General features: G+C 36.5%; 1 protein-coding gene across 3 annotated transcripts; it reads right to left on the bottom strand.

Annotated features, from left to right (window-relative positions):
- Nucleotides 1-18,883: 18,883 nt before the first annotated feature.
- CRISPLD1 (cysteine rich secretory protein LCCL domain containing 1) lies at nt 18,884-56,923 on the bottom strand. Of its 3 annotated transcripts, XM_053944098.1 has the most exons (15): nt 56,836-56,923; nt 55,587-55,909; nt 37,257-37,375; nt 36,990-37,122; nt 35,440-35,555; nt 34,442-34,542; nt 33,182-33,361; nt 33,029-33,089; nt 32,837-32,903; nt 32,092-32,222; nt 29,232-29,275; nt 29,073-29,145; nt 26,893-26,968; nt 22,415-22,545; nt 18,884-20,463 (listed from the first exon to the last, which is right to left on the bottom strand). In XM_053944098.1, the coding sequence occupies exons 2-15, from the start codon at nt 55,842-55,844 to the stop codon at nt 20,412-20,414; spliced, it is 1,542 nt and encodes a 513-aa protein (XP_053800073.1). In that variant the 5' UTR covers nt 55,845-55,909; nt 56,836-56,923; the 3' UTR covers nt 18,884-20,411. The 3 variants fall into 3 exon arrangements, with proteins under 3 accessions (XP_053800073.1, XP_053800082.1, XP_053800066.1); XM_053944107.1 differs by lacking the exon at nt 56,836-56,923 and having other exon boundaries at nt 55,715-55,793; XM_053944091.1 differs by lacking the exon at nt 18,884-20,463 and having other exon boundaries at nt 22,291-22,545.
- Nucleotides 56,924-72,089: the final 15,166 nt, after the last annotated feature.

Genomic DNA, 72,089 nt, shown 5'->3' with positions numbered 1-72,089 from the left:
GGAAATAATACTGAAAATTACTAAAACTAAAGTTTAGTAAGTCTTGAAACTGACACCTCTGTTAGTATGAGAACAAATGCACAAAGCTAAGGTTTCTATCTTAACATGCTTGAGTAATTTCAGGTGTCATCACATCCACAGACTTTGACAGAGGTATGCCAGCTTTGGGAAGCTTTTGTCCCTGGCCTGTTTGCCTCTCAAATGTGTTTGATTCCAGTTCCTTCCACCACAATTAAATACAACTCACTTTTATGCCAGAAAAGCTTTTCTGTAGGTCTGGAGCATTAATAGAATATTTTTAATGAGACACATTTCAAAAAAATGATGTTCTGGGGTAAGGGAGCTGGAAAAAATCTAATCAGTCTCACTCTAGGTAGAGTGTAGAGCACTGTCTTATGGGATATGTCAAACACCTCTTGATGAACAAAGGGAAATCTTTCCAGTGAAACAAGCAGGAACATATTAGTATAGAGTAAGCCAAGATTTGCCAGGATATTCTTCTTGAGAGGGGAAACATTTGGCAGATCACCCATGTGGAAAAATTTCTGCCTAAACTACTCTGCTGCTGAATCAAGAAAGGAAGTGGGAGGAATCTGTGTCTCTCCCAATCACGTACCTTTGCCACAATTGCCATGGAATATTAAATAAGTGAATCCTTTGAAAATAATCAGCTTCATTGCTTTAACTGTATAGCAAAAAATGCCATCTAAGGTATTAAAAAAGTGAAAGAAGGTACTTTATGCTTGAAAACATAATTTCTAAAATAATTAATTGGAAAAATAAATCAAAACTTTTAACAAAACTCTCAAACAATATTAGCTATATAGAAAAAAATAGAAATAATTTAATATATTTGCAGATAGATTAAATATAGGAAAAGGATGGATTGAAATGAAACCCTTTCAATTTCAACCCTTTCAAAACCCTTTCAAAAGTGTTTACAGTTCAATACCATAACACTTTTTTGGTCCTTGAAACTGCTGGATGGGCAATATGAACCTCAATCAAATGTGACTGGCAATTCACATTTGTCACATTACATGCTCATACTAGCATGTAAAACTGGCCAAGATTTGGAGAATAGCATAATAGACTGGGAGTCAGGAAATGTGGTTCTAGTCCTAACTGCTCTGTTTTCCACCTGTGTCACACTGTAATATGAACAATTTTCTAATCTAATTTACCTTTTGATTTCTCTTAATCTTTAAGTTGTCCTCCCTGCCCTCAAAAAAAAACCCAAAAAAACCCAAAAAACAAACAAACAACAACAACAACAACAACAACAACAACAAAAACCAAAACAAAAAAAAAAAGAAAAAAACCCAAAAAAAACCCCAACCAACCTAGGTAGCATTACTGATACTTTCTGGTATGATTATTAAAATACTTTAATGAAGTATACTTGCTAGATATTTTTAATATATGAAAGTAATATGTGGGAAATCTTGAGGAAATTAAGATTTAGGAACACCAAGCAATTTTTCACATAGTCACTGATTCTTCTTTTTTTCCTCCTTCTTTCATTTCTTTATTTTTCCTTCTTTTTCATTCTTTTTCCCCTTCTTTTTGCTTCCTATTGTGTCTTTCCATCCAATACACAAACATAAAACTGAATCAAATCTTAAAAAAAAACCAAATTGCAAATTATTTGGGTTTTTAAATTTTTGAAATTCTTGATTCTGTGTGGAATATCTCCTATAGATGATGAGCAGTACATAGATATTGTCTTCTGTTAGCTGAAATAAAGAAAGAATAAGAGGAAAAATACCCAAAAAGATCTTCTAAAGGAAGCTGTTTAAGGTATGGGCTAAGGGTAACAGAAAGTATAGAAAAATACAATGATAGAATGGTTTGGATTGGGAAGGGCCTAAAAGATCCAGTTCCAGCCCTCATTGCTATGGGCAAGGACACCAGGTTGTTCAAACCCCATCCAGCCTGGCCTTGAACACTTCCAGCAATGGGGATATCCAAGTGACTGATGCTGATGACTGATTGAAAACACCTGTTTTACGGCAGAGCTAATTGACAATTGGAAAGGAGACTTCAAGGATTATATAAACCTCATAAGCCCTTTTTGCTTTGCAGATCTTTTGCAATTCAAATGTGGTTCAACATCTTGCCTATGTGTATCTGGTCCTGCAAAGTTTCATATTTATTCGAACGTCAGTAAAGATGTTCTAAGAATGCACATTTGCAGTTGTTCAGGTACTTTTTCAGTTGGTTACATGCATGTACATCATTCCTCAATTCATCTAGATTTTGTCAGGGTAAATTTGGGTTTTTTTTCCCCACATACTTGTTCTGAGTGTCTAAAGAAATAATATTATACAGCCCAATACATCATTTTGGACAACAGAAATTCTATACCTTGTGTGAGGCTAAATCAAATGAATACCAATCTCAAGCCATGTAAAGATGAATAGGTTGCCGTATAGGTAACTGCAAGAGTTTAAACAGACACAGTAATTATTTCTCTTACTGGGGATACTGAGCATGTTTACAAACATGGTATGAGAAGTACAGCTTGCTAGAAATGTTAGTTTTGGGCTTTTCTTAATTATTTTATGCCCATATTAAAAAAAAAACAAAACTCTTTTAAGGCAATTAAAAGATAAAGCAGAACTTCTTTAAAAAGTTCATAATTAACTAAAACACTCTGCACTTTATATCCATTATGTCGAGACAGTTCTAATATGAAAAGAACAATATCTGTGTCATACACCAGATCCTTAAACATTTCTTTTTTTAATTGCAGTATTTTTTTATTACGTGGTTGAAACTGGTGAGCAGTTTGCTGTGTAAATACTCCTATATAAATACTCCTCACAGAAAGCCATTGAAGAATGAAATTTCTGGTAATATCCTTATCCCTCTGTATAGAGAATATGTATGAGGGTGTAGATACACAAAAGGAATTGATTATTTAGAGTTATGTCAACATTTATCACTCTACCAAATTAGTCTAAGACCAATGAAATACTAAAGCCCAGCCTAAGAACAGATAATACAAGGTAAGTGGCTTTGGACACTCATACCTTTGTAGATAAAGGTGAATTTCATGCACAAATCTAAATATACATTGATTTTGCCACACAATCATTTAAAATGTATCATCTTTAGAGAATACAGAAAAGAAAACAACTGCTGCGCTTATCAGTCTTTATGTAACAGCAATACAAAATAAGAGGCAGAGACACTCCCCAAGGGACTAGATAGTATAAAAATTCCAGAAATAGGCAAATAAAATGACATAAACTAAACGATTCTTTCTTGTCTCCCATAAAAAAACAATAAAAAATATTTTGAAATAAAAACCTGCTTTAGCTTAGTTGTTTTGTTCATATAAAGGCTTACAAACAGGCATGCAAGCAATCACTAGGTAAGGATTTATACTCAGAGGTATGAAAAGTAATAAATGTAAATCTTACAGAGGGCACTTAAGTTTTAAAAATATATTTCTTATAACTTTTCTTTCCTACCCTAGTATCTGTTTAGTTACAGTCAAAGAAACACATAAAACAGTGTGAAAGACTGCTTTTGTAAAATTGTCTAGTGTTGGGTATTGAATAATAATTTTTGTTATGTCTTTTAACCTTAGCCACAGCACATGAAGAGGCAAAGTAGATTCATGGAGGGAGATTTTTATAACAGTCCTTTCATTCCTCTTATGGAATGAATAAGATTTCAATGATGTTTTAGTCTATATTTCATTAATATAAAAAGGGCAAGAGGCAAAGTCAAAGTTTCATGGTTTGATTGTCCTCTCCAATCAAAATGTTCAATAACTGCAATGAAGTGAATTCTGCTAACACTGCTCACCTTTGTTCATGGGACAATAAAAGGACCACAGATGATTGTATTGCTTATTAAGACCAGTATTGCAAGCAATGCAGTCTTTACGCTTGGTGTCTAAACAGGGGTGAATTCCACCTGCAGGCAACCTTGGCCTTTTGTACCGGCAATTATATTATTATAAAATATGAGCTTTATAGATGAACTAAAACCCATCTAGAATCTTCACCCAGAAAAGATGGGTTGGATTGGGAAGGGCCTAAAAGATCAAGGCACTACTGTGCCTTGTTCAGAATTTTTCTATTCCAGAGATGGCATCCAGGTGTGTACTTGAAAAATATCTTTGATTTTACATCTACAATAAGCATAACACAATTTAAAAGCATAGATGCCACAGAGCTTAATTTAGAAACTGCTGCTTTTATTAAATTTAGCTACTTTTCCCCTGCAGCTATACATCAATATTGACTTCAAAGTGATAGTCGCTTTCATTAAATTGAATTACTTTCTCCTGTAATTTGAAAAATAATGAGGCAGTTACTAAATGAAATTGTTGACAAGAACAGAGGCTATTAAAAATTACATGGCAAAGTGTTAGTCATAAACAATAATGGTTAGTGTTCAAGGGTGGTTTCTGGATAAAATCGCACAAAATTCACAAAATAAGCAATTTTTCTGAGCCATCTCCTTTGTGCACCTAAGAAATGTGAATTCTACCTGATTAATTATATTTCTGTTATGTTTCAAACAGGTTCTATAATGATGCCCTGCTCATTGTATCTGAGTATCTTCCAGTTGAGCATTAACTGATACAATTAGTATCTGCTATCAGTAACTTCTGGTTTGTGTCACTTGTCTTTTTATTAAGGGTTGGACTTGATGGTCTTGGATGTCTTTTCCAACTTTAATGATTCTACAGTTCTGTGATTCTCCCTAGAGAGAGAAGTAGAGTTTGCTAGAGAAGCATTTTGTATTTTGGTGTGCTTTGTAAGTGCCTTTCACCTTCCAAGGGAAAGTTTCTCAGTTTACAGACAAACATGTAAATATGGTGTTCTATAAAACTGATTAAAAGCACAGCAGACAGTATAGGAAAAGGATGGATAAAGAATAAATCTATTGTGGTCAAGAACTACTGTCTCCTGCACAGGAATTCTGGGGTTTTTTTTGTGAAGTTCTAGTGCTTTCTATTTTGGTGGACAGAACACAGTGGGCACCAATGGAGAATGTGCCTCATGTGAAGCAGTGCAAGAGCAGTAGCCTGACCAGAACTGGTTATGTTGCCCAATAACTTTAGGGCAAAACATCACCTCTCCTGTCCCAAGCGATCAACATAACTGATGAAGATCAAAGTGGTGAATTAATTCTTTGTTTTGGTTTGCTTGTTTGTGTGGCTTTTGCTGTCCTTACTAAAATATCTTTATCTCAACCCTCAAGTTGTCTCACTTTTGCTTTTCGGTTTCCTTAATTCCAGGGAGGGGAATTACTCACTCCAGGGGAATGAGTAAGTGGCTGTGTGGTGCTATAGCTGCCTACTGGAGTTAAACACAACATAGACAAAACAAATGTAAATTACAAAAATCAAAGAGAAAAGAAATGTTTACTTAGATTTGATTACTTGTATTTGTGTTTGCATAAAAATTTAAATTCACAAAGAACCCCCAGTGCTCAACAGCAGTGAATGTCAAGTAAATCACTCAATTGCCCACGAATGGATTCAAATAGGTCATTTTCAATATTTCTTTTAGAAAATGTAAGATTCTGTATCTTGTGTTAAGAGCTTAAAGTGAGGTCAATGTCTTCCTCAAAAGCAAAGATCAGCTACTGCTTTTCCATTAACTAATGCTAACTAAAATCTCTAAGAGAAGCAACTGCCCACAACTGACCCCACCCCAAGTATTCACATTACTGTTTAAAAGCCCAATTTAGTAATGTGACTGCCACCTCAGACCACCCAAAAATATTTGAACTACAGGCAGAAAATGTTGCACTGTTAACTAACTCTGAACACCTTATCTGTTAAGGTGTTAACACCTGTTCATGACTTCTAAATAAGCTTATATCACAAACTGGTCTTACTATAAGGTATTGCATGCTTGGCATTTGTCTCTAAAAGATCTCTGAAACAGGCACTGAGCACAGTAGTCAGTAAGTATCCTTATTTGCTGGGCTGCAAGAAGACTTACTTATGAAAAATGGTTCTTAATTACATGTTTCATAGGTGATAACCAACTCTACTATACTACAACTAAATGAATGTATATGGCAATATTATTGACTCTTATTTCCCAAAGACCATGTTAAATGCTTAGTGTACAGTCCTGTATCTGTAAAGGGTTATGGATCTGACAGGAATTTCAATGATTTTTCAGTAGCTGGTTTATTCAGAAGTGCAAAGCAATAGAGCTGAACACAACTGAATACCTGCTCAATGCACACTCTCCAACCTTATGGGTTAAAGCACCAAAGAAGTGAAAAGAAAAACTAGTAGTACTGTCTAATCTGTCTCCCAGTTACTTCACCACTTACTTCAGTGTAATTTATTTACTTCAGTGTTTTATTTATTTACTGAAGTTTCATTAGTATTAGAGGGGTTTTAAGAACCAGAACACAAAATTTTTTGAGAAACTTTACAATCAGTGAGAACTCAACAAGCATTTAAAAAACTCCACCTCTTCTGCTAGCTGAACATGACATTAAAAGTAACTGGCTCTCTTGAAGAAGGGCCTGGTTGAATACCTGACATTTTTACATTCCAATATGTAAGTGCATCTCTCATAGCATAATGCATTCTGCAAAACCTGACTCTATGTCATATATATCCTCCCTTTTTTCTAACATTATAAGTCACAGGAGGCTAGAGTGTAGATAGAACGAAGAAGAGAGAAAGGAAGGAAGTATAGATTTATATATGGAAAAAGTTTCCTAGTCTTGCATGAAGTACAAGAAGATAGTAGAAGGTAAACATTAATAACATACTTGGTTCAGTTTCAGAACAAAAGCACTTTTCAAGGGATTCTGTTGGAAAATGGTATCCTGCAGAAGTTGTAGCAGATAGAATGGGAAAAGTCGATCTCCAAAAGAAAAGCACTTATTTTTACTGAGTAATCTTTACTAAGAAATTCCTTATGACAGGAAAAAAAGATATTTCAGTTTTAGAACAGATGCATTTTGAAACTGCTGCAGCTACCCATGAGCTTGTTGCCTTTTTGTGGTCCTCCATCTTAGCACAGTCTCTAGGGAACAGCTGAGATCCTTTCAAAGACAGCTTCAAGATCATTACAGCTGTGGTCTGGCATAGTGCAAGAAACTTTGCAGCCCCACTGTCACCATGCCCAGCCTGAAAATGCCCTGCTCCTGGATGGGTTTCCAGGCCTTGCCCTGCCCCCTCAAGGGGCCCCCGCTGCCCTCAGCCCCCTGGATCAAGGAATCTTCTGGCTCACAGGTGGCCAACAGTCTGAAAGTTCAGAAGTGAATGATTTCCAGGTAGTTGGATAAAAGGGAGTGGTGAACACCAGTGGCAGTCATTTGACCCACCACCAGTGTGTGATACCTTTTCTAACTGGAGGGAGTTAAGCTCATGTAAGGGAAGGCGTGTCTTCAAATGACACATGTGATGGACATATTATCCCTGGACTAGCTTCTTTAAAGGTATTGGTTTTGAATTTATTGAAGGTAATTTTAATTATGCCAAATTCTGGAATCTCATTCTCAGATAAGGAATGGGAGAAATACATTAAGTAATTCAAATATATCAAGATAAGTGTTTTGTTGTAGCCCATAAAATTTTGCCCAGCCAAGTTCCAGTCATATATCAATTTTCATTTCAATAACTTTTCTTCTTCAATAGTAAGTAATAGTTTATGCAGGAACTGTAGATTTTTCTTCTGCATAAAATTTAAGCGGTTTAAAAAGATTATTATAAAGGCCAGCATACTTTTCCCCCCTCAAACATTGTTAGAGGTTCATCTTACCCCATTGACAAATGATTTTGCCTTCATTCAAATTTGCCTATTCACTTTTACCTCTCATATTAATACATCTGGTTTTGCTGTGCATACAAACTTTGTAGCTCTGATTTTATTTTTACTAAGTCTGGCAACAACAAAATCAAAATTATATTGGATTGCTTATACATTCAAATAGAAAGGAAACACTGCCTGTAAGGATAGAAATAATCATCTGCAATTTAGACTACCCCTTCAGGACCCTCCAAATATAGAGGACGTTAAACCTCTATGTAGATAAAAGACTGTGTGAGTGATGACATTTGAGAAAAAGCAAATGTTGGCATGGTGGTATAGTCAGTAATGGAAAAGGAAATAAGAAAATTTTATTTCAAAACTGATCATGAGCTCCTACTTATTTCTCAAACAGGACAATTTTTAGTTTTGCCCCTTGAAAGCGGTGGTATGCAGCGTACATTGTTTTCCATCATATGTCTGCGTTAAATGATGGAGCAGTGGCACAGTTTGCCCTCAGAGATTGTGGAGCCTCCATCCTTGGAAATATTCAAAAGCTGTCATGGTCCTGAGCCACAGGTTCTAGATGGCCCTGCTTGAGCAGGGGACCAGAACACCTGCAGAGATTCCTTCTCAGCTCAGCCTTCTGTGATTCTGTGAAATGTGACATTAATTGTGCTTATACAAATTATAGTATTCCATGTATTCCATGTAAAAAGTTATTACTGAAATTTGACAACCATCTTGGTAGTATAATATTTTTCCAGTGTTCAAATTGTTTGATTTCAAACAAGTAAATGCCAGGCCAGTTATTAGCACATTTTACTTACTATCTGGTTAGAAAATGGCTTTGCTTATCCATTCCAACAGAATGTAAAAATTGTCACACCTATTTTAATAAAGAAATAAATCTCACAATGTAAAAAAGAGATAGTTATATTTTTTTCTCTTTTTCTCTTATTCTCTTCCTTTCCCTACTCCTTAATATTTTCTGCATATTTACATACACATACATACATACATACATACATATATATATGTCTATATATACATGCATGCACTGGTTTTCTAAAAGTCTGATGGAAACAAACAAGAAAAAATATGACTATCACATTGTTTCATAATGTAGTTTAAATATGTTCATGATTCAGTAGCTATTTTTCCCCAGAATCACATACTAAAATGATTAGGTTTTCAAAATACCTCTGATATTATCTAGTGCCTTCTACAAGGGATAGATTTTTCAAAGAACTAGGTGCATTAAGTATTGTTTTACTCTGATTTTATGCACCTGCTTGTAGATTGTAACCCTGTACTCCAGAAATCAGATTTTTTAGACATTTGTCCATAAATGTACAGATTATGTAACAACAAACATATATGAGTTCCCATATGTGTACATATTAAATAAAAACCCATGATTGTTATTTCATTCAGGTTCAATTAGGACCATGTGTATCATCAGATTTTTGCCCTGATTAATAGAAAACAAGAGGTGTGTGTATTTTTCCCTCTGAGTGTTCCTGAAGCAATGCTAAGGAGGAGAGGTTTGGGTTCTGCAATACCATACATATTTCACAGGATGTAATCTATATTCCACCAAATAATAGCAAAGACGAAATCCACAAAACTAATTTAAAGAGCTCCTTGTTCAGTCTTCCTAAATATTCACTAGAAGCAGAGAAAAAAATCAGAGCACTCCCATGGGATTTGGCACATTTTGGGGTCTAGCAAAATATCATTTAGAACTGGCTCACCAGGACACACCTATAAAAACAAATACCTATTAGTTTGTATGAGACTGCTCCAAACACCTGGCTTTTTAGATTACCCATTATTTTCACCGTGCTTAGCTTAAACTCTGGCTCTGAGTTCAGCTTGCAAAAATAGGTTGTGTGCTGGGGGCTCAGCAGGGGTTGCCAAAAGAGCCTCTCTCTCAAAGAAAATTAATGACAGTAAAATTAATTCATGGTGCAAGCTAGAGTTTCTGTCCCATCCATGCAGCAAATCCAGTTCTCTCCTGCTTTATTTCCTGAAACCTTCATGCTGGAAGAGATATACTCCACTGCATAACCAGTTATTTATGAAACATTTATTTCAAAAGCAGTAACTTTTTTAAAATACCATCAACTTAAAGAGAGTTTTGTTTGTTTCCCTGCATTACCATTTTGTGTTGTTGACCAGGAAATTAGCCTGGGAACAGGGAATCATGCATGCTCTGTTGTATAAATTTATGGAGGTGACAGGCTATGAAACCAGTTTAGATGTCCTTTTAAAAAGCTTTGCCAATGTTTATTTTCTGTGAGTTTTTGAAAGCTGTAGCTTTAGAATTCTAAACTATGCCATCAGCTCATGCAAATTAGCAAATTTTCCTTGAAGTCAAGATTGCTGACCTGATTGATACCAGCTGAAAATTTTACTTGAGCTTTTACATATCACTGTGAAAAAATGTTGGTGTTGTTTTTCTTGATTAAGATTGTTTGCCGAAGTGGAAAATGAAGCAAAAGCTTCAGGGCTAGAAGAGTTTCAGCTGTGCAGCTCAAAGACAGCTAGGACAATGAGCCATTACAGGCAGATGCTTCTTCCACATGACAGTAAAGTTAGCTGATTTTTTTTTTTTTTTGCACTAAATCTGTGTCCTTTAAACCAATAAATCCTGTTCATTATGCCCTGGCAGAAAGAGATCAGGGGAGCTGTCAGCTGTGTCAAGCACAGAGATTTTCTGAAAGCCAAAAGAACTGTAACTTCCTCTCCAAACCTGGCATGCCAAGTTTGAGACCAGCCCAGGGAGGTCTCTAAGAGAAGGCAGGGAAGCTTAAGGCTTATCTGGGGCAGAAAGGCCTCTATCAATAAGACCATTCCCATTTCATTCCTTTGGTCAAAGTAAATTGTACCTTGCTTGGAAGAACATCCTCCTGTGCCTCTGTATACTATTTCTATTCACAGTAGTAGAGGGTAACAAGATTAGTCAGCCTGCTGTGCAAAAAAGCTGGCATACAGAGAGATACACCCAACTGGATCATAGCAAAGCACCCCAAAAGGACATGCAGGGATAAGACTGTTGAGGAAATGTGTGTAGTGGAGAGAAAGGTAGCAAGGTCTAAGATTAAGCCTCCTCATGGAATTACAAACACTTCTACTCAGGCTGTTTGAAGCAAAATGAGAGTCAGTCATTCTTATGTGATAGAGAAGCAAAGCATTTAAAATAACTTGTACACTTCTTTGTTAGTATTTTTTCCCTCTAAGATAATTTCATACTGTTTTGAATGTTCTATAATTCATGCTACTTCCTCAAACGTTTCTAAGCCAAAGTGCTTCACTTCCTCTGTTCCCTATAGAGCTGTTCTGGTGAAATCAGACAAATTTTTTTTTTTTTTTTTTTTTTAAATCAGTTCATTCATCACACTCAAATCTCTCTGCTTTGTTTATGGACATAATGTAGAAAAAAAACATTTGCTTTTTACAGAGTTTTGTCATATCTCATGGTACTGCAACGCGTCCAATTTTTACATCGTCTTCTGAGTTGTGCCTTTAGCTGATGCAAACAGGCATGAAGAGACTGACACAATGCTTTAAATTTGAATGTCTGTCAGTGATTACAAGACTGAGTAACAGCCACCTGAAATAGCAAAACTGCTCATCACTTTCAGCCTACTGCTCCATTTTGTAAAGGACGTGTTCTGAGGTGAGTATTTTGGGCTCCTCACAGTCGAAATTTGGGACACTGTTTAGAACCAGATGAAGGTCACAGATAGACATCCAGCTTGAAGAGTCATATAATGAGATTGAAAAGGTTTTTTTGGAAAATAATATGAAAATATGACTGCATGTATATATATATATATATATACATATATATATATAAATAACATTAAGAATAGCGTTTGCCAGTGTCTGTCGACTGCCCCCACCTAAAGAATGAAAAGCATCAACTAATCCTTACTAATCCCTGAATTAAGCTTCCTGATCCTGCAGCCACTGGTTGAGCAGATTAATTGCAGACTAGTAAAAAGCACTAGAGGCAAGGCATAAAGAGGATACTTTCTATCAATAGATCAACACTGTTTCCCTTAAGACCCTTGCAGAGAAGATTAATGAATTGTGGCCTTGATGAGCAGAGAGTGAGGTAGATTAAAAACTGGATGAATAGCGGCACCCAAAGAGTCATGATCAGCGGCACAAAGTCTCATTGAAGGCCAGTGTTCTCCAGGCACCTGTACTAGGTCTAAACCTGCTCAACGTCTTCATTAACAGTCTAGATTAAGGGGGACAGCATATTCTCAGTGAGTTTGCTGATGACACAAACTAAGAGAGGTGGCTGAAGTGCCAGGTCATATGTCACAGTCCCACAACGGAAGTGGAACAGCTCTGTGCACCAATATATACTGGGGGACACCCAGCTGGAAAACAGCTTCGAAGAAGAGAACCTGGGGCTCTGGAGGACACCAAGTGGGATATGAGTCAGCAGTGTGCCCTGTAGCAAAGAAGGCCAATGGTATTCTCCTAGGCTGCATTAGGAGGAGTGTTGCCAGGAGATGGAGGGAGGTGATCCTGACCCTCTACTGGAGAAGCCCCACCTGGAATGATGGGTCCAGTTCTGGGCTACTCATCATAAGAGAGACACAGACATACTAAAGAGAGTCCAACAAGAGGCCACAAGAGGCATTGGAGCTTGTCTCCAATGGGGGAGGGCTGAGAGACTTGGGACTGTTCCGCCTGGAGAAGAGAAGGCTCAGAAGGATATAAATTCATATGCATTTTTCTGAGTGTTAAAGTATGCTGTCATTTGTATATCCATAATGTCCATAAATACCTGAAGGGAGGATGAAAAGAGAACAGAGACAGGCTATTTTCAGTGGTGCCCATGACAGGATCAGAGTAAATGGGCACACACTGAAACACAAGAGGTCTCCTCTGAACATCAGTAAATGAATTTTTATTGTGAGGATGACTGAGAACTGGCACAGGGTTCCCAGGGAGGCTGTGGTGTCTTAGGGACATTCCAAAACTGTCTGGACATGGTTCTGGGCAACCAGCTCCACATGGCCCTGCTAGAGCAAGGGGAGCTGACCTGGATGATCTCAAGAGGTACCTTCCCACCACAGCCATTCTGTGATTCCATGATCATGATCAGTGAAAGTCCCAGTGAAGTGAATTAGCTACCTTTATAAAGGTCTCTTAATATTAAAGCTCTTAGTATCAACATAATACATCATTCAGAACAGGCAATGTTGACCCTTCTTCCACTAAAAACATTTGAAACACCAACATAAAAAATCATGACATCATAATAAAAAATTGCCTAACAGCCGAAGTATTATTATTATTATTATTATTATTATTATTATTAGGGAAAGAAAAGCTACTCTTATTCAATTTTTTTGAGAATCATCAGAGATACTGGTGTGATTATTCTGTCAAATGACTTACACCAGATTAACTAAGAAAAAATCCAACCTCTCATTTATCAAATTTGCACCATTATATCAAGCAATAAAGAGGCTGATTGCTTCATAATACTTTTTGCTAAATTTCCTAGTGCTCAAAACCTGTCTGTTGTCATTATTATTATTACAATGCTGAAGATGTCTTTGTTATCATGCTTCCTTGTACGGGCTCCTGCTATGGCAGGACTCCTTCCCTCCCTCCCTCCCTCTCTCTCTTCCTCTCTCTGTGATTTCACATGAGCATTTCCAGTGACAGAGCCCTGCAAGGAGTCTGCCATCCCTCTAGCCCTGCTGTGCAGAGCGATAGCACCACAGACATCCTCTCAAGATTTTCTCTTCTTTTGAAACTCACACCTTTGACTCGGAAGGAAAAGAGGCATTTATGCTCTTGCTGAGACACAAAGCAGCTGGGTTAGGTGGGAGGAGAGACACTGCCTCTATTTCACAGTCACTTCTGTCACTAGGCATGAGTTATGAGAGTTGGGTAGCAACTTCAACTGTGCAGATACTTTTTGTAACTCCGGGGTCAACCCCGGAAGTTTTACTGAATAACAAGTCCTTCACTAACACATATCAGTTAGTCAGTAGGTTGAAAGATGCTATTTCCTTTACACTGGGTTTTGGGAAAAACAAACTGCATTCCACACAAGCAGATTACTTTCCTTGCACTGTGAGGATAACCCACATATTATTACAACTTTTATAACTTTTTACCAATGCATATTCTCTGGATTTTCACTCCTAACACACTGCTGCCTAGAAATACATGTATCAGGAGAGTATTACTGACCAAACTGGTAGAGATACACTGTGAACAAAAGATTGGAAAGAACAAGCAAAGAGAAGATTCTTGAGTTGAACAAACTACAGGAATATAAATTCAGTTTTAAGTTCTTGTAAATGATTGAAAATAAAATTACAGGTTGGCACCTCTGCATCTACAAACTTAAATGATTAAATATCTAACTCCAGAAATTAAGAGATTGTTCAGTTTAGAAGACAGGAAGATGTACTTGCTAACTAATCTAAGTAATTTGGGAAACCTATTATGGCAAAATTATAAAACAAACAACTCCCCCACCCCATCTTCCTCATCCATCACCTCCTGACTCTTAGAACAGTTCTTAAAGGTGGAAGATACACAGTAGTCTTTATTTCATCAGAGAACTCTCAGAGCTGTAGCTCTCTATTATAAGCAGTTTAAAGGCATAAAGAAGTATTTCTGAAATACAATGAGGGATGTTTCTTATTTCATCTTGCAGCTATCACTAAACAACTTCAGACCCAAATTTGTAAAACTAATTTCAAATCAATTTCTTTTGCCAGTCCTACAAAACAAGGAAATGTAACTCAAATGGATACCCGTTTAAGTGTTTTGTTGGCAGAAAGAATAAAGCTCACAGGAAATCTGTTTTCTGAGAGTTTGAGTACTTGTGAGTGAACCTGAAAATTTGCATCAGATTTTTGTGCATCAGTATACCTCACCAAGTTCTTATCCCCCTACCAGTCAAACTCCAGAAAAATTCTCATTCTCTGCCCCCCTGATCTCAGTATTTGCCCAATTTTACAAACCAAAAAAACCTAATGAGCTTTGAGATGTTACTTAAAGGTTATTTAGTTTGGGATAGTAAACAGACAGTTTTAAAGTACTGAGATCAATCTGTATTAATATTTGCTCTGTTTTATAGCAGCATATACCAGTTCTATTCATGGATCGTGTGATACAAGCACATAGGTTCATCTCCTAATACATCAAAGTGCCCTGCTTTCCTTAAGAGGCATTTCTCATATTCTCTGATATCTCAGCTATTCTAGCTTCTATTGCAAATTTGTCTCACATTTCTTGTTAAAGCTTTTTCCGTGCCTTTGACTTATGCTAATTTAGAAGCTGGGTTGGAATCTCAGCCTTCTCAGGGGCCATAGACTGATGTTTACATAGGACTGGTTCTGACTTACTGTTTGGATGCTGTATTGATTGTGAGAGAAATAAGAGCTTAAAGTCTTCTGATAGACTTTGGTAGAGATGATTATTTCCCTCAAGTATATTTAGATGTTTTGATTGCACTGTACTTCTCCAGGACTTGTAATGAAAACTGCAAATTGAATTGAAGCATTATCAGAAAAGAAAGAACAATACTTTTATTATGTAGTAGATGCAACAGCGCATCTCAGTCAAGGTGTGACTTCCTTATTTCTAGGACAAATCTTTACATATTACAAAACAATAACAAATTAGAAACTAGTTGCCTTGTAACTTTAGAAAACTGCTTTAAAATGCTTTAAAAGCTAGTAGAGAAGTGTCCAAATTTAAATACTTTTAATATTAGTGCCAAGCAAAAAAATCACAGCATCTGCTCCATCTGCACGTCACTGAACATGTTTGGTATAACCCTCAATCACTGGCAGAAGGGCATGTCTTTATTAATAAGCCACCTAACCATCTGTCTAGCTATTCCTGTTATTTAAAAAGGCAAACTGATCTACTTTACCCCACAGCTCTTATTGGATAAGAGGGAAAGGCTCAGAGTATTTCACAAAATTATTCCTTGCCTCAGTTTTATAGCTGTGCTGGAATAGGACTATCACCTCCTGTACAGTAAGCACTAAATCAATTCATACAATGCACTTCTTTGTGTACTGAACTGAGCTAAATCCAAAATCTGAGACTAAGTCCTTCTGCATAAAATGATTGCTCTGTTTCTGTGTTCTGTGCAGCCTGCAGTCTCAAAGGTCTTGGAGTTGTTCTGGCACAATGAAAGAAATACTTATTCAGAGGACATGATCTTCAGTAGGCAAACAACCACCAACAAGAAACAGATGGATTTCAACAGATAAATACAGAATGAAGATTGAACTGACTACAGGGAGATTTATTTAGCAACTGTTTCCAATTTATCTTTGAGATGTACAGTAGCAGCAATTTATAAGAAGTCAGAGCCAGCTTGCTATTTACATTGCATATAAACAAGCCTAAGTGAATAATTAAGCCACTGAAGTACTTGTTTTTCAAGCCTTGTAGGCTGTTTGGGAGCCCTACTACCTCCTAGCACTTCTAATTTTTGAGGATCCTAAAAACAATTAGTATTACTGCAAAGTCTTGTGAGTTTCTCAGCTTGCAGATATGTGAGCAAATATAAAGGCAAATCCTTGTATTTATTTTAAGATCATTCTTTTAATACAGATATTGTCATAGAAAATCACTCATTCAGAAATAACTGCAAACACATGAAATACAGTTTTTTAAACTGCATAACCAGACTTCATATTAAATTTCAATACTATTGCTAATATTGTTATAAATGCTTATGTTTTAAATTAAATTTAGAGATTTAAAAGCCCAAGAGTTACTGATATTGGCAACTGATGTACTTTCTGTGCCTACTAGGACACAGTGTTGTTTGGCCAGCGTATCTCAGCTTTTAACCAACAGCTTTACTGCCAACCCTCAGCGACTAACCCCATTGTTAGCAAAGACAAAACCAATATTGGATAGAGCACTGGAGGCAGATATTGAATTGAATAACTGGGGTGATTACTGCAGTAATCAATGCAGATAGTAACACATAGGAGCTTTGTGGCCATTTTTGTTGCTTGTCCTTGACTTTCCTCCTTCCGTCTCTTATATTTTCCTGTGCCTTACCATACCAAGCTGGTCTGACTGGGGGGCTTTGCTAGCTTCTGAATATTTAACACTCATTATTAGTACTTTTTACAAAATGCTATGATGGTTTAATGATGTAGGAATCTGTCTTCCAGCAAACAGGCTAAGATGAACAAGACAGCACAGATCATTGAACAGCCGATGGCAAATTTCAGGTGTCACATTATCATCCTATGCTAACATGGAGCAGGAATCACATTTTATTGTATTTTCACTTGTCATGTCAAGGACTTCTGCTTTACTAAGAATAATATCAATAATATAAATAATGGCCATATATAAAATACTATCTCCATCATTTATTTCTGACAGCAAAGACAAGCTAAAGCTAAGATTGACAGCATGGCTTCTTTTCCTATATTCACAATGTATGTTTTTATAAATTCATATGCAATTTTCTGAGTGTTAAAGTATGCTGTCATTTGTATATCTAAAGCTCTCTAAGATGCATATTATACACTGAATGAAACAAAAATCTTCAGGCTTTTCACTCCTTGTATAATTCCCTAGAGTTCCACAGATGTTATAAAAACCCTTAAGCCATAGAAGTGTGACTGTACAGTATTTCATATTGTATTTATATGCATTTCTGAACAGAATATTGCACTGTATGAACAATCTTTGTAACTTCCAAATATTTATGTTTCTAAATCTTGCCCTTTGTATGACTGCAGAAATTGCAGGAAATAAACCCTTATTTGTGTATTCACAGGAATCTGGGTTATCTGGCTTTTAAACCAAATTCAATACATACTTCAAAAGCAATTGCCACACAGAAGACACTGTTAATGTGAGTAACTTGGTTACATCTCTGCCATATGAAGCAAAGGGATATGCATTGTCCTGAACATATCTATCAATACATGCAAAAAAAGCTGATGTTATTTTCCTCTTTCAAATCCACTGAGAATCCATAGACAGCTGATACTCTTGACATTTATATAAAACTTGAATCTTTCTTCAGTTAAAAAGCTGTAAACTTAGACAAATATTCTCCCAACCTGTGTTTCAGTTTGGTTTCAAAAATCGCTTTATGCAAAAATTTTAGATCAGACTGTTTTCTATGCAGAAATCAAGACAAAACAAAGTCTGTGAGCCCTTTAATAAAAAATTTCTCATCATCCACATTTTAGGAAATGTTTTTTTTTAAGTTTCCTTAGTTTATGTGCAGCTAGTACTATATGTCTCAAGTTCAGTAAAGCCAAAAATTGACTTTTCTCTGTTTTTTTTTTTTTTTTTTTTTGATCAGCCAAGTTTTCTAATACTGTTAGTTATTCTTTTGGGTTTTGTGTGAATTCGTTGTGAGCATCTGGCCTACAATTCCTTCTGCTGCAGAAAGAAATTCCAAAGTGTGGCTTCCACTCTACAACTTTCTGGAAATGCCTACTCATTGACTTATCACTTACAGTAAATACAGAAGAAAGTTTCTCAAAAAGCTGGAATATTTACATAAGAACAGGATAGTCATTGCATGTGGGAAAGCAACAGAAGAGAAAAAAAATTGGGCAATGAAGAGAAAGAGTGGTGAGTAACTTTTCTTGTCACTCTCTTGAATAGTAGAGCTGCTCACAGCAATTATTCACACATGGAATGTTGGAGCTATCTCTCTCCTCCCACCAAGCACTAATTTTATTGTTATGGCCCCAAGGGTCTACCCCTGCACCATTGCGCAGGAACTTGCACTTTGGTTTCAATCCTGAAAAATGGTTAATGCCAGTATTGCAAAATCTATATAAAAGCTTCTTTCAATGACCACCACTTGCAGAAAAAAATAGGGTTATATATAAAAGACTCTTAGTCTCCCTCATCGATTTGACCCTGGTCAAAACATGAAAAAATGGGATTTACCCATAAGACTTCTGACACAATTAGTGGAGTTTTGGGTCTAAACTGCCTTTACAGTTTTAGAACCTCAGATTACGGTTGCTTGCAATGTTTAGGGCAGAAAAACAAAGACATATATTTAGGGCGGCTGTTACTTTCTTTCTCTTGAATCAGGACAAAAAAAAAAAAGCTGTGAAAGGTATTCTTACAATGTAATTTAATTTTATTCAAAACAGTTTAAAAAACTAACAAAGCTTGCCTAACTACATGAGGTAGTACATGTAGCAAAAGAGAATGCAGAATATAGTATTCTGAAATATGAAGACTATGAATAAGTTTACAAGTTGGAGTGAAATAAATTCAACAACAGGAACAAAATATACCAAAAATAAAGTTTAACAGCTTTTTAGTCTTAAAGCACCAATACACTTTTCATAGAAAGAAAAATAGTTTCACCACTACATGTCCTTCATATACCATAATATGGTAAAATTAATGTACCAAGCTGTTCACCATAAATGAATTCTTTAAAACTGTGAAGCAACAAATGACATAATTGTCACTGGGCTTCATACCACTATACTTCCTGGCCTGCAGGAGTATTTGCCAGGTCACAAGGAGCAAGGTTAGCCTCTGTTACGATTTTCTTTGGTTTTTTTGAACATTAACTCCCATATTAATGTTTGGCATATTGATAACATGTACAGCTCAAGGCTATAAGCTTGCAAATTTTTTTTGATGTGTACAATTCTACATTTTTTTCTGAACTCAAATTTAGGTAAATTGAAAGAATCACATGGCAAAATAAAGCATGTGTTTGTGCAGAACTTCAGACTTATTCATTAATTTCAGATTACTGCACTTCTCATTACAAAGATTTTATGAGATCCTTCAAGGTTATCTATGTCTGTTTCACACACCCATCCCAAGACAATGGGATATCTGTGAAGGATTGGACCATAATGAACTATGGCTATTTGAACTAAAGAGCTTAGCAGCATCCAATAGATATATGTTATTAATCTATTTTAAAAATAATTGGCATGAATGGCCCAGTCTCTCAAGGATATTTTTCAGAGGAAAACATGCTAGGATGACCCAGGACTTCTTCCTATATTTTATATTTCCCAACTTATTTCAAAATAGGTATTTGTACTTGTTATGATTAGTGTAAAATTGAGAACAATCTAGCTCTTCATTGATGCTTTCATGGCTAATGCTACTTTAAATCATCAAAAAGTTATATTTGCATTTATTTTACGTTAAGGCATGATTTATTTTATCAAAATATTGGGATGACTTATGTACATTGAAAATAAAAACTCAGGCCTCCCTCTGGTATAGTTTTAAGGTTACTGTTAGTGGCATATATAAAGCACCATATAATAATATATTCAGATGAAGAAAACAAAGAACATTTATGAGCTTTGAATTAACTGTATAGGAGTAACTGCTAAGAAAATATAGCAATATTTAACACAGGATTCAAAGTAATGTTATATATCATTATAGATTTTCAAATGAATTTTTCTCCCATGTTTATTTTTACAGATTTTTTTCATTAAGATTTATATGTAATTTAAACTTTTTGGTGGAAAGCAGTATACATCTTCTGTACAATAATGTTACAGTTTTATACAAATTTTAGGAATCACAAGAAATGGCCTGTATTAATCTTTTCCAAGTGCTCTGGTTTCACTTGCCTGTTTTATGTTTTACTTGTTATATTCAAACAACAGCAAATACTCTGAAAGCCTTGCTTCCTGGAGGATTCTGTAAACTGAAATATAAAGACATTTTTAATGTTATTTTTAAGACCATAACACTCCAATAACAACTTTTAAAAATTTTCAATTGTTCATTCTAGTATCCTGCAGCACTTCTTGTGACAACTCCTAAATTTTTCTATCTAGGATTTCTTTAAAACTGCTACAAATACAAACTACATAAATTTCAGATTTTTTTTTTTTCCAAACAGCATAATTGGAACAAAATACAACATTAAAAATTTCAAGTAATCCTTTGTGATAAAGGATTCTGGTTTAAAGAATTGAAGCAAAATGCTAAAAGTGTTTTGGAAATAGAGAAAACATATATCTTATGCTTACTCTTCTAGCAACTGTATTTGGAGAGAACTTGCAGACCCAGGAGATCACTTGTTTGTTAGTTGCTCTTAAGATGAAGAATAGATTTCTACAGAGACCTAATAGCTAACAAAACCAAAGGGAATGCCTTCTGAATGGAAAAGTATCTGGCTTCAAAAGAAAATAAGCAAAAATACCCAATTCCAATGAAATGTTGATAGAATGAGTATTTTTGCCTTAGAAGTTGAACCAGCACGTCTTATTTAATGGTCCATTGCTTTTTCTTCAGCCAACCCTGTCTGAAGATTATCTGGGAAGGAAAGGGAAATGGAAGTGGAAGCAAGGAAAGGCACAATGGGACAGGTTGGCTGCAACAGCATGAGAATTCATCATCATCTGCTTCACAGAAAACTTGCATGTAACTCTTTTCCAAACTGCTGACCTCCCAAACTTTACCAAGATGATTAATATGTAAACATATCTGTATTCATACATGTTTTAAAATTTATATTTATAGATTGAATATAATACATATATTAAAGTATAAATAATCATCGAATTTGCAACATTCTTCCTGTCTGCCTCTCTACTTGAGAAAATTTATATGGAGAGCAGAAGGGCCAGTAAGGAAGCACTCTAAGGGAATTAGATGATCACAGAGAAAAGTCAAAAAATATGTAAAATAAGTCATCCATGGAGCAAAAACAATCCGTATTTTACAAGCTTTCAGAATTGTTGAAAGTTCTGAGAGAAAGAGAGAAAACATTCTCCTACCCACAATTAAAAACAAGACAAAAATACACAATATGTTCCTACTTCTGAGTTTTCCACAGAAACCTTTTCAGGTTTTTTTCCACTCAAATTTCTCAGAAAGGCTATTGTCTGGTTAGGTAACCATCATTTTTAGTCTAAGAAACATTCTTAGCTTTACAGGACAAAAAGAGTGGTACAATGTTTTTAAAGTAATTTCTCTTTCTTCCTTTAGAACCTGGAGAACCCTTTCAGTGATTAAATTAAATCTGTAACATATAGCCATGTGTTATCATCACAGAATGTACAAACACACTCAATACAAGTAGTGAACTTTCACAGCATCTCCCTGTCTTTCAAAAAACACTGTTAACAACAAATTATTAAAAAAAGAACATCAAAAATATGTTAAAATTATTGTGAATTTTAATGCTTGTGAGTATTAAGTATGATTCAGGATCACTGGTTCGATACCATGTAAATCACTAATGAGCAGTTCATCGAACCAACAAACCTGCATCATTAATGTTAATTTTTAAAAAATCCTTAAAGAAGTAACCACAATTTTCGTATTAAATATTGAGAGAGAACCAACAAATAAATAAATATTAAGAGAAATATAAATATTAAGAGAACCAGCAAAGCAAACAAGAGGTTTACTTTATTTCATAAGCAGCTTTTCAGGGTAATGTTGTATGAGCTTAGAGGAGGCAGGCAGCTCCACTAGCACAGCTTCTCCAAAGTCACTGCTGCTGTTACACAAGCCCTGTAAATCACCCCTTGTGGCCTGTTTGTTTGGCTTCTAGCATTGCCCCAGCTACAAGCAGACACAATGCAAGACTGTGAACCTTATCAAGGCCAAGAGTAAAGTGTAACCTTTGCAAATGGGATCTGTACCTTTCTGAATATATCCCATTTTGAAAGGAAGCCACATAGACCTTTCTTTTGTCCACTGGCATCACATCAACGTAACCGCCCTGGTTGCGGACCACACCAGCGTGCACTGCTGCCCGGCAGATACTGGAGATCTGAGGAGTGAAGAAACAGATTAGATTTGCATTCATCCTTTTATTTCACCATTTTTAAGAAGAAGTCAAATAAAGGTATTTAAACCAAGTCTAAGAAACATAAAATAATTATATTTATTGCATGACTAATTTTATTAGTCTTACAATATTTACATCAGGTATTCAGAAAGAGATTGCAAAAATAATTTATTTCAGGCTGTTTCAGTTCAAAGATCAGGAACATGTTTGAATTCTTCAGCCTTTCAAAATGAAAGGATCTATCAGCCAAAACCTCAAACATTGGCAAAATGATCCATAATTAAAGGGAGCACTACCGTTTTCTATCCACACATGGGTAAATTCTAAAATACTAAATACTAATTAGATGAAGGGTATAATGGGAGCATCAGATAGAAGATAGAGGTCTAAAATAAAAGTTCTCTGTTAAATTAACAGCACTTAGAGATGCTTGAAACCTCTATTTTCTGGTCACGAATTCCCCTTGTGAACCCATGACGAATAAACAATATCCACAGAAGGATTTCTCAGCGACATTCTTGATAACTTTAATTTAAATAATTGATTTAAACTTGCACTACTCTATTAGTCTTTCAGCATTTTAATAATTGTCAGAAGAATGAAACTTCTTAGATATTCCAGAAGGTAGGTCCCAATCTTTAAAACAGAGCACAGTAAAGTGCAGTTCCAACTTCAGTGTCCCTCCACTTAGAGACAAGGTTTTTTGGTGGGAAAAGTTTTCAATGCAATAGGTTTCTCCACAAAAAACCTTTAAAAATTTAGCCAATAGAAATATAAATAGCTGGTCAAACAGGCCACGATTTAAACAAAAAACTGCATTTCTTCCAATTATAATTGGAATATTTTATATATGTTATCACAGCCATTTTCAACCTCAATGCTATATAAAATCAGGAATTTAAAATAGCAATGATTTTCCTACTTTCATTCTAAGCACAGGACTTGCCAGGTTCACTCATATATAGTTTGTTTTTTAATGTTACAATATTTAAAGCAGTAAAGATCTGAAATAATTTATGCAAATAATCTTTTGCAAAGATGATTTAGAGCTTTTCTTTCTACAGTTTTTGAACATGCCAAAAAGGATGCCATTTATGCCCCCCTCTACTTTTCCTCCTCCCAAGGTTGCAAAATGTTTTTTATACCCTGAACACCAATAGATGCCTTATTGTTAAGATTATAGCACGCCTTATTTATCAATACTGTGGAGTAACAAAAGAGTAGACTGATCATGTGCTATTTCAAATACCCAGGGGGAATAATGGCCTCTGCAATACAGGATTACAGTCAGAAGAAATAAAAGATTATATTTACAAGCAATTAACTACACTGAAGAACTAGAAGAAAACTATTCATTTTATTAATTCCTAGTACAATAACAGAGCAGTAACTTTGTTTTCTGTTCCCACTGGAGATATAAAAAAAGGCTGGAGGTACAACTGGGGAAAAGAAAGATCACCTTTCTCACCTCTATAATAGTATAATAGTATATATAATAGTAACCAAAATGTACCCTCACCCTTTACATCATGACATAGGGGTATACTTTCATAATTACATTTGAGGGTGGCTGAGATACTGGCTGTTCCAACATTATTTGGAAGTTTCTAGTCAAGTAAAAAGAAAAGGAAAAGTCAAGGGATGGAGATTTTGGGAGAACAGGCTGACTGCTTGTTGGAAACTATCTCCAACAAAGGATGGGGCCATTGTTAGGGCTAGCACCACAACTGGAACAATCAAGTTTGGCTTGGCCAATGCGCAACATTTCAAAGGTGAAGGCAAGACACTTGAATGGAATATGTGAAAAAGGAGAGGTCAGAAGACTGGGGTTCATGAAGCCAGCTCAGAGGCTATTTTCAGATGAAAAATAAACTTATATTCTGATGCTACATTCCAGATGAGACTGGAGAACAAATGCACATAGTTTTTGAATAAATGAACAATTACATGAGTATAAATTCACAATTATGAACTAGTCTGTAGGAATAGCTACGAATAGATGCATATAGTTTTATAAACATATACACAATATCTTTTTTTACAAAGTATTATCTGTCCTTATCTCTCAATAACTTCTCATTGTCTTGGAATGAGATTATTAGACATGCATCTAAATGGAATCAGATTCCAGTAGTGATGCCACAGTATTTCCTACGCTCAGTATTATGTCATCCAGATCACACATCCTTGAGCCACTAAGGCAAGCCTCCTGTTGATTTAAGCAAAACAGGATTTCACTATGTCTATCACAAATTTCAGCATATTATTTATCATTTACATTAGCATCCTTGTGTCACTTTCTGGAAAACTTCAAAGATTTGTGGTTGTTTCTTTCATTTTGATGAAGACATTCCAAAGGATGTATAAGGCAGTGTTTTTAAGTTAGTATGAACACCTCATACAGCATTATGTGGCCATGCTTTATTACTGTGTTGTGAACACTCCTAATTTTATTAGCATTTGTAACAGGTCATAGGATCTGAATACCAAGTTAATTATTTTCTTTCTTCAGATACTCAACAAATACCAGTATCTACCACATCATAGCACTACTCTACAAAGACATTTAAACCACAAGTGTCTTTAACCTACCATCATAGGGATAGGGACCTATTTAATAGCTTTCTACATCATATTCTCTATATTTGACCATAACAGAGAATTATGAATACTTTTGCAAAAGTTTCAGGGAATATTTCCATACATGGTTACTGAAACAAAAATTAGTTTGACAAAAGTCTTCAAATGGTATAAAATTATACAACTCCATCAAACTCTTTAGATAAAAGATATTTATTGGTCTCTAGGCCCTGGAAGAAGTAAGGGGGCTGAAAAATTCAAATGAATTCTGTTCTGCAGATACCTTCATATCTCCTTTACCACTATACCCTCTGTGCTAAAAACTACTGAATACATAATCTAGGATAGTACCTTCAGTGTAAATGTCTACCCTGACAGCATCTGAAGTTGATAAGAAGATGCCCATCTCTGCTTTTTTATCTGTATTTATGTCAATTCTTTTTCCTAAAAGCAGTATGGCTTTTTTATCTGTATTTATGTCAATTCTTTTTCCTAAAAGCAGTATGGCTGCACACATGACAAATAATGAGATAGTACACCTAAAATAATTTTAAAGTATACCTCTATAACATTACTTAAAGTCACCTGGAACTTCTCCGGCCAAAAAAACATACATATTATGAGATTTCCCCTGTCAAGATAAAACACAAGCATGTCTTCTTTCTCCTACAACAGTCTCTTCTAACTCACTGGGAAACTTTATCTGTAGCCCTTAATAGCAACCAGAGAGCTGAAAGAAAATAATCTTCCACAAACTGGACTTTCACCAAATCTATTTTCCCTGCCCCTTTTATGCACGTTAAGGATCCAGTTCAAAAATCAATTATCTTTCTAAACTGGAAATACAATTCACACCCATGACACTACTTATGGACAAGAGTGTTTCCAGGACAAGAACTCAGGTAATCTAATGGACATCAGTTAGTTTCATAATGCTGAGGAGTAAATACTCACATACTGTTTTCACACATTTCAAAGAACTGGAAAGTAGTGAAAATCATCATCTGACGCAGGTGGTTGTCATACTACTCTTTATGACATCCATAAGACAGTCAAACCTTAGAGTTTACTGCCAAAAATACAAACTGCTTTCTCTGCCACTACATCCTGGGTTCTTCATAGAGACATGACAAAGGAGGGGCATAAATTAGAAATCTCTTTTCAGACTTTCTACCCACCTCAGAACTAAACATGCTAGGGCAAAAAAGTTGACTAGCAAACAGAATGACAAAAAAAAGTCTGTTAAAATAATATGCCAGTGTGAGATACTTTGCACAAATATATCCAACTTTGTTGCAAATATTTAGCTATCCACATAGATAAGAAATATTCAAAATAATGAGACTGTAGACATTTATTTTAAGAGCAATATTGTTTGCATAGTCTGACAGAAGTTATGGTTGCATCAGGATCTAAAGTGCAAGGGTTTAAATGAGTATACACTACTAATGTTGAACAAATGTTGAACAGTGGGAATTTTGAATAAAAAAATTTAAAGTATGGGTCCAGAGCCTAGTGAAGCCTACAATGAGTTTTCAAATAACTTTTGATATCTTCAACATCTGACTCCTGCTAACTTAAATGGGAGCCTCTGAAAATAATCTTTTAAAAAGAAAGGGTTTTTTTTGTAAAAAATCATCATATGGAGGAATACTGTATATCAATATTCTATCTTAGAGTTACATTATATTTTTTTTTCATAGAATTTTATATCTCATTTTATAACACAATGTAAATCCTTATACTTACATCAGAATAAATTCGTGTACCAATTACACGAGCGTAGTGTGGATTTGCCTGCATACAGTTGTGAGGACAATACACCCTGAAAGATCAAAAACAAAACCACATACAGTTAGGAAGAGTATCAGAGGATTAATATACCATGTTCAATGACAGCATTATTAAATACAAATCAAGTTGATTGTCTATACATATGGGTCCATAATGCTATTTGAAAACTGTCAGTTTTCAAGGCTTTGACCATACAACTGAAAGCATTGCTGATGTGTTGAAGTTCATATGAAGTGCTTAAAATCATACTTTAACAAGTGTGGTCTTCCTTCTTTTGGATAAGTAGATGGTGTTCTTGTTCAACATATGTGAGGCAAGTAAAAAAGTCAGTGAGAAGACAGCCTGTTCATTATTCTGTAATTTATCTAAGTGCCCTATGCAAAATGTACAGTCTCAGAAGAGGCAGATCTGATGGAGGACCTGCTTTGATACTGATGACCTGTTGACACAAGCCAATTTAGCAACTTATAATGAAGCTGAGCATTGGCATATGTGGCTAGAATGAAAAACCTTGGAAAGTAGTGAGACTCCTAGCTGATGCTGGGAAGTCAGAAACCTACTAAAACAAACATTGTCTTTATTAACAGCATTTTATTAACATTTGAGGACATTTTTTTCTGTGATTCATGTCTTCTATACCTTCAAAATGCACAAGAAAACCATGTGGGAAGCTAAGTGTAGTACAGAAGGTGTCAGCATTTTATTGGACAGCTGTGATATGCTACAAGCAAGAACCATCAGCTGACTCTAGGTCTACTCTGAGTTATTTCATTTGAAAAATGGAGCTACCCTACATGGGACAGCCCTGGGCAAGTGTTCTTCTCTAAAATGTTATCCAGGCTCCAGTCAATATTTGGGAAGTCAAATCACTTGGACATGCTAGAGTCTTGCCAGATTGGTAACTAAAACATGCTGTTAAGAGTCAGGAAAGATTTTTGTCAGAAGTAAGCAAGAAGTTGAAGAAGCCTGTTGAAGACCTGCTGATATATAAGTTGGGAGTAAGAGGGAAAAATGAGGCTGTGTAATCAATTCCATGACTGATTACTGCTTGTAATTCCCAAGACTACATTTTCAGAATTAAGAGCATGCACAGAATCTTGAATGAATCACTGCCGTTGTGAAGTTCCTTAAATTGACACATCAGAATTATGTAATTTTAAACCTTGTACTTATTCTTTAATTTTCCTAAACACAAAACCTGGTTTTCTGCTAATGAAGCTAGCTTTAGTTTTTAATAATGAAGAGAAAAAGAAACAGATAGGAGATTGTAGCCATCCATTCCTGTGTTCCAGTCCCCAGCTTACTTCTCCACATCTTCCAGCTAGAAAGCCAGGAGTCACAGCCAAACACCAAGTAAGTCCATGGACCCAAGTGCTACATGAAGGGATGTTTTCCTAGCAGTTTTGGCTTTGTACTTGTTTCCTGTGTTGGCTGTAGGATTGCTATGAAAGTAATCTTGTGGATATCTCCAGCTTAATTTGTGGTAAATCATGCTACAGTGTATTTACCTTTGACTCATCTACGGTTTTAAGAAGTGTTACAGAATTCCTTTGTCAAAATATTGTGGTACAGGCACCTTTTGAAGAGTTAAAACACAGCCTTCAAAGAAATGGCACAGATATTTAAAGCCAACCTGCAGACCAGGCCTTACCTTAACTAGACATATTTCAATTTTTTTTTGATCCAGTTTCTTCAGAACTCCCAAGCAAACTGGTAACTTCCATGATAATTATCTGAATTTTATCCTTCTATTGTATCTGTTTTACAGGTAAATAAATTGAAATAAAGTGTATTTTGCCCAAGGTGCATATATATGATAATGGACAATGAAAAATAAAAATGCACTTTTATTCACAGTCTTTAGTGTAAGGATTTCACTAAGATTAGCAACAGGATCTTAATGAGTAAAAGAGAAAGAGATTTTCTTAATGAAAAATCCTGCAGATCATCTTTACCTACCTTGTCTTCTACTGAGACCAAAGACTAAATTATTACTTGAAAATTTGTACTTCATTTTTACAGCTATTGTTGTCACCTTTCTCTTATTTTAAGTTATCTCAAGATAACTTAAAATAATTAGTAAATGGCAGAAAATAGAGCAGCACTTTAAGTTAAAAACATTTTATGAATTTTACCTCGGACAGTGTGAGGCTGGTTTTTGAAATGGGCAGAGTTGTTCCACTGTGGTTTCACAGGTGATAGCCTGAACTGAAGAAAATAAAACACAAACAAGTAATTGTGTACTATTTAGAAAAAGTAGAGTAGTACTGAGCTTGTAAGAAATAAATACTAACCTGTTACTTTAGAGACAGTGAAGGAGTTAGCAGATTGGTATTTTCTGAAGAAGAAATATTAGAAATTATCAGTAAATTACATATTTCAGTGACTTCTTTTAGCTAGAATAATTTTTATTAGAAAATATGGAAATAAACCCAAGAAACTGTCCCAGATCAGTTTTTACTCACTGCACCTCCTCCCCCAGTTGGAAATGTATTTATTGCAATGACACATTTGCTTTGTACTCCCAGTGAATCTGTTTCAAAAACAGAAATGTGTGTTAAACTCTTTCAGGAGCTTAATTTGCTAAGAGAATGTGTGATAGGAACCAATTAAGCAATATATTGGTCCCTCATAATGTAGCATGTGGTTGCTCAGAAGCTTTCATCTACCAGAAGAGCTCATTCACCTTTTGCTAAAGGTTCATTCCTATAAACAACCCTAACACTGAGAAGAGTTTCTCCTCACAGCCTTCCTGAAATGTTTCATTAAATTTTACTTTTGGATCTGGCTTTTTTTCCCCACTAATTATATGGCACTCAGATGTACCTGCTTCCTGTTGTTATAAAAAGTCAGGTACCTAGACGACAAATTCATTACAAATTGATGAACGTTTCTATTTTGTTCCCCTCATCTTCTATTTTCCTCTTCTTTTGACTCCTGGCATATGCCTCTGATTGTGATATTTTTTCATTTGTAACAAAGAAGCTGAGGATGCCTTTGGCACCCATAAAGTTACTTATTAAAAAAAAAAAAAAAACAACAAAAAAAAACCAACAAACCAAGGAAATTATTCCCTATTCACCTTTGGAGCAAATTGCTCCTGTGGACCTCACTGTTTGCCCGCATCAGTTTATTTACTTGTATGACCCATCAATTTCACATTGCTCATTTATTGGATCCCAATTAGCTTTCACTGATGTAGCTCATTCCTCTGTTGCCCTAGCATTGTCAAACACTGATGTAGGAATATGTATTCTATTGTTGACTAGCTTGTTGAGATATTCAGAACAGTGACCTATCCTAAGAAAATCCAACAGCTGAAAAAACACTGGTATTAGCAATCCTGAAAAGAAATCCAAGGAGCTGAAGGTATGGACACTTGCTGTATGCTGCCCTGACACTTACTTTTCTGTATTCTGTATTCCGGTTTGCAATACACAGTAGAGGTGAGATCCACTTTATTTCATCTATTCTTGAATAGATTAAATAGTACTTTATGCAAGGCTCCATCTACAGACACTGGTGAGAATCAGGTAGCTGCAAGGCATCCCCTGCCTTATTGCTGGGCCTTTTGAAGGTTTGAAACTTTGGCAAATAATCTTTATTTATCCCATAGCCAAAATAACTTTCCCTGAGTTCCAATTCTCAGAGGATAGGTGCTAAATACATACTATAGGCTGGACAATCATACAATTTTGTCTCATGTAGCATAGAAACTCAGAGATTTCAACTGATGGGAAATCAATTGGTTCCAGTTTAAAGATTTTTTTACAGCTTTTCTACTTCTACGTTTGTAAGCAAGCTGGCTCCTCATATGTTAGCATTGATATAATCAAGATCTACTTCTCTCTTTGTATCAAAGCAAGTAAAAAAGAGAAATGTTTGTCTGTATCTTCATTTTTAGGCAGGTAAATCAAACCAGAGTCCAGTCATCAGATGATCCAAAGAAACTGATTGATATCAATGCTTTACATGCTACCCAGGTAGTCCAAATTATAGGCCACTGAATTAAGGCTACCATGCCAATGCCCCTCTCTGTGCTGGATTAGACATATCTGTTGAAAAGAGAAATGATGACAGGTGTCATAGCCTCTATCATTTGTTTGCACAGCACAGAGTGAGAGCACAGCTGTGGATGATTACCAATCTCCTTGACTCTTGGGTTTGCATGTGAGCCATAGAAATATATCACTCAGAAAAATCCTATTTTCTCTCAGTTCAATATTACCCCTTTGAGCTGCACACATACCACTAGTACATATATACTAACTACAGACAGAAATAAGGACATCAGTGTAAAACTCTGAAGAATACATTACGAAATTATGAAGTGTAATTTGCAAATACCAATAATATCTTAGATTCAAATATATTAATATTGATGTTCTTCATCTATCATTGGATAATTATATATGAAACAGCCAAGCATTCTCCATTTCTATGAGTTACTTTTCTGGGTTTTTCTTTAGCATGTCTACAAGTATTTGGAGCTGTTTTCACATACCAGTCTTAGGAAAGGCACCTCAGCAGTGCAGTACAACTCCAAACTAAGTTTCCACAGTATGGAATATTATTCTATCACTGGCCAATGTAGAAATTGTGCAAAATATTTGTGGAAAATGTCATATGTAAACTGTGGAATTGTGATGAAATTACCAAAGCATATAGGAAGAGATGTCTTTTCTTCTTGTTCCATATGCACACTACCAGAGGGTCATTTACAAACATGAACTTGTAATATTATTGCTTTGTTAACTATCATAGATTGCTCTGTCCATGTCCAAAGCACATAAAATAATCTGCCAGTATACGCTAGTTTTTGACAATAAAGATATACTCTTACCAATTAATAAACTGAATACTCTCAGCATTATTTAGCTACAAACACAAACTTATTGCCCGAGTCAATCTGTACATTATTTAACCTTCTTTCACATTATTATTGTGCCAACTCTCTGTCCACCATTAAACACTGTCTAAAGTTTCAGAATGGATACAATATTGTTAGATCCACATGCCTCTTTATAGCATTTTCATATTATTCAGGACAAAAAGCATAGCAAAATGTTATTAAAAATCAGATATATTTTGTATGAAATAAAAATAAACAGATTAAAACATTTTCATACATTATAATTTTAAGAAAAAACTTACCCAATTGACTGAACACCATTTCTGTAAGACTTGATAAAGTAATTTTTCCTCCCTTGCCTAGTCACATCAACCCAACCACCTTCATTGTCTAAAATGCCATAATGTATAGCAGCTTTACAAATACTGGATTGCTGAAAAACAGAGCAGGAAAAGCAGATCTATGTCAGACAAAAAACAGGTTTTAATTACAATGTGTCATTAAAAACTTGGTAGAGAGACTTCTATGTTTGACTTGGTCCATGTAGGTGTTATTTCAAGCATATAAACTATCACTTTGCCTTACTCAGAGATAAACTATTCTCATTTACGGTACACTGGTTCACAGTAGATGTCATTTCCTATACTGTTTTCCTATTCTACAGAGTAAATGATATAGTCTCAGCTAGTATTAAGGTTATACACAAGCAGGTCCATCTTACTGAAACAATTTATACAAGGATACCCACAAATTGCTGTACTCCTCCTTTAGTCACACCTTCACATATTTGCATGCAAATATGTGGACACAAAAATTCTACTTCTGTGTATCTATAAGTATGAAGTACATTTGTACAGTACACACAGAACAGCAAATGAAATTTAGATCGTTCTGATGCTTTCTTAAACATTTGGTGTAAGGTTTTAGTTTTAGTGAATGCTGACATCCTCAAAATCCATTCTTAATATAATTTTAACTAGTATGCCAACAGAAAAGACATTTCATCAAACACTCTACTGGTACAAAATCTAATTTAAAAGCATTTACCATTTCGTAATGTACACTTCCAATAACTTTGGCTTTGCTATCCAAACAGCCAGCAGGACATTCATACCTAAGAGAATTAAATACAACTTGGTTTTAAATCCTGGGATTACAAAATGGGGAAATTTTCCAGCTCATGTACAAATATAGCCTTTCAGAAAAATCTCAAAATGACAACTGTAAAATTTGCCGTACCTATTGCAAGTTGTTCCTTTGCACTGATCTCTTAGCCTTACTTCACATGAAACAATCTGAGCTAAAACAAGCAAAAAGCAAATTCACTGCAATGAATTTGATACTAGATAATTCAATTTTGTTGACCACTTGCAAAGCAGGTAAATTCCTTACACATTTGCTGCGTGCTTATCACTTCATTTTTCTCATTGTCATCAGTGCCTGTGGAGGCTGAAGGTTGATGTGTTCTTGGCCGGCTTTGCACAGTTGCATCCTGGGCTTTGGATCGCTGACGTTCAATCTCATTGGTTTCCTCTTCTGGTTCATGGCGGGAATACAGTCTTTCTGAATCCTCTGTTTTGGAAAATGGGCAAAACAATTATAATCTCTCAGAAAAAAAATAAAATCAGTATGGAATGTAAATCCCTTACCATGTTTTGGTAAAACTGCTTTGTTCTCATAAAATGGTGAACAAAAGGAAGAAAGCAAGGAAAACCCTCCACTGCTTCATAAGATGGAGAACTCAAGATTAATAAAACACCTCAAGTATGTTTGTGATACTTTTTTTTCACAGCATGTATAGCACAATTGAAGTATGAAACTGTTCTTAACGCTCCTGTTTTCATATCTTCATGCCATCAGAAAACCAACTGGACAAGGACAATCTCTGTTACACATGGACAAAGTTTTACTAAGTTCATAGACAGCATGCAATTAAAGCTTATTTCACAGTAGATACACCTTAAAATGAGGTCCTTCTATTCATATGTAGTGAAAATAATTCTGAAATACTCATAACTGTATCTACATTTTGTACTTAGAACCATTAAGGAAGCTATTTGGGCACACACATGCAGCTTTCATGTGGTCCATATGAAGTCTCAGAAGTTATTAACAAAAATTGCTAAATGAGTTGTTCACAGAGTAGAACAAAAAGAAGTAGCAGCTTCATAATATGCTGTGTTTCAATGCTATAAATACTATTCCAAAAATTGTAAGTTAATAATCATCCTAGCCGACATTTTCTTTAATACTAATGTCTTCTAGCTTTGTTCTTGGTTTTTCACACACACCACATGACTATGTCACTGAGATAATGTTTCCCTATACACAAATTACTGCATAGACTTCCAGTGTAATTACGGAAAGGCATGTAAAGAGCACACAATGAATCTCCATCTTTGTCTACTAAAACCCCTGAATCAGCACTTATCAGCAGGAATTCAGTGCACTCCATTCCCTCTGGTGAAACTCAGCTTCATGTATCACAAGTATAAATTCCCATTCAGCACAGCAAAGTAGGGCCTAACTGGTTTTTGGGCACACACATAATATATTTTATTCCCCTATGTTAAAGCACAATGAGGAAAGAAATCAAAAGAAAAGTCACATTTCTATTCCTGTTTATAGCTGTAATGGTGAAATAGTACATACCTCTATAACAAAGGTTTTCTCTACAACCTCCTCCAAAACTAGGGGGACATGCAGAACAGGGGCGGCCAGATTTATAAGGAGCATGACCCCACCAGTTACCCCTTTACAGAAAAAAATAGCAAAAAATGCCTTAATCAATGAGCATATGAACATGTTAATATTAAACAGCACCTAATATATCAAGAAATAAATTATGAAAGCCATCAGGCACATAGACAATAACATTTTTCTGATATTCCCAAGTCACAAGCAATAGGATGAGAGGATATGGACTAAAGTTGCACTAGGGGAGGTTTAGATCGGATGTTAGGAAGCATTTTTCACCGAAAGAGTTGCCAAGCACTCGAACAGGCTGCCCAGGGAAATGGTGGAGTCACCATCCCTGGAGGTATTTAAAAGGTGCATAGAGGTGGCACTCAAGGACATGGTTTAGTGGTGGACTTGCCAGCATTAGGTTACTGGCTGGAGTCAATGGTCTTAATGGTCTTTTACAATCCAAATGATTCTATGATTCTACACCAAATACACAGGATCTTGTTGAAAAGTCCATGTAGAAAAACAATTAAGAACTGATATAAATAGCTGTAAGATCTTTTTCAGACTAGCAAAGCACCATAAGATTAAATTCCTCCACTTCATGAGAACGGGCTCCACTCTCTCCTAAATGGAATACCCTATAAAATTTGATCTTAACCATGGGCTTCCTGTTGCACATTCCTTTAAGTCACAGTGGGGAAATACATTTATTTTTCAGAAAAATATCACAGTATAATAAAGGTCTCTGATGCTGTATATGTACTAAAAGACAGGCCAGAAAGCTGAAGCACCAGAAAACTCACAAGAGTATTTGTGCAGCCGAAGGCTGTTTGGAAACAAAGCTCTATTTTGTAATGGTACAAAAACCAGAAAATCCAGACTGATTTCCTTACAGATTATTTCCTGGACTATTATAAAATATCTTGCCCCCTCAAGATATTTTTGGGTGTCAATCTACTTACTTAGGAGAATAATTGCATACAAGATAAACTGCTTTTGGCCAAATCTGCCCCCAGATGTTCATGTTATGACACAAATTAATTGCACAACCGATTCTGCTACTTGTAGCCCAAACAACCTATGGAAAAGAAAAGAGGAAAACCAAAGATGATCAACTTAAAATCAAAACTATCTCCAATATACAAAACTCAAATTACCAAAGTGATGTATAAATGGTTTGAAGTGGTCTAATTACAGCTGTCAAAAGGCCATTCAGTTATACCCTAATTGGAGAGAAAAGTTTTACCTTGATAGTAAAGATGTGACTCTCATTTTATACAAATGCTATAAGCATATATTTGAAAGTGTAGCAAAACATTAACAAAACATGATCTGAAGATCTGATTCTTGGAATCCCAATTGATAATTGTGAGCTAGAAGTTATGGTCCTGTGTGCTGGAGTTCCCAGTACAACCTAAAGACCCAGAGGGGTTTGGATTGGTTGGACTGAGACAACAGATATTTTTCAGCAGTAACAGGAAGTAAGAAAGGATAAAAACATTAACAAAAATATTCATACACTGAATAGACCCAAATAATGGATTTTAAATGAATATTCTTTTATGTCATTACAACCTAAGGTGTCTGCACTTCTTTATTCACATTTCATCACAGATCTCAAAGATAATCAAAATTACAAAGTCTGGAATGTTCAAATGATAAAAATATGACAAGTGCTGAAAATCTGTTTATTCAAGGTAAGCCAAATCTGTAGATCCAGCAGGACTTAAGAGTTGAAAGAGATTACTGTTGTGAAGAACTAGTACCACAAAAAAGCTGTATATATGTATTAATCTTGCATGTAATAGTAAATGTAATTACAGGTTATAGATACAGTAAATAAGAATATAGAGGTAGTTTTATTTTAAAATGAGATACAAATGTAAATTATGCTACTAAACATAAAATAAGTGTTTAAAAATTAATAATTTTTAAATTTTCCAATGTTATATCAAAAATTATATGTGGACCATAGTATAATTTGAGGATCATGTATTTCCCATTCATTGAAAGCATGACTAGTATCCCTCAACAAAAATTCAGGCTAGATACACAGATTTCAGAAATAGGAAGTAAATTACCTCTAATTTTAAAATCTTCCTGAAGTGAAAACAAGGCCCTAAAGACTACTGTTTGATCTGAGAAATTCACCTAAGAAATTTTTTTTTTTTTTTTTGTTAAATGAGCTGTTTCTTCAACATATTATGGGAAGGGCTATCCAAATTATGCAAAATACACTGAGCAGTAATACTCATTTAACACTGGTGCTTGTGAGCTTTTTCCTTCATCCTGCTGATATTTATGAGGATGAAATCTAAAGATTTTTATGATAACCTTACTTTGTCATTGATACCCAGTGCTTGCAACTGTGGAGTCTAAACAAGCCTTTTTTGTGCTTTTGTGCTGTGGTATGTAGTGCAATTTTTTGTGCTCTAAGTGTCAGACAGCAACCCAGCTGGAAGTCTCTGCCACTCTTTTCATAGGTGATTTAAAATCAAGCACACCTACATACCTGTGTGTAATGTGTACAAACAGGACCAGAGCATCTATATGGACAATATGGATTGCATTCATGAGGATGGGGATATGTGAAATCTCTCACTTCATCATACCATGCTTGGACATGAAATGTTGGAGGTCTGTACCTAGGAAAGCCAGTAGCAGTGTATTAGATCATTCAAAAGTTGTAGCTTCTGCCATTTTTTCCTTTTATTAACAAGTAAATTTTGTTAGATTTTTTAAAATCTTATATATTGCATAAAATAGTATCTTAAACTACCTTCCCCAATGTGCCCCCAGATTTTGTCCAATTGATGGAAGAAGGCTTGCTGGTCCATGCTCCCACAGACAGGTTTCAGCCCATGACTCTGCAGATCTCTCCAGTTCTGTGTCCCATGTCTGAAATTTAAAAGAAAAGAAAGGGAAATCTTCTTAAAAATATTTGGTGTATATCTTATTCTTAAAAAAAAAAGAAGATCCATTTTTTTAATTTTTGAAGTATGTTTTTACTGAGGCAGAAGACTGAAAAGTAAGAATTGAAAAACGTACGCTGCATTTGTGTTTCATAAGAAAGAAAAATGCTTTCACCAAGAGAAAAAGTTTTAATCCCTTCACAGCATTCCCTTTAGAAACCACGTGCAGCCACGCTGCAGTGAATAATGCACAAATATGAAACTGAAAGGCTTAGTTCAATTTTCCAAGCTAAATTAAGTGCATTTTTTGTCTTGTGAGATTGTTTTTCAGTAATGGGCATTTTTCTTAACTGAAAGGGGGTATTATCCAACCAAGCCTTCAAACAAGCCTTTATTTCCTCTAAACTAATAGTTTATGTGAAATGAATGAGATTTCCTCTTCCTTTTCTATAACCACCTTTTGTTGAAATAATACACAATTCCAATGCAAATTGTGAAAACTAGAGTAAGGTTGTCATTCATTGATTTTATGGATAGGTTGGCAAAAAAAGGGACATTCATGATAGTAAAGAGGCATGCTTAGAAGAAGTAAAAAAAAAAAAAAGATTATAAATTGTTGTTTATCCTTAATTTTTATTCTTTAAGGGAGATGGAAGAATAAGCTTGCAGCTGAAAGGCAAATCCAAGTTTCATTCTCTCAAAAGCATACTAAGACATACTCTTCTTGAAAAACGTCATACCATACACTGAATGCATAGTTTTTACTGCACTAAGCTGGGGTTTGCTCAAAGTGGTCCATTGCTCCAGTGCAAAGTATCCATAATTTTGCTTAGCTTTTGGAATTTCCTGAGAACTGCAGAAATAGTTTCCAGATACCTGATTAATATGAACACACAGGTTACGAAACTAGAATGCCTCCAGGAAAGAAACACATCTTGATAGAACCTGGAGTATTTCATCATACGTTCAAACTAAATTTCATTAAGTGAGACTATGCTATCTAAATAACAGTAATTCAATATTTTCAGATTCAAATTCCCATGCAGACACTGGAGATCATGTCTACTAATTTTTGGCACAGATAAAAGGTAGAAAACTCCTTAACACAGCCAAAGATTGCACAAATATAACAAACAAATTCCACATGCTAAAATTTATTTTTCTATGGATTTTGACATGCAGTTTTCAAATTATTAATCAGATAACTCATCAAAAACAAGTATGTCCTTGGTTATGCAAGACCATTATTATGTAAAAACTTTATTATCACTCAGTTTAATCCTAGAATATCTGTTCTTGCTTCTCTTCTTCAGAAATCTGTAATGCATTGGATTACATTTTGTCTGTTATTATTAATATTATCAGCAAGTAAACAATTTGCAGGGTATATTCTGACTCCCAAAATGCAACATCTATTTTGACAGAAATACTCAAACAGTATAATAATGACAGAATAAATCTTTTAACCCATTTATGGATACAAAGACCACTGACTTTAGAAAACTCTACAAATTTTCCATTCACTCTCCTAGGCCATTATTTCTGTGTCATAAACCACAACTTTTTTAACCTCCAGAAGAAAATATTCTAATCTTACATCATGAAGTGACAGTTTGTATAATTCATTTCCCCTTTCCTTTAGTTGTCACACCACCATAAAATGTTCTTCTCCCTATTCTACCCATTGTAAAAACACATGAAGATTAACACACTTCCTCCACATTTATACTTTGTTCTTATGGGCTGTAGTAGAGTTGCTTCATCTTCTACCACAAAATCACAAGACATAATATTTTAAAATAAAAGTCACTACAATTTGTCTTTGTTGCATATATTGTATGGTATTAAGTCACCTCAAAATCTTATAATATGTAGATTTAGTTCTTAGAATGAACAAGTCATAAAGTTAATATATTTCCTGAATAATTGCTATTTAGAATGGTTTTGCCAACTGGACTCTGAAATACAAATTTAGAATAAATTAGACTTAGGATAGAACAAAAATTTCGGCACTTGCTCAGTTTTAGAGCTTCCTACCTCCAAGGCTAGCTACAATTTCTTATAGCTCTTACAACCTTCAGAAATCCAGAAGATATTATTCTCTTGTAAACCATGCCCGTATATTTTCCACTTTTAAAACATCAGTCACGGTTAAAGGAATTGTACTACTGTTCTATTTTTCTCATCACACAAGTTTAAAAATATTTTATGCAGCTATTTTAACTGAAATAATTATACTTTTTTTTTTTTAGTTTAGAGCTAGGCAATCAATAGTAGCTGCTTGAATCAGCTCTTCAAGACTATGAAGTAATTACCTTTAACAAAATTTTCTTTAAAAACTGATGAAAGCTATGCATGACAGAGCCTCCAGAACTCTGAAAGTACAGATTTTCAATGAAAAACTGAAATTCATCATTAATCCTTCTGACAGATGGATACCCACTCCAAGTACTGTTGAAATTGGATACGGTCTTGAAAAAAAGTTCCGTCTTCTTTAACTGTTTCTCTGCCTTCATCCATAGTATAAAATATTGTCTTTACTCCCTTTACCTTACCTAGCCAGAGATAAGCACGCTTCCACTTTCTAGGCCTCACCATAATGCACTTTCCTTGAAGCAGCTTCATTTACGAGTAACAAGACATAACTTAATTTCTTTCTCATTTTAATCACTTAAGTATATTTTGAGATGTGATGAAGTAAATATCAAAAGTGTTACATACATCAGTCAAGTGTAAATTGCACTATAGGGGGAAAAATCTCCTTAAGTGCAGTGTTTATTGTTATATGGGCTCATTTTCTCATCAAAGCCTCCACTTCCTGAAATGGCTTCAATAGAAGTTAAAATTTAAAAAAACAAACAAACAAAAAAAACCCCTCTCTACTAAGGAACATAAATTTTATAAAACATTTTGGAAGAATGTCGAAATGTCTCAGTTCCAAAGAATTTCCTAGAGATTAGAGTCACTTTCTTGATTACCAGAGACTTCAAAGAAAAAAATGTGAATAAAACATCACTAATCTCCTACAGCCAGTAGACAAAAAAGAGATACAAGTGCTAGGAGTCACAGTTACTTGTGTCTCCAAGACCTACGAACACAGAAGCCATAAAACACAAATCTAAATCAAGGTAGAAATGAAAAGGTTTCCCAATCTCCAGGATCACTATAATAACCTTTCATAAAAAGAGGGAAAGATATTCAAGGGCCATTTTCTCCAGGCTCAAAGATGAGGCATCCTGATGAGCAAGAAATCAGGCAAAGGAGGCAAGAGACCTCTATGGATGAATAAAGAGCTCCTGTCATTACTCAACTATAGCCAAGAAATCCACAGGAGATGGAAGCAGAGTCAGGCTTCTTGGAAAGAATATAGAGAGGTTGCCAGAGTAAATAAAAATGAGAGAAGGAAGGCCAAGGCCCTTCAAGAATCTGGTCAAGGACAACAAGTACAAAATGAAGGACTTGTTCAAATACATCAATAACAAAAGGAAAATTAAGCACAGTGTGGGCCTGTTACTAAATGGAGGGGGGCCCTGGTAGCCTGACACAGAGAAGGCAGTTACTGAACACCTTCTTTGCATCGGGTTTCACTGGCAAGACCAGCCCTCAGGGATCTCTGATCTAGGAGACCAGAGTAATGGAATGATGGCAGGAAAACTTTCCCTCTGACAAGGAGGACTGGGTCAGAGAACACCCATCCGACCTTGAGATCAACAAGTCTAGGGGCCCTAACAGGATGCATCCACACATGCTGAGAGACCTGGTAGATACAATAGTGAGGTTGCTCACAATCATGTCTGAAAACTTGTGGAGATCAGTGGTGCCTGAGGACTGAAAAAACATAAATGTCACCCCAGTCTTCAAAAAGCACAAGAATGAGGACCCAAGAAATTACCACAGAGTCAGCCTCCCCTCAATCCCTTGAAAGGCAATGGAGTGCCCCATTCTGGGGGCCACCTCTACCAACATGAAGGACAAGGTGATCAGGAGTAGTAAGCACAGATTCACAAAAGTTAAATCATGGTTGACCAACCCGATTTACCTCTATGATGAGCTAAGATGAGGGGAGAGCAGTGGATATCATCTACCATGACTTTAGCAAGGCTCTTTACACTGTCTCGCACAACATCCTCACAGGCAAACTGCGAACTTGAGTGAACAGTGAGGTGGGTTGAGACCTGGCTGAACAGTAAATCCCAGAAAGTTGTAGTCAGTGGCACAGGGTCTATTTTGGAGGCCTATCATAGTGGTGTCCCCCAGGGTTTAATAATGGACCCAATATTGTTTAACTTTTTTATTAATTACTTGTATGAAGGGGCAGATGTCTCCTCAGGAGTTTCATTGATGACACAAAGCTGGGAGCAGTGGGCAACAGCCCAGAGAGCTGTGCAGCCCTTCAGAAGGATGTGGACAGGGTGCAGAGACAGGCAGAGAAGAACTATCTGAAATTCAGCAAAGTCAAATACTGGATGCTGCACCTGGGGAGGAAAAACCCCAGGTACAAGGGTGCCAAGAGACTGGAGCCAGGCTCTTCTTGGTAGTGTCAGGCAATAGGACAAGCAGCAATGGGCAGAAACTGATGCATAGGAAGTACCACTTGAACATGAGGAAGAACTTTACTGTGTGGGTAACTGAGCATTGGAACAGGTTGCCCAGAAATGTTGCTCAGTCCCCCTCACTGGAGATGTTCAAGAATCACCTGGATGTTGTCCTTTGCCATGTGATCTAGAACAACCCTGCTTGAGTAGGGAGGTTGGACCAGGTGACTCACAGTGGTCCCTTGCAGCCTTACCAATTCTGTGATTCTGTAAATGGTATCCTAATCCCTGATGCAACCACTTGGAAAACTATCTTTAATTTATATCTGACTACTCCAGTAATGTAAAAATTACACACAACTGCTAGTAACATGAATATGTATGAAATTTCTGAAAACAAATTAAAAACTTGTACAAGAAATCTGTAAGACTGCAATGCCATATCACAGCTTACTCTGAGAAAATTAGCTTAAAGGTATTTTTAAAGGTCAATTCTACAGTTACATGTAGGTGAAATTTGAAGAATTCTGAAGATTTTCTACTGAATTATTGACATGTTTCAGAGATAGGATCAAGAATAGGAAGGAGCCACTTTACATTTTGGATGCCACCTTGAATTTTGTTCTTCTCTTTCAGTAATTAAAGTAGGAGATCCAAATTACTTTCCTAAACTAATTATTCTAATTGAAGTTATATGAAGAAAAGCTGTGCATCTTAATTCTAAGGATAAAAGACTGTTTATTTTAAAGTTTTTTCATACTAATCCTGTCAGATTAGTTTTAAATATAATGCATTTCATGCACAAAGCAAGCTAAATGAAACGAACAGGTAAAATAATCTCCCTAAGTATTTAAAATATACCTCTTTACTGGAATACAAATTTTATTCTTGTGCTTTTAATAGCATTCCCTTGTTTCACTTACATGATGGCAGGCTTTGGGCTTCAAACAATGAAAGCATCTCCATATGCAAAGAAAGATAAACACCTAAGTTTTCATGTTCATTCAGATCAAATAACACAATGAAGAACTTCAAATACAAAACTAATTAGTGATCTTTAAAATGCCAAGATGCTTGGGATTTTAAAAGAAGCCAGAATAAAAATGGAAGAATATGAAGAGTCACAGCAATCTATTTATTTTACGTCCTACCAGAAGTAAGCATTTCTCAAATTTTAACCACAATGTCATTAGTGATATTAAAATCTGGCTACTGAAATATAAATTGAGCTTTAAGCTTAATTCAAGAAGTTCTTCTACAATACTCGAAACAGTCAGTATTTTACAGATTTAAACTAAGGACACTTTTAAAACAACTCTGTGAGAGAAATGGTAAAGTTGAAAAGAAATCTCTGCATGGCTATAGGCAAGGATCCTTTTGCTTACCAAAGGATGAGTTAAATCTTCAAATACCGTTACTTAAAAGTATAGGAAATTTCTTTTCATAAACAGGGAGACTATAATGTTTTGAAAAACAGGTGTGCACAGCACCTGATTTCTCATCCACTCATTCCCTCATTCATGCTCTGACATGACCAGGTTTCAATGACTTTGCTCTATCAGATTTCCTCTGTAAATAAAGGGTACTGAAGGGAGCACAAGAAAATGAAAGTGCAGCTGATTCCCAGGTCTGACAAGCACTTTGACTGGGAATCGTTTGGCACTACATGCAAGGTGATTCAACTTGTATATCAAGAAAAAGTATTGCTCACTTTGTTAGAAAACTACCATGAGATCTATCTTTTGGATAAGGTATCATCATCAGGGTTGGCTTTCTACATTGAGATAGGCACACACTGAAAATATCACAAACTGCTCAGCAGCATGAACCTCCTTGAAACTATTCCTTTTGTTTTGCAGAACACTGCTAGAGTGCACTTTGAAGTTGTTCATGGATATTCATTCCACACAGAGAGCCACAGCAGAAAGAAAACAAATCCTGAAATGCAATTAGCATGAATGACAGGTTCTCAGCATCAATTATTTTGCTCTACAAATCTGTTTGAATGGCACCACAACACTTGTCAACACAGGCATTTCTTTCATCAGTATCCTGTTAAAACTAGTGCACCATCAAAGACACACAGATATGGCACTATCAGTGTTTCACAAACATTCTCAAACACGACCCTGGCTGAAGCTAAAACCCAGCTGGGCAGGTTAAACTGAATGGTAGCAGTAGTTACTGCCTCCAGCTGCTGACTTTTCTTCTACCCCAGAAGATTGCACCACATTTTGCAGCAGGGATGTTGCAGAAAATATGGATCTTATTACTGCTTCTGGTTTACACCATATCACATTTAAATAAACCACAACTAATGCCAGTTTAGCTTTACATACTGGACTAGAAATTTTGGAATTTAACCTCTGCCAACACAGGATTTGGATAGTGTGGACCTAAACCAGTGTTCTGCCTATTGGAGGAGCTGCTGTTTCAGTGAGACTACCACATTTTAAATTAAAATTCATCAACAGCCAAACAAATTACATGGGGTGGGATTAATGTACCCTGAATTTAAACAAAGCAGATATCTACATCTGAGCTAATTATCTAAATAGCTTTTGCACTTACATAGACAAATAAGCAACTATAGAAGGAGATAATTTTAGCCACCCACTTTTACCTGAGATAAACTGTGTGTTAGAGGTTCTCATTTTTCTCTACTAATTAAAGGAGACTGGCTCAAATGCAGACATCTACACCACAGACATCAAAAGCTTTGTGAGCTGAATCCCACCATTTGTGTTGCACGAGTGTTAAATCAAAAATGTACATTCTCATCCAAAGCACACCAGCAGAAGTCCATCTACTACACTAAAAGTATTGCAGCAGAACTGCAAAGGCCAGTAGCTCAAAAAACACTTTCCAGTAAAAATAATGTAAAAAAACCCTCAACAGTGGTAACATTTTAATTGGATATATTTTCACATATGTTGGAAGGCAGAAAAAATCATATGGACTGGGACTATACGGAAATTAAAGAAGAGCTAAAATTCAAGCTCAGTAAAGATGGAAAAGTAAGTACAGTGGGCACCACTGAAAGTAAACATTTACCATGGCATAGTATAAATACCTCATTGCTGTATACATTCTAAATATAGGGAAAGAGTGGTAAAGTAAATACCACAGTACAGTATGGGTATTTATTTACTTTTTAAAGGAATCCACTGTATTAAGACTAATGACACTGAGAAGGAAAAAAAAAAAGTAAAGATGAAACATAGAATGAGAAATGCCATGAGCAAATATGCCAGAAATACAGTTGAAAACTAGAAATCACCTGCATGGCACCAACACAGAAAAACAGAAAGGTACACTTAAAACTTACTTCAATAGACTGATCCTGACTGTAGTCTATCTAACCTTCTCCACTGAGCCAAATATATGTGCATTATTCACATTTTAATAATTTAAAATAGTAACAGCACTTTCAGAATAATATTTACTTTTATTCCCTTCTGGATTTTTTGATTGTAGGAATAAAGAGGATCTCTTTGGTATGCAACCTAAACCTCCTGCCCTGCAATGCTAGCTGATGTTTTATTGTCACATAAAAAGAAATCTCTCTCTTTCCTGTAACTACCTTTAGTTATTTCCCAGATTAACCAAATTCAGCTTCTTTATTCCTTAAATCATCTCATAAATCACATATTCTGTCTTCATAATCAATCTTATTAATCTCTATCATTCTCTCTAGTATGGGTAGACCATTCTTTAAAAATTACCAAAAATGGACATTTCCATTTCAGAAAAATTCTCATCAGTTTCACACATGGACAACTCCTTTTACAGATCGGTGCCACATATTTTTTAAGTCAGTGCAACTCCTGCATCTTTATATTGCAATTTTACCTCTACATTTTATCCCTTGTATTTCACCAGTTTGATTTTTTCCTTGTTCCATACCTTGCAGTTAAGTTTCATTAACTGTATTACTTCTACTTCTTAAGTTCTAATTTTGATCATGTTCTTTAAAACTACCCCATCCTGTGCCCACGTTTTATATATATATATGTATATGTATATATATGTATATGTATGTATGTATGTATATGTATATATGTGTGTGTGTGTATATATACACACTGCAGTTTTCCGGTGTACTCTTTGCTCACAGAAGTCATAAGTGTTTAACCAAAACAGAAGAGGCTCCAACACCTTCAATCTTCCACCTGTTTAAAAGGAGGTTCTGTCAATTTTTTCTCACAAAAACATCAGGGTAGAGAGTGTCAAGAACTTTCCAGAGTCAAAATAGGGCACCTAATACTTCCCTAACTATTGGATCATTAAAAAAGTAAAATGGATTGGTTTGACATGATCTCTTCTTGATGAACAGGCATTGGCAGTTTTCATCGGCTTGTCTTTCAGTCATGCTTCAGTGAGGCAATTTCATCAGTACAAAGATGCTGAAGGAAGTCCGTGAATGCTAACTATAATTAGCACATCTGAACAGCAAATAATTTGCACTCAACTGAGATGCTTACCTCCAGTCATTTGAGTCAGAAAAAAATGTGGTCTCCCCACAGCCTGAGGTCCCTTATGCAGCAGTGACCACAATAACTCAGGCAAAAACACCAGGGAAGATTCCCTTGAAAAGAAAAACCCAACAATACTAACTAGTACTGATATATTCTTTAAGCACAAAGAAAGAAGAGGTAAAACTGCCAAACCTTCCTCTACCAAGAAAGTTAAGACAGGCATTTTCTGCTGGAAAACTACTACCTGGCTAGAAGTGAAATGTAAGGAACTTACATGCTACCATGGGGCAGACTGGAGTTTATAGAGCTTTAAACTGGGCAGAGATCCCTGAATAGACCTTGAGGTTTCAGCTACTCGTTTGGAAAAGAGTAAAAAGCAGGAAAACTGTGGCTTTTGCCTGGAAACAGGAAAGTGGCCAAAAATATTGTTCCCAAACACTGAAAAAATTGCACCAATATTTAGAAGTATCTCCTTATTACAGCTTCATGTGTTTGAGCTCTTTGTGTTGAAGATGTAAAACCAGGAATAGGAACCAGCAGACATGACTAATCACGTTTAATTCTCTGTGTACTCTAAGCATGTTAAAAAAACCATGCTGGAATATTCAGCTTTCCAAGGTGTTCTGAAACAGTGCATTTTCTTTCCTACTTTTTAAAAGGAGTGCATTGAGACTGTCTATTAGAACATGACTAAAAATCATCTATTCACTTCTATATTCTAACAGGAATGGAAGAGAAGCAACAGCATGAAAGCTGATCTTGATTTCTCTAGTTTGTCCATTGTCAAATTATGAATTGCACACATTCATTACAAATAGTATTCATGAATATTTATAGCTAATCACAAACTGACCAGAGCACAGGTCCTTACCTCAAATCCTAGTAGTGATTACCAGGTTAAACTCACTGTAACTGATTGCTTTCATACAGCAGTTTTAGACATGTTACAGAATTTCCTGGACTTTGAAAAGGAATTAGCTACGGTATCTCAAATATGTGTCAAACTAAATGCTTTTAAAAGATGACCACTGTGTTTTGACATAAGTGAATTGAACTTACTGCCAGAAAGCATCCATTGATGATATGTGACCTGGCACTACTGTCAGAAATATTTTCAAATAAAATCTCAAAAAAAAAAAAAAAAAAAAAAGGAAAATATACTGAATTAATCCCTGACCATTTGAAGATCCAATGGAGAATTCAGGACAAATCTATTGTGAAATGTATCAGGCAGCCAAATTCTGGATTTAACAGCCTCATTTTAAGAAACTGTTATCTTCTTTCATAATAAAGTGAAATTTGTCCATCTTTCTATTACCAGAGGACAGTCTTTTCCTTGAATCACACTTTTTCTATGATAGTGACTCACACCAAATCTAAGGCTGATTATATTCACATAGAAGAGGATAACTTCATATCTAGCATTTCACTGAAATAATGTTAAGAAATAAGTAATTTTTTCTCAATTAAAAAGAAAAAAATTAGTTGAGGAACATTCTGAGGCAAATATCATGAAGATGACAGGCAACAGGGAGCTACTTTTATAAATTTCATTGATCCTTTCTGTGTTCTGTTCAAATTTTGCATTTAAGCTTAGATTCTGCTACTAGTGATTAATATTTAATGATCCTCTTTAATCTGGGGACAAAAAAGTTCTCTGACAGCAAAAATAAAAGATGAATAGTGTCTGTCCTGTGTTGCTAATTATTTTATTTTGGGAAGGCTCCCTTAAACTTTGAGACAGTGAGCCTTTTTGCTACTTTCCACTTTCAGTTTCTTTACTTGGAGTTGCTTAGTTGTTGTTGGCATTACATCAATAGAAGTCATACCACTTTTTTTCCTTGGCCACTTCACATCGCACAATCCTTTGCTAAAACTGCCAGGGAGAAAAAGAGGATAAGTCAACGTCACTGTGTTCTTTGATGCAGAGTCAGTAGCCTTTGAGAACAGGCAAAGGAGCTGAAGCACTTCCACCAATCTTTGAAGTGAAGCAGAAAAGTGGAAAACCAGAGGGAAAGAGGGCAGGTTCACTCTGAATAGAGCTGCTCTGTTCTTGGCATCCAAAGTGCTCTTCAGGCTCTTAGGCAATTCCACAAACCAAAGCCTTCTGCTCAAAAGGAACAGGAATTGTTTTTAATCAAGCATCCCTGAAGAGTTTTGGCAAGATGGGTAAGATACACTAAACAGAGACATCAAAATGTTTTGTCAGAAAGGTCTAGGAAATTTAAAAGGGCATCTCAGAATAGAAAAATTCACCAAAACATGTATGTCCATTACAAGGTCTTCCTTTATGTTTCCTAATGCTATTTCAATTCTCCTAGGAATACTACAAAAAATAAAAAAAACTCATCTGTGAACTTACAGATACACACAGAGAAGAGCTGCTACTCCCTGACTTAAATTGATTATAGAACCTAAATGCATCACAAACTAGCAATAAAATTTATTTTGATCCTTATTCAATCTCTGTGATGCCATGAATAATCTTTTACTATCACACAAGATCTCTATCCACTAGTGGGCTCATATAATCCAAAGTCCCATGGTTTATATTTAACTATAACAGAAGATTGCCAACAGGAAAATTTTTAAAAATCTAAATAAGCAATATTTTTAATTTTTTTTCTTCTAAAGTCTTCCTAAAGCTACTGAAATGGAGAGGCAAATCCTCAAGCCTCCCAAAATATAAGGCCCTTCATAGAAGTTATGAATTCATCATGGTTTTGAAAGGAATTACATGGTATTAGCACTTTCAACACATCACTACCAAGGTTTTCAAACTAAGAACTTCAGAGGTATTATACCAAACATTATACCAAACTAAGAAAAAAAATATTTCTGTGAACAAAATATGGGTCCAACACTGCTGCCAGATAAACATCCAGAATTTTCCTGAAGAAGCACACAGCTATATGGTACAGCTATACACAAAATATGTACAGCTATACACAAATAAGCATTCTAATCTGAACTGTTTTAAAAGCACCTATAGAACTTTGTAGTTTCCTCACAAGTCTTCTGAAGTAAAACTTTATAGAAGCAAGTTATGGACTTTGCAATGACATCCCTGGTATTTATTGGCAGGATCTGGCCAAAAGACTAAAGATAACGAAGTAAGCAAATACTTCCTTGCCCTAGAAGACACTGGTGTCTCCAATTACAGTAATTACAAAATGCAGTGCATGGCTCGGGGCCAAGAAATACCAGGTTGAAATGCTCTGTTATCTATCAAGCTGAAACCTGAATACTCTTAAGTACAGCAAAGGCATATGCATGGAATGAGGATCTCACATTAATAATTTGACTTATTTTTTTGGGAAAACATGTATGAAATCAAGAAATGAATACTAAAAGAATGGTTTAAAATAGAGTGCATTATAAATTCATTAACCAAAACGACTTTTGTGAATATTATTCTTGGTGAATCATTTTATTTTGCAAACTCCAACTGTTAGGAATATAGAGGAATTAACAACTTCCACTATCCAAATAATAATGACTATTTTTATAGTCTTGACTGCAATAATCATGAAGGAAATCAATTTTCATTAATATATTCAGATTTACTAAGGTGCAAGGTTACCAATGAAATTATTGGGGAAAAAGTTTTTCCAATTTCAGTTCATGATAAACAACTAATGCTTCCAAAAAAAAAAAAAAAAAAAGATTAGGAGTTTAGGAAGTTTTTCAACTTTTATTAAGCCTTTAAAATTTAGTAAGAATTTATTAAGATGCAGCAAACCCTTTCTAACTGAATAAGAGGACTACTTCGCATGAATCCACAAAAAACCCCATTGACAAGTATACGACAAAGCATGATGGTTCCCATTTCTTCCTTAAAGAGGCAAGAGAGGCTGGGCAGGCACAGGCAGCTCCAGCACAGCAGAGGACCAGGCAAGGACACCTCAGCAGCTGCAGAGCAGCAGAGCCACAGCCCCTCTGCTCTGGTCAGACTGAACAGTGCCAGCAGCTCTTGGCCACAGTTCCCAGGATGTCTCTTCCATATGGATGTACCCCAAGTGCACACATGGTGTGAAGGCCACACTGGTGGCAACAGCCAGGGGGTACATGCTGAAAGCATGACTCAATGCTCTAAGCTCTGTTCAGGTGCTTTAGAAGGGGAGCAGGGAAACCTCATTCCTCTCTGCTCTCTTTCCAGTGCAGTTAAATTCATATGTGCAGCAAAATGTTCCTTACATCTTTCTTTAAAAAGAAGCAATCCAGATAAAAAAATATACAACATGCATTTGCCATGCATTTTCATAACACACTGTTCATCATAACCTCAAAAAAAGATTTTTCTTTTTCTATTTAAGTCATAATGTCAACAACCCAAAAACTCTCTCAGCTTTGAAGGAGGAGGTCTAGGAAAGAATGATCTAACATGCAGTCATAAGGTCATATAAGGCCACTGCAGAGGAGTTTAATGAATTTTTGCAATACTGCTCCCTACAGAGGAGCTTATGCACATTCTCACTCCACAATTCTTCTGTACAGAAAAAGAGACAGAAGGTGAGGTGGAGGATCCAAATCAGCCTTAAGCAACAAAACCCAAAACTGAAAATACTGACAGCATCAAATTGCCGGGACCAAACAATATCCTTCAAGAACCTGGAAGAACTTGCTCATTAAACTTCTAATTACTGTGCAGTACACTATCTCTCTTGTTACCACATTAACAAAAACCAGCACACGGTTGATAATATTTTAAAAAACTTCTAGAAGATCCTGAGAAACCACAGACTAAAAACCAATTTCCACTGGGCTGATTTTATAGGGTAAGTTAAAAAAATATGAAATATACAGAAAATTACTCGCACATATATTGCACCTTGAAGGTGTCAACATGTATAAAAGGGTTAAGCGCAGTTAAGTTTTCCACAGAGTTCCTAAGTTACTTAAAAATTAACAAACAAACAAAATTAAGCTATCATAAGGTAAAAGAAAAAGTGATAAATGACAGCAAAGGGATTTAAGAATACAAAATAATTTTTCAGATTCCCTGCAAGATTGTGTCCATGGTCTCTGGTCACCTTCTCCACAATAGCCCAAGAAAAGAGAATGGAATATAGTATTCACTATTTAAGATAGGTAAAAACAGGATAGGAAAAATAAAAGATAAAGACAGGAGACTGCTTAATGCTAAGTGATTGGAAGACAAACTGATTTATAACATTCAGAGTGAATGAATACAAAGTAATAAGGTAATTGCTGGAGATAACAGCCAACTATATATACACAGTAGTGTAGTAAATGACCTCTTAGCACATTAGAAAGATCTTGAAGTCATTGTGAATGGATCTATGAAACATGTCAGCTGTAGGACATTAAGTCAAAAAGTAAAAGAATGTTAGGAATTATTAGGGAGAGAAGAAAATAAATACAACTATAACAATTTGCAGTATGCCATAACTATCCACAGTTTGGTTTGTCCCCTTTGCATTAAAAGGAAAGTAGAAGAACCATAGCAAAATGGAACAGCTTTTCAGATAGAACAGTTTTCAAGTACAGGAATTAGGATTCTTCAGCTGAAAGCCTTGTGATCACTGAGAAAATAATTATTTCTCACAATAAAGAAAAACAAGGCATCAAATAGAAGACCAAGTTTAAAGGAAAACAAATATACTTTTTCACCCACTGCATAATTAAATGTATAGAGCTCTGCAAATTGATGTCATGGATTCAAACAATACAAGTGGACTCAGAAGCTTTCAGATTCATAAAGAAAATTCCATGTGAGAATATTCCATCTGATGCAAGAAGTACAACAGCAGATTGAGGAAGTCCCTAAGCTGCTCTTTGCTGGTAGCTGGGGTGCTTCATTGCAAAAGTTTCTCTTTTCACATGCTTTATTCTTATCCTCTTATCTTAGGAATCCATTACTGCTCACCACCAGAGACACAGTACTTGGGAAGATGAACTTTTCATCCAGTAAGTTCAGCCAGACAACCATGAGAACACTTTGTTCATTAGACCTAGCTACTGTGAATCTTACTGCCCTGTAACTTTAGGTCTCTGAACTATGACAACTCAGTAATGTTTGCTTTTTCAAAGCACATGGAAAGAGTGTACAGCTCAGTAATGCAACTTTTTCATTTTCCTTGGGTTTTTTGGGTTTTTTTTTTGTTTGATTTTGGTTTTGTTTGTTTGTTTTCTGAGGTTTTTGCTTGTTTTTAATAGAACCAAGATTTTATGCTGCAGACCTTATCTCAAAGGCTGGACTCTGTAAGTGAAAAATAAAACCAATAGCTCTTACCCAATGTGGTTCTCCATCCTACCCATTCCTTAGGTATATATTCCAATGCTCTTTTATCATTTTATCAGTACTGGTACTCATCTGATTCTGCCACACATTAAGGTAGTGTCATGACTCAGAATGAAAAAAAAAAAAAAAAAACAACCTAAAATTACATTTCTCTAAAATAAAATCTGATTCTTGAATCAGTCTCATCTCAGGTACATTCTATTGGCAGGAGCAGGACAAAGGCACTTCAGCCAGAGCTGCCTTTTAGTCTGGAACATATTAGGTAACCTAACAGTGCAGTGAAAGCATGCAGCTCCCACATACTTCTCCCAGCTCCAAGCACTCTTGGATATCTTAAACTTCTCAACTATATCACAGATTTATAGAGATACAGGTTTATCAGGGAGGCACCTGGACCTTGCTCATCTCCATTCAGGTTCAGTGAGACATCAAACTTCACTCCCCCTAGCAGAACTAGCTCTATTCATGAGGATATACTGATACAAAGTGCAGTTTACAAGGACATGACTTGTGCCAATAGCAGGAGACCCGTTTGCCAGCATGTCTATATTAATAAACCAAAAGTAGACAAAAATATTTCAGCTGCACTCATCTATCTCACTAAACATCAGGCAAGCATTTAGATGAATGGTTTCTTTCTTCTGGAGCACTAATAATTATCTTTGTTAAGACACTGAAAGGAAAATCTCTAAGAGTACCATAAAGATAAAGGGGCAAACAATCAGCAGTCCTGTCCTTTCCTTGTTCTGTTCAAGCACCATGTGGTTCCCACTGTCTTCTAAACCCTCCTCTCTCCATTCCCAATACCAACTCTCACCTGCTTCCTCCAGATGCAATCTTCCTCCCCACTTACTAGCAGGTTTAGACTTTTCAAATAGCCCCTCAGCAAAGGTCTGTGCTCTTAACCTCCTTCCGTGAACTTCTAATCCAAATCACAGTCACAGGTCTTAGATTAACCATATCTATTTCTCAAATGCTCTTTATCTCCACCACAATGATTTCTCAACACCTTTTTAACCACTCAGGCTCCCTCCACACCCTTCTCATGGGTCCCTGTCCCTCCACAGGTATCTATCCCTCTACCCACGCACTTTACACAGACCCTTTGCCTTCACAGGTCTCAAACCCTTGCTTATCCTAATCCCTCATTCCCTTGGATATTATACCAAAATTGAATCCCACCCTCCTGAAAGCTGCTGCCCTGTTCTGAGTAACATCCTTGATGTTAAAATTGGGTAATTGCTTTTCCATGCTACTTGTACTCTCTGGCTCAGGCATCATTGGAGAGCACAGAAAAAACAACAAAACCAAAAAAAATTGTTCCAGATGTAGACCTAACACAGAGTCTAAGCCCAAGTGTGTGCAGTGCTGGAGGAATCTTTGAATAAAGCTGTCAAAAACCTTACTTCTGTGAGTATATCCAAATTCTCCTTTCCAAGATACATAAGACAGGCAAATGTAGTATGGCATTAGGAATGGAAAAAGGCGCATAACTACAAATCACCTACACTTTCACAGAATCTCAAGAAAAAAGCTTGCAGTATTTTAACAAGGGAAAGCAACAGTTGTCCCAGTTATACTTTTACAAAAAGGCTTAATAGCTTTTTCTTGAGCTTTCCAGAAAAAAGTCAACCTTAGTGACTGGGAACAAAATGTTAACCTCTGTTGTAGCAAGGTCTGAAAAAGTCACAACAGGAAACAAAGTTTTCAAATATGTGCAATTGTAACTGAACAGGTTAAAGGGGTTTCAGATATTATAATTGTTTAGAGATGATATGTGGCAATACATCCTGTGATTCCATGAACTAATTCTCTGATGGCTCTTAGTCTAATACAATAACACATAGGTAAACTTAAGTTAAACTGTCTTTAATGAGGGATGGACTAGAGAACCTTTAAAGGTCCCCTCCAACCCAAACCATCCTATGATTGTACTGACGGTTTAAGCAAGCATGGTTTCTCCAAGACCCATATATGCTCAGTTCAAACAGATCTCCTGAAAGACACGACTCCAGTCTAGGAAAGATATTTTGATCTGGAAATGTGTTAATATAAACCTCTGTCATGGAAAGTATTAAGAAACCTGTACAATATTTGATATAAAAAACTCAGCCTATACCAGCACTCTTTCTCTGGTGCATGAACCATAGAAAGATAAGCCAACAATATACCATGTGGACACAGGAAAAAGGTGCAGAAAAAAGAAAAGTTGCCCATTTTTGTCAAACCTCTAGACTTCTTAAAAGCTCTAATGGCCTGATTTCATCTACTTAGCAAGAAGAGATAGAATTAGCCTTGAACTATGGCATAAAAACAAAGTTCAGAAACATGGGAATTAATGCCACTAATAATAATCTAAATATAGAGGCTTCTTAATGAAAAATAATAAACAGAAAATATATTATTAATTTGAACACAGAAATATACAGCACTCCAGTAACACATGCCAACTTAAATAGAAGACTTTCTTGTTGTAAGACCCTTATTTTGCTCAGAATTTCCATCCAACCTAGAAGCATGGGAAAGAACACATGCATGCTATCTTGAAACTTCATAGTTCAGTACTCTTCTCAGATGGTAACTTTTTAGGCCACAATTACAATCAGCTTTATTGAGTACTGCAATTTTGGAAATTGGCCCCTAACACTGAGGAACTGTCATTTAAATTTAGGAGATCTATGAGAGATTAAACACATTAATATAAGTAGAGCATGACACTTGATCCACAAACAGGCATTTTTATCTCACAGTTCATACCTGTACATAAAAAGAAAAAAAAAAAAAAAAAAAGACAAACAAGTGACAAGTTCTTTAAATGAGAAAACAAGCAAGCTAAGACTGAAAGTATGCTGTTTTATAAAGTGATAGCAACTATTCTAAGAACATTTTTTCTGCATGTCACTATCCATTTTTCCTTACCATATATTCCATATTGGAAGCTGGTGGATACACCTGACCCCGTAATTTATTATGAAGATCCAAGATACTTTGCATATCACTGTCTGTGATAGCCCTTTTCCCTCTCTGCTTGGCGATCCACCACTCACCATCTTCATCCATGTACTTTTCCAAAAGTTCCTCTAAGAGCGTGGCATTGGGAAGAACCATTGCAGAAACTGCTTGAGCTATGAATAGCAAGGTAGTTACTCTGAGCCATTCCTGTACTACATACTTCATGATGAAAGATCTCAAAATGCTCAGGAGTTAGCTCCAAGACAAAGTCTTTCTTCCAGGTTTGCTGGCTGTAAATGCATAAGAGAGAGTAATGTAATTTGTAGACTGAAGGACTGGCCTGTATGGACTTATTAAGCAACAAAATCTCTAGTTCATACAGATTTTGTAACTTGTTCTAGGGGGAGAAAGCAGGATGCTGCATTTTTTACTCTAAAAGTGCACACTGTTGATTTGGGAAGATAGCTTATCTTCAGCCTTATGAACTTCAGTTTGTTCATGTGGTTTTATATATTACATTGACAAGCACATTTCAGTGTCTGCATGCAAAAAGCATGCTTCTCATATCTACTTAAAAGGAGCCAGACATCAATGAAGATTAGACTGTAGATAAGGTCTTCCAGTATTGGAACTTAACAAAAGAAAGTTAAAGGCTTGCAGTCATTGCCAAAGTGTAAACTGAAATCCACAATTAACTTGATACAAAGTATCCCCTCTTAGTGCATTTCAAAATATGACCTTGATTAAAGTTTTTGTTTTACGATTTCCAAAACCCTAATGAAACTAAATGTATTCAAAGGACACGAAAACGGGGGAGACAGCGTTTTTCTAGTCACCAAGCAAAGGAAAGCACTGAAAACTCTCAGAAAGAGTAGCACCGCTTCCAAGAACGCGATATTCTAACAACGCCTACTTCACGACTGAGTGCTTTAGGCAGGAGAGCCGAGGTCGCTCCTTCACCCTGGGTGAGCACGCGCGAATCCCGCCACACCGGACCCAGCCACTGGGAGGGAAACACAAAGAGGCGCACGGGCAGGGAGAGCCGAGCGCTCCCCAGCGCGCCGCCGCCGCCGTCCCCGCCCGGCCCCGCTCTCCGTGGGGCAGCCGACCCGGCCGGAGCGGCCCCGGCCGCCCGGCCTTCCTCCACCGCCCGTCCTCCCGCCGCCGCGGGAAGGATGCTGCGGGGAGGATGCTGCCCCCTCGCTAGTGCCCTTACCCCTCCGGCGGCGGCTGCCTGCTCTCCCCGCAGCCAGCTTCGTTCCGCCGCCCGCCTCCTCGCCACGCCCGCGTCGGGCCGGGGGGCGCGGGCACGGCCTCGCCCCGCTGGCTGCGGCGGAGCAGCGCTGGGAGCGGCGCGCCGGGCGCGGACGTGTCCAGCAGCGGAGCCGCGGCACGGGGCTGCCGCCGAGCTCAGCCGCCGCCGCAGCCTCCCCCGCCCGCCTCCGGGTCGCCACCACCGCCCCGAGTTGCTCCACGCTTCTCCCCACGGCTCCCGCCCCGCCGGGCATTTATCGCAGGCGGCGGTGACGTGCGGCGGACACCCCTCCCCGGCATCCCGCGGGGCGGGACGGCCGCGCTCCGGGCACCGCGCCCGCCCCCGGCCCCGGCCCCCGCACCCTCGGGTCGGCACCGGCATCGGCACCCGGGGGCGGCGGAACCCGCAACAGCTCCCGAGGCGATACCTGGAATCCAGCGGGCAGCAAGGGCTGGCTGGCACCGCAGAAGCTGGCCGCGGTCCTGCAAAAGCTATCGCCCAGAAAAGTCGAGGGGGGCCCCGTCCCCAGCCGCCTCCATCCTTGGCAGCAGGCAAGAGGTTGCTAAGCCGGTCTGCTCCTGCTGAGACACAGGAAAGAGTAAAAGCTGTGAGCTCCGCAAAAGTCCAGAACATGTGAATATGCCTGGAGGTATCAGGACAGGAATTTTATTGCGGATTCAATCCAGCCACATTAAACTTCTCTTCACAAAGTAGAACTAAAAAGTTTGTAACCACTCATTTCTGTGCCAAGCAAGAATAGGCATCAGATACATACTTTTTGTTGTATTGAAGTCTTCTAGACTGAAATTTTTTTGCGAGCTGATGGGGTTGACATTTCATTTACTTTGTATAATTTGTTATATTGAACTAGTGGCCGGATTGACCAACTTCCAGTCTTCACAGGACTGCTGTATCAGCTTCCAAAAGTTTTCTATATTTTCATTTTCAGAAACTGAGAGGCTGAGGTTAAAATTCATCGGAATCCAACTGGCTTTAGACCAGCTCTATAAATGCTTCCAAATTTCATGAGCCCAAGAGAAACAATGCCATGCAAGTAACACACTGCTGCTTCTTGTGCTCTCTCTTTCTCAGTTGTTATAATTTCCCTAAAGACTTTGGAACTAAGTGCAGGATGCTATAGGTACTTTTTTACTTACATACTATGATATTCTGAAGCTCTTATGCTCCATATTGGTTGATCTTTATAACTTTTTTTCTTGCAATCCTGGAATTGGATTTCTGTGCTCAAGTATTGGGCACTAAACTTTTTTTATAACAAAACCATGTGAGGTAAAATGCCATTCTGCAGCTGCATATACAGACTAGATGCAAGTTTTTTTCAGTGTTTATGCACCAGGATAACTTACCACTTGTCATTTTGGGTACAGAAGAGTGAGCCATACATACAGACTGGCCATGCAGAAGAGTTTAAAGAAACAGGAAGAAAACAAAATATTAGAAGCATTTGCTGGAGTCTGTATTGTATGTCACATCTGGATTTTTTTTTCTAACACTCACATCACATTTGTATTGCTAAATCTTGTTTCCATCCTCTTTAGGCCTTTGGAGGCCAAGATGCAGATTCTGTACCATCAAGGCATAGCTTAGCATTATCACCTAGTAAAGTGTCTCTAATTCTGTGCATGGGCACAAGTGTTATTTCATGCTAAAGCAGCAGAATAGCTGTATTATTAAACCCAGTAATGCTTGCACTTAAGAAACTGAATTTTAACTGATATTTTTGGGGTTCACATCAGCTGGAAATTGCAGTAGTTGGCCCTTTCCATCTGCACTGGATACTTGCTGGGCTTCAAACAGAATATAGATCAAATATCACGTACTGTCTTTGATTTTGAGTACTCATCATAATTTTCCTGAAAACACTTGATCATATTTGGTCTTTGTCAAATTGATGACATTGTTTTATGATGCAAGTTTCAGATTAATTAAAATAAATACTAATGCAAAAAGAGATAGGCCTCATTGAAATTGTTTTTTTTTTTGTTGTTGTTGGTTATCAATTAATTTTTCAGCAAATGAATAAACCCTTTGCATTCCATGACTGTGCCCTTTGAGTTTGATTTATGGCTGCATGGTTTGTGGCCACATAAAAGTGTTATGATTTTGACAAATAATATTTTGACACATCCACTAATATTTGTGTATTAATATAATTAAACATTGCTGGATCTCCTTTCTGAATCAGAATGGGATTTTTTTGTTTTTCTGGCTTGGTTTAAACCTTTGCACTGGATATATAAGTGCCACCCACAATTTATAATTATTATAATAAACAGTTACGCACCATTACATCTCCTGAAACTAAAACTAAGTATCCTCCCTTACCAAAGACCCATGCAGACAGTGCATATACAAACAGATGGACAGAGTAACTGTTTTCTGAATAGCTGTAACAGCAACAACAAAAATTGCAACCAAAAACCCACTTGAAAGAAATTAGTAATAGGTCACTAGGTACATACTGCACAAACACAGACAATATGGCATGAAGAAAATCCTGGAAATGCTATCTTCTGCTGACTGAATCTTTCTGCATTTGATGACAGCAAGTTCCAGCAGTAACTCTAAATAAACAAGGGTATGAATAAAAGATATTCATCATCAAGTCTCTTTCCTAATAGAAAAAATACGTGGAGTATGCAAATATGGATAATTGGGCTAAGAAATAGTGACACCACCAATTAAGGAAGGCAAGGAAAGACTGTAATACATATAAAGGATATTTATCAAATCTGATGAATTATAAAAGCTGGGATTTAATTTAAAACAGAAGGAAGAATCCAAATCCAGGCCATTTTTCTGTTGATTTTAAGTGTCTTTAGTCAATCCATCATCCATCCATCCACCCTTAATAACATCACAGCACTGTATTGACTAAAACAGCCATGAAGAAGTCTGATCCATTACAGCAATTTGGAAACATCTTGTTTTTTACCGAAAAATTAGACTCACAAAAACAGTGCTTAGTTGTTACCTGGTCCTGAGGGTGACTAAAAAGGTAATTAATACTCATTGGAACTTTTTTTTTTTTTGCCAGAAAGACCTGCTGTACTCCTGAAGTTTAACCCCTGGATGTGTACATTGCTGTGTGTATCACAAACCTGCTGTCAGACACATAAGCTCCAGTGACTCCCAAATCAGGCCCCCCATCTGCCAGTCTGTATTAGAAATGTGGCCAATTGTTTCCGACTCACACAAAAATGGTCAAGCAGGAGACATTTCAAGAGAGATGTCTATACGGTGAGAGACCAATTTTCAGATTTAGTCTCTTCCTAATGTAGAGCAGGTTCTTGAATGCTCCTTTGCTGAAATCTAATATGCCTGCCATGTTGCTGAGTGGTCTGAATTGGTTTTGGTTTTGGTGACTTTTGTTTAATCTTTTCTTTTTTTTTTCTTTTTTTTTTCACAATTAAATATTCATAGAGCTAGAGAAGATAAATATATCAATGAGACTAAAATGGATGAACTCTGCTCAAAGCCTTGGTTTAAGCTTTTGCCTAAACTGTTCAAAATTGTTTGTTTTATTGGTTTTTGGGTTTTTTTTTCATTTTCTGCTCAGAATTTAAAAAAAAAAGGCTAAAGATCTCTGGGGAAGAGGTCTTTTACAACAAATGAAGTAAAGAGATGTAAAGTAAAGAGGTGTCAGTATCTCTGCTCTTCTGGGTGTGGTTACAATACTGTGCAACATTATTCCAGTGCTGCAAAATCTTTTGATAAATGGATTATTTCAGCCACAGATATCTTGGATACATCTGTTGTTGAGGACTTTGTGAACTGACACACACATGCACACACACACACACACACAAACAAAACAAAAAAAAAAAAAAAAAAAAAAACCAAAAAAAAAACCAAAACAAAAGCAAACAAACAAAAAAAAAAAAAAAAAAAACGAAAGAAAAAAAAAACCAAAACCAACCCCATAACAAAATAATGGGGAATAGCTTTCCTCTGACTAGATTTACCAGAATAAAAAGATTCATTAAGATCCCATACCATCTATCAACAGTTGTACAAGTGCCTGGACATGTTGCATTTACCAGGGAGCATTTCCATGCATTTTCCTTTATCTTCCATACCTTTGCCTTCTGGTATTACTGTACATTTCCTAGTAAAGTTTGTGCTACATGATGTTCATTCAAGTGCTGGTCACTTTAGACATTGTAGTATCATAGACAAAACTTTGTATCCATTGCTTTTGGTGGTATACCAGCAGAGTTGACAAAGATCATATTTCCCATTGGTCTCTCAGAAAAATATTTAAAAGAACAGCATTTAACAGATCTCTGTAGCACATCACAGTTCCTGGCCTTCAGGAAAAGTAGTCATATCTAGTATTAAATACTATCCATTGCTAAGATAAAGAACAAGATTGGCAAAAATGTTTTTCTGCACCATCCTCACCAGCTATTTCATAAAAGTAACTGAAAAAGTAATAATAAAAATCTGTAAAAGTAAATATTCAAATATAAATTGCTATATAAAGATCATGAAATCTATGAAATATAGTCATGCAATGATTCCTAGAACAATTAGTTGAACATAAGTTTTTATCCTGGTTATGAATAGATGAAATTAAACTTTTACTTTTTTGTTACTTGCTTAAAAAGTTTCATTTCAAAATTTTAATACAGTGATTGCATGAGGGCAGAACTACTATTTTATATCATTATATTACTTTGAAAAAGGCATTCTTGTGTATTTACAGGGATTGGAAGCAATTATTTCCACTAAGGGGAGCTTCTACTCTGCTTCTAATTGAGACTAAGAACTGTTTATTTTTTTAGTTTGATTTTGTCTAAGATCAACAATGAACAAAAGTTATCATCAATTAAGATTCTTCAACTGGTATGAAATCCAATAAAGATTTTAACCAATGGAGAAATGTCAGAGCTGCAGGTCACTGGGGAGATAGTGTGAATGGAAGGCAAGATATTATTAAATAGAAAAATGTCATTATTTAAATTACTCTGAAGATACATTTTAAAAGAAAAAAATGAAATTGTTCTGATTTCTGAACTGTAGTTTATTATATAACTGATTAATTTACTCCATTTGCCTCTTAAGTGCATCAAGATCAAAATATTTTGTTTACCAAACAAAAAACTCTTGAAATATAAACAGTTGGACTCCTTTGAAATAGTCTCTGACATTAGATTTTAGCACATAGAATCATTATTTCAATATGACTGTTCATAAAATAAAGCAAAAGACACATACTGCCTTTTCCCTTTACACAGTATCACAAGAGAAAACCAGCCAGCAGCTGAAGGAGTAGGTTTCCATTTCCAGCCCTCTCTAAAAGAATTTGAGCCTGATTGCCCATGATTAATTTCCCCAGCCTGTACATTAGAGTGAGTCAGAACAACATTCTCTCTGTCACTTCTATTTCACAAAATAATCAAGTATACTTTGAGCCAGAAAGATGTGTAGAAACACTTCTATAACCCAGTGATGAGGGCACTTCTGGTAAAATGAAGTCACACTGAAAACCAATATTTACATTTAATCTACATGAAATAAAGAACTAATTGTGGCAGGTTTATGGAACCATATATATTCTTATTGATGTAGTCTCACATTTATGCTCACTCTCAAGCTCACAACCATATGCTTTTTTTTTTTGTTTTGGGAGAATAGGGTACTTATGATCATGTTGTTTTTCCTGCCTAGACAGATATACCCAGACAGCTCCAATAAATTCAAGCCTTAAGAGCAGAAACACTTTGTTCTAAATCTCTTTGCCACTGATTGATTTGGAATACAACTGAGAACTTTGTTGGAGGTTCTTGTCTCCAGCTATTTGTTCTGTAAAATTAACTGAATTAAGAGTTGCTTTTGTGCACAGTGTTGCTGCAGAGACAGGACTAGAGCATTTTGCCCAAAACTAACTTGTTCTTCAAGAAAGAAGTTTTGTCAGGATAAGTTTGGAACAAAACCTAATATCAGATTTCATTATTTTTCTTATATTTTATATGAAATGTGAAGAGAGCTATCGCTCAACCAAGTGAACAGTTCTGCAAGAACAACTTGCCAGGAAGTGATGTAGCCTCTTTGGGAAGACTTCCAGCATGACCTGTACTGCTCAAACTGTACACAGCCTGCAAATATCAGCCTCACACGTGTTACCCATGGTGATGTAACACCTCACAGGGTGTTCACAGGGCCTCACAGGGCCTCATCTCTACTCCATGTTGAAAATGGCTGGGAATATTGGAGGAGAAATGACTGGTGATCTTTACTGTGTGGGAAAAATGATACAGGCATCTGTGCTGAGCTACTTCAACCACTGAACAAACTAGAGTGAAGAAGTGACAGTGAAGAAGATGCTGTGGGTATCTAGAAGCCACCACCTTAGGATTCTAATATCTTAGGCAATATTATATTGCCAGCAAATTCCAGGTTGACCTTTGCTGTGTGACTGCATGTAAATTATGCATTTTGCTATCCGGAAGGAAGGTGAAGATGCATTGGTGTCTGATTTGATGTCCTATTATTTTTTGTGTGCTTTGTCCTACACGGTAGCAGTGAGGCAGATGGTTACAAACTATACAGCACTGGAATGACCAGCACTGTGAGTGAGGTACCTTGAACTGCCATCAGTGCTCCAAATCCTGCAGGTTCAGAACTCTTATAATTAAGCTGGGAGAGATGTTTGGGTGAGGTGATGAGAAGTATAGGAAATAGCACTGCCCTGCCCCAGAGCTAGAAATGGTGCAAGGCATAAATGTTTCCTGCTGATAGAAATGCTTGGGTCTGTTTTGTCCCTGTTATGTACATACTCACAGAATCATGGAATCATTGGTTGGGGAAGATCCTTAAGATCATCGAGCCAGCTGTTAACATTGCACTGCTAAGTCCTCCACTAGAACATGTCACTAAGTGTCATTTGTTTGGTTTTTAAATCAAACACATATGGAAAAGGACCTATAGAACTGCTTCTACATGGGCTGCTCATCTTGCAGTTTCCTGCAGCATAATCAGAAGATTTCAGATGTCTTGACTAGTCAGGAGTAATCTTTCTCTAAAGAACACATTTTACCCTGAGAGAGACTCTGCCATGTCTTTGTCCCTATATTGGATTCATCTTCTTCCAACATCATCCTGGTTCTTAAAATCTGTGTGCCATGGTGAGGATAGGAAGTGGAGAAGAGCCAGCTGACCTGCTTAGGTCATGTTGCCGTTGAAGCAGGACGGGAACAGAAGAACTCCAAGATCAAAAGGCGAGAAGAAAACTGATTTATTTCAAATGCACCACTCTATTTATAGAGAACATAGTGAAGACTAATTTCATTGGTCTTAAAGTAAAAATATCTCACACCATTGGTGCGCTCTGAATGATGCACAGTGACAGAACATATCTGTAAACAATGTGAAAAACAAGAGCGATAGAGAATTATTTACATTCTTTCAAAACTCTTTCCCAGGCTCTTGCCTGGTTAGAAAACCCTCTATTTTTCTCTCTGACTGAACTGAGAATATCCATAAGGTCACACTTCATAAAACTGAAAGAGAACAACAAACTAGGTTGACAGTGACACCAGCAGAGCCTCTTCGTGTGAGAAGCGTGTTCATGTGCCAATACAGAATCATCTACATTAGTACCTGTAACATCTCACACCATCCATGCCACCCTAGTAAATGTCTGTTTGGCAGCAACCTTCTAGAGATCTCATACATCCAGCACATCTCTGTAGGTACAGATATTCATTATCAGATCAGGCCGTAAAAAACAGTATGATTTACAAGTCTCAAGCCTTGCTTGGTCTTAATCACATGTCTTTTCAATGTGGGCAAAATCAGTAAGAATATTTAATTCTGATTTTTTGTTGGCATGAAGAAGCATGCTAATTCTACTATTATGGGTTGTTAGTAATCCCTTTTTTTCTTCTATATAAAGCACTCATACCCTACTGTGCAAAACAGGGTCTTTTTAAATTATACCAGTGTGGGCAGTTATGGTCAACTTATTAAGAATTAATGTCATCCTACATATCACCTCAGTTTTCAATACCAATTCATTCTAAATGACAAAATATCAAGACAATGTTTAAAACAAAGATTTTAATATTATTCATTTTTGTTATTATTGTATTCCCGGTAAATTTCCAGATAAGTATAATTAAATATAAGTTTCCAAAAACTCATGAAAGGAAGTAATGGTTTAAAAATTGATTTATAAAGGAAGTTTTAATTAGAATTATGAAGGACAATGAAAGAAATGAACTTTGTCAGTAGGAATATGGCTCTTTCATAAAGGAATATGACTCTTTCAAAGCAGATCTTTGAAGAAGGTGGTCATTAGCATATTTCTATATTTTGCCCACGAGCACTTCAGCCAGACTTATTCAAGTTTCATTAATATTTTAAAATTTGTGGCAAAAAAATGTAACTTTAATTATGGGGTTGGATTATTTGAAAATTAAAATACTGCCTTCAGCTGTACTAAAAGAGCACTCAAAAGAGACCTTGTGAGAATCTTATTTCTACTTAAATCCCACAAGATGGAATCAATTTCTATTTTAATTAATAGCTTATTTGCCAGTCATTTACAATTCCATGCATAGCCCTGACTGTTAGCACCTCTAAATACTCATTTCTCATGCTGGGTAAATTATTTTCCAACATCAGGAAAGGGTGTCTGCTGCAGTGTCTTTTTTGAGGCAACGATGGCTTTGGGAATTGATCCATGTGGCACATTTGGTTGTCTCAAGGAGATATCGATATGAACATGGAAGACTAAAACCATTGCAAGGATACCATGATGTGGATGGGCAGCCACGCTCAGCAGCAGCAGCAGCTTTCAGCTCTGTACCTCCAGTGCAGGTGGTGCAGGAAGAACCATTCTTCCCTCATTTCTCCTTTAAACTAAACAGTGTCAAATGTTTATAGAAAGAAATCAGCCAGTTCTCCACTCTACTTCCTTCTGTCCCAGTCCCACGCTTCCCTCTCCCTCCATATATCTGCTGTGTCTTCCACCTACAAGCAACCAGTGTACTCTCACAGCAAGACCCAGCCCTTTATTTTATGCCTCTTCAATTTTGTTACTGCATTTACTTACCTGCCGGATATAGGGAAACCTGACTACTCCTCTGGAGCGATGTCTTTACAATTCCTTAACTTCTTACCTCTCCACTCAGAATAACTGTGCACATTTCTAAATAGATATGTCATTTATTTACCACCTTTTTTGCCTGTATAGCAAGTCTGTGCATTAAAAAATCCTACATTCAGAAACAGTATGGGCCTGGGTATACTGAAAAATATGGTGGGTGGCTGAAAAATATGAAGGGATGTTTATTAGAGAGCTGCTTTTACCTAGGAATCTCCCATTTCATCAATCTTCCATATTCTGATGTTCTGCATCCCATAATCCAAACTTCCTCTTTCCTCAAACCCACTGTTAAAACAGAGCACCACAGCCAAGGACTGAGGAAAATGCTGCATCCACAGCTGCTGCAGTGGAAGGCAAATTCACACAGCTACTGTTACTGCTACAGCAACAAGAGGGTATGTGAGGATTTGAGTTGCTGTTTTGAAGGAATAGAACCTTTAAAGGAGTGCAGGACATAGACATCAAAATACTGACCTGTTTATGTTATAAAACATAATTAGTTGCTTACAGAATGTGGGGCCCCAGCAGAGGAAGTTCAAGCAAGCAGTGTAGTACAAGCTTTGCAAAGAAGCTTTCAGGTTTGCAAAGTCTATTGGCGCTTTCCAAAACGGCGTCGCCAACGTCAGCCAGGTAGGTGCCACTGCAAACACCACCAGGGTAAACACTGAAAGGTCAGCTCCCCTTTTGTGCCAGTTGTGTGTGCCGGTTCTTCAGCCTTTTTGCTCTAAACAGACCGATATCTGTATGTGTGCAAATATTAAAACATACATTCTTACACTGGTGCCAGTGTCTGTTTTTCTTAAAGAAGCAGTATTCAAATGTGCAAACAGGACTTTTACAGAGGGTATGCACTGCAATATTTACACACCACAGATCCTTCTTGCTGTGAAAAACGGGGAAAAGGGACAGGTCTTTCCTGATGAGGAGAGCTTTGTGATCTTGGCATCTTTGCAGTAGTACCTGACCAGTCTGAGGAAAAGCTTTGTGAGCCATATGGTCTTTTGCAAATTATCCTCCAAAGGATACTATAAAATTCAGTGCAGCCAAGTGGAAGCAACATAACAACATTTACTCAAAGCCTGTTTCCTTTGGGAAAGAAATTTGATGTGGCTTTATTTTAATTAGTTGGTACTATTTGTATCAACCAAAGAGAGGAGGTGCGAAATGTTCAAACTGCAGTAGGACTCATAGGTAGGACTCAGTAGGTCTGGGTCTTGCAGGAGACAGGGATTTGAAAAGCTTTTTCACATCAGCCTTTTGCCACACATCAAAGAGGATGCTGAAGTGTCTGTGGCTGTCACAATATGATTGTGCTATGGAGATATGGAGATATGGAGATAACCTGGAAATGGAGTTGGACATTTGGGCTGCTTGGGAAAGATATCACCATCTGCTGCTGTTGTCACCAAATGGGCAACTTCCCCACATGTGAGTGCATGGCTAAAAGGGGAAGGTTTGATTTCTTCATTTCCTCTGTGCAAATCATATTGACTCAGTAATGGAGGGGAAAAGGAGCTATCCCATGCATATGTTGATAGTCTGTATGTCCTTTGCAGTTAGCAAATCAAAATACTGCTGTGTCTTTGTCCTTTGCTATTGCTTGTCAGTCTCGTAATCAAATAGCACAAAATTTCTGGTCTCTGGTCTCTTATTAGGAAAGTGACATTTTAATACTTGGGGGTTTGTAATATATTCTGCAATGCTTGTCCTTGTGCTTTTTTAAGTCTCATCAAAACGCTTTGAAAAATAGTAAAATGGTAAAAATGGTAAAATGCTGCCACTTATGTGCAAACTTGTCAGGGCGCATATTAAGGAGGTTTTCTTAAAAGGTGCTTATGCCTGGGATAAATACTTATCAGAAAATTCTCAGAAGTACAAAATGTTTTTGGAAGATTGTGAAAACTGATCCTTGTGGTTTTGGTGAAAACTTGTGGATGACATTTTTTATGTATTGTGGCCTTTTTCTCCTAAATATTTCATATCACATGATTTTACAATGGAATTACTATGTATGAATGATAGCTTATCACACACTCAAAATATTACTATCATAATAAAAAGCCACACAGCATTAATGTGGTGACCCACCTGCCTCTGGGCAGATTTTAACTCTACATGTTTTCTCATTTCAGCCAGGTTTCCCTCCACAATCACTTCCTGACATTAGGACCACCCACTCATTGACATATGATAAGGCTTTGAGAAATGACCTGTCAGCAAGACTCAACATCTATACTTAACAAATCATGATAAAAATAACTGAAATTTCTAAGGTTCCCAAAATAGACTTTAGAAGAAATGTTCTGAGGGAGCTATATAATGCATTATTTCCAGATGTATAACAAATCTCATACTTCTTTAAAAAATGTTAAGAAGGCAGTTTCTTCCAACATTTAAGACAGTTTAAGGTACAAAGGCACATAAAATAAACAGCATTGAGTGCAGAAAGATGTTTTAGAATGGTAATGTCTATAGGGATTTCTGTAAGGAAACTAAAGCTCAAAATCCTCCTAATTATAAAGCTTGTAACAAGTAGCTTTAATTATGATGTATATATTTTCACATGTAGAAGAGTCATTTAAAATATCATTGTGAAAATATTTCTATTATATTTCACATTTCCCACAACCAACTCCTTATTCAACTTTCATACCCTTCCAGGCTGCTGCTCTCAGTACAGTACCTTTGTCAGTTCAGAGAGGTACCTCCATGCCTGCACTCAGCCTTTTCTTCTGCATTAGATGTTACTCCCAAATCTCTTTGGGAAGCCTTGATTCCTCCTTGGACTGCAGATATTCTTCAAACCATGCTTTGGACCTCTGGTGGTTTAACATTTTCCCTAATCTCATGGTACATTTGATAACACAAGCCAAGACAAGCTGCATGCTGGTCCTGCAACTGCATCTCCTAGGAAAGCAGAAAGTATCAAGTTGCCCTGGAGAACCCCCAGGAAGGCCAGCTGCCAGGTCAGGTCTTACGGACAGCCATCTATCCTTGATAGAACCTAAAACAGGTCTAACAAGGACTGATACATTTTGAAGCCTTTCCAGAGGGCTTGTATAAATAACTCATAAACAGTTACATACCATCTACTGAATACAAAGAATCCACTAAGTTTTACTGGAATGTATTGATTGTTTTGTGTGCACAGCATTCAGTACTATACCCTGTACTTTGTGCACTTACAACCATGTTTATTCACATTCCATACTTTTCTCCAGTTAGCTCTTTTAAAATATTTCCCACTATTTGCTCACCACAATATTGTTCCAGCCAGTTCTTGCCTGCTATAATGAATTTTCTCAATCTCTTTCATTCCAGTTTCTTTTACAAGCCTGAAGTCTTCCCTGTCACCCTTCTTATGTTCACTGTCTTTTTCTTTTCATTCTTGGAACAGAGCAGACATCTGTTTCTTTGTCTCTACGCCTTCAACTCCTCAACAATTGTTTTCCTTTTCCTTAACTTCATTTTTTCATCTCTCCATCTGTCTTTTCCTCATACTCCACCAGCCTGGCACGGTAGGTCAGGCCACACCATTGGATGAGACTGAGGAAAACCTGTCTTCTCTTGCTATAAATGCCAAATATAGCAATGATAGAAGATAGCTGGGTCCTGTTGCACAGATCAGATTTTCAGAAAAAGTCTGATTATTAAATGGCAACTGCCTGTATTTTCTTTTTTTCAATGTCTGCTTTTATCTTTACCCTTCAAGTAGCAATACGGTCCAATATCAATTTAATGTCACTGCTACAAAATAGTTAATAGAGCGGAAGTAGAAGCTGCATAGCATGTAGGGAGGGTATGGAGCTGAACCAGCAACTGGGGTAAATGGGTCTCCTTGCATGAACTAGGTTCATTATGATCTCATTGTTAGACTAACACACATCCCAAATTGCCTGCCTTGAAGGTTCGACCATGTTTCACTGAGCACGTGCTCTATATTTTATTGATTATTATTTTAAGAGTGAAGCGAGAGAATTTTACACCCATCATTAACAAGGATATGCATGACTAGAGCCACTCAACCTCCAACTAAACATAAAGAAATAGTATAAGAGTAAGTTAAGAATGGGGAGAAGACAGGGAAGACTCCATTGTAACTTCTGGGATCAGCTGATGGGCTGAACCTGTCTTCTCCCCCATTGGGATGTCTATTGGGTAAGAACCATATTCTATGCTTGCTAAATTATTACTTTGAGCTAACTTTTATTGGTGATTAGAGCATGCCTTATACTGTGTTGAATACATTTTTACAGTCACACACTATCACATTTCCAAACCTTTTCAAACTTTTTCAAACCTTTTCAAATTTTCAAATTTTTGAACCTTAACCTGTCACACTTTTCTGTTAACAGTGTGTATATAAATAAAGTGTGTTATTCCACGCACGGTGAGTGCTCACAGCAGTCACTGGCAGTAGGTGACATACTCAACTAAGAGTGGAAATCATGGAGGGGTGCCTCTTGTGCTGTGACCCTGAACATATTAGTCAAACCACTCTCGGATCCAACAGTGGACCACGCCCATAACGGGACACAGATCAGCCACAAGAGTCTCAGCTTTCCTGGGGTGCTCATAGACCAAACAACCAAAAAGGATTTTAGCAAAGCCCCCCCACCCCCTTTCATGTGACAGTCCCATGTCTTCAGTCTCTCACTTGGCTACAGAATATATATGGATCTGAACTTCATGGTCCTTGACTGATTGATTAATTAATTTATTAATTTATGGTTATTAAACATACTACAGAATGTCAGTGAGTGAAGAACTATAGCAAGCATTTAACTTCTCTGTAAGGAACTGAAAAACATAATCTATCTTGGTTTTCTCACATTTTCTCTTCATTGTCTGAAAGTATCTTCAGTGACCATACAAAGAGAGTAACAAACTGATATGCTTGTTATAATATTTCTACTGCTTTGAGTTCCAGGTATGCCATTTAATTATAACCATTTCAAATCTGATTTGTCTTTGAAGAAAATCCCTAGATGTCTTACCAAGCTCTGAAAACATGATTGATAAAAAAGAAATTCTTTGGTAAGCATTTCAATTCACTAAAAGAAACATTGATGTGGCACAGGTAAATTGATGAGCTGATGAAAAAGAAGTAGATGAAAACAACCCATAATGAATTAAATTACATTATTTGTAAGCCCAGATCTCCTGGTGAGGAAAGTGATTTTAATGAACCTCATTTTTTTCCCCATTAAAAGAGAATCTGTAATAATATTTTGTTAGTGAAATAATCCTCCTGAGTTAAAAGCCTATCCTAGATCTCTGCAGATCTAGTTTCAGACAGATACTTGATTTTTGGGAATTAATTGGACTCATCAGAAAACTGTTAATCGAATCTGGACTTACAGTTTGCCAGTTTTTAAGTGCTTTAATGGAAAACCCTGATTTGCATTGTCATCTTTTCATGCCTACAACAAAAAATATTTTACTCCATGTCAGGGCTGTACTATAGTTGGTAATTCTTTGTAGTTAAAAATAAGTGAAACATTCTTGTTTCTGTCTGTCTCTTTTCCTTCCTGGACTGCTGAATACAACACCTCATTTGTATTTATTAGTTAGTATTACTTCTCTGTCTTTTTATTCTGGCTTTCTGCCTTCTTTTATATGCCTTTTTAATTAAATCTTATTCTGTCCTTTCATTACTTATTAATGTTTTCACTGGCAAGCATCGTTTTCACTCTCCTCACATAGCAAAGTCAATTTATTTCAATAACCTTATTTAGACCTAGTTATCAGCAATAACACAAATAATCCATTTGTTAATTATGTGAATTGAAGTGACAATTTCAGAACACATATTCCTAACATAAGGTCAAATGGTCATACCTGGAATGTGGCTTCTGTTTCATTAGCAAATGTGCTGACTATAAATGTGACAGCATCTAATAGAAATTATTTACAACTTCTTACTAGGAACACTTGAGGTAGGTAGCTTAATAAAGATGGCTTTCCTATATATCCATTGTGAAGGAGACTTTGAACATCAAAGTTAACCTCCTCATTTTGGCCAGCCCTCTAAAGCAGCCAACATCTCTGTACAGGAGCTCAGACTCCTAGTCTAGGT

Source organism: Vidua chalybeata, chromosome 1, assembly GCF_026979565.1.
Source record: "Vidua chalybeata isolate OUT-0048 chromosome 1, bVidCha1 merged haplotype, whole genome shotgun sequence".
NCBI lineage: Eukaryota > Metazoa > Chordata > Aves > Passeriformes > Viduidae > Vidua > Vidua chalybeata.
This window is presented reverse-complemented; position numbering and strand designations above follow the sequence as displayed.

Coding starts and splice junctions, on each gene's coding strand:
- CRISPLD1 (XM_053944091.1), bottom strand. CDS start 55,844: ATGAAGTATGTAGTACAGGAATGGCTCAGAGTAACTACCTTGCTATTC. Junction 32,904..33,028: donor AAAGGAACAACTTGCAATAG/GTACGGCAAATT, acceptor TAATTCTCTTAG/GTATGAATGTCCTGCTGGCT. Junction 29,276..32,091: donor AATGGTGTTCAGTCAATTGG/GTAAGTTTTTTC, acceptor TTTCTTCTTCAG/AAAATACCAATCTGCTAACT.